This window comes from Syngnathus scovelli, chromosome 9 (genome assembly GCF_024217435.2).
Source record: "Syngnathus scovelli strain Florida chromosome 9, RoL_Ssco_1.2, whole genome shotgun sequence".
NCBI classification, from domain to species: domain Eukaryota; kingdom Metazoa; phylum Chordata; class Actinopteri; order Syngnathiformes; family Syngnathidae; genus Syngnathus; species Syngnathus scovelli.
The window spans coordinates 12,502,162-12,572,317 of NC_090855.1; the positions used below are offsets into that span (position 1 = coordinate 12,502,162).

General features: G+C 45.4%; 4 protein-coding genes and 2 long non-coding RNA genes across 9 annotated transcripts; 3 read left to right on the top strand and 3 right to left on the bottom strand.

Annotated features, from left to right (window-relative positions):
* Positions 1-2,332: 2,332 nt before the first annotated feature.
* On the bottom strand, positions 2,333-9,836 carry LOC125975849 (uncharacterized). Of its 2 annotated transcripts, none has more exons than XR_007484061.2 (3): positions 9,588-9,836; positions 4,072-4,140; positions 2,333-2,836 (listed from the first exon to the last, which is right to left on the bottom strand). It is a non-coding gene; the product is annotated as an uncharacterized lncRNA (long non-coding RNA). The 2 variants fall into 2 exon arrangements; XR_007484062.1 differs by lacking the exon at positions 9,588-9,836 and adding an exon at positions 4,432-4,967.
* A 400-nt stretch (positions 9,837-10,236) lies between these two features.
* On the top strand, positions 10,237-18,987 carry ctps1b (CTP synthase 1b). Of its 2 annotated transcripts, none has more exons than XM_049731582.1 (18): positions 10,237-10,403; positions 11,364-11,544; positions 11,648-11,818; positions 11,902-12,002; positions 12,223-12,339; positions 12,437-12,520; positions 12,594-12,674; positions 12,746-12,897; positions 13,375-13,507; positions 13,586-13,674; positions 13,856-13,950; positions 14,078-14,140; positions 14,217-14,260; positions 14,514-14,610; positions 14,698-14,753; positions 14,868-14,964; positions 17,761-17,905; positions 17,974-18,987. In XM_049731582.1, the coding sequence occupies exons 2-18, from the start codon at positions 11,379-11,381 to the stop codon at positions 18,050-18,052; spliced, it is 1,770 nt and encodes a 589-aa protein (XP_049587539.1). In that variant the 5' UTR covers positions 10,237-10,403; positions 11,364-11,378; the 3' UTR covers positions 18,053-18,987. The 2 variants fall into 2 exon arrangements, with proteins under 2 accessions (XP_049587539.1, XP_049587538.1); XM_049731581.2 differs by having other exon boundaries at positions 10,242-10,412.
* Positions 18,773-20,995, bottom strand: LOC137840599 (uncharacterized). The gene is made up of 2 exons (XR_011087352.1): positions 20,928-20,995; positions 18,773-20,843 (listed from the first exon to the last, which is right to left on the bottom strand). It is a non-coding gene; the product is annotated as an uncharacterized lncRNA (long non-coding RNA).
* rab42b (RAB42, member RAS oncogene family) lies at positions 19,714-23,087 on the top strand. Its single transcript, XM_049731816.2, has 2 exons — positions 19,714-20,123; positions 22,238-23,087. The coding sequence occupies exons 1-2, from the start codon at positions 19,906-19,908 to the stop codon at positions 22,677-22,679; spliced, it is 660 nt and encodes a 219-aa protein (XP_049587773.1). The 5' UTR covers positions 19,714-19,905; the 3' UTR covers positions 22,680-23,087.
* A 966-nt stretch (positions 23,088-24,053) lies between these two features.
* taf12 (TAF12 RNA polymerase II, TATA box binding protein (TBP)-associated factor) lies at positions 24,054-26,051 on the bottom strand. 2 transcript variants are annotated; one of them, XM_049731840.2, is made up of 6 exons: positions 25,832-26,051; positions 25,169-25,360; positions 24,810-24,887; positions 24,597-24,711; positions 24,371-24,459; positions 24,054-24,300 (listed from the first exon to the last, which is right to left on the bottom strand). In XM_049731840.2, exons 2-6 carry the CDS (start codon positions 25,247-25,249, stop codon positions 24,265-24,267), a joined length of 399 nt encoding a protein of 132 aa, XP_049587797.1. In that variant the 5' UTR covers positions 25,250-25,360; positions 25,832-26,051; the 3' UTR covers positions 24,054-24,264. The 2 variants fall into 2 exon arrangements, with proteins under 2 accessions (XP_049587797.1, XP_049587796.1); XM_049731839.2 differs by having other exon boundaries at positions 25,877-26,050.
* A 146-nt stretch (positions 26,052-26,197) lies between these two features.
* Positions 26,198-37,296, top strand: si:ch211-79k12.1 (uncharacterized protein LOC568891 homolog). The gene is made up of 7 exons (XM_049731778.1): positions 26,198-26,357; positions 26,644-26,765; positions 29,378-29,576; positions 30,357-30,502; positions 32,085-32,226; positions 34,378-34,519; positions 36,199-37,296. Exons 1-7 carry the CDS (start codon positions 26,306-26,308, stop codon positions 36,290-36,292), a joined length of 897 nt encoding a protein of 298 aa, XP_049587735.1. The 5' UTR covers positions 26,198-26,305; the 3' UTR covers positions 36,293-37,296.
* Positions 37,297-70,156: the final 32,860 nt, after the last annotated feature.

A 70,156-nucleotide genomic window follows, 5' to 3' on the forward strand; every position in this document is an offset into this window, starting at 1 on the left:
GAGGCAAATTTGTGAAATTCAATTAAGGTCCAGTAAAATTGAACTTATAGCATAAGTAAAGACACATCTGCTCTATGCAATAGAAAGTGGTTCTGCTCCTCGTTCGTCTTCATTTTTAAAGGCGTCTAATCTAAAATGCAGCACTCTGAACTTTGCCAAGGCCAAACAATCCTTGCTGGGATCAGTACACTGTCAGAGATAACAAAGGCACGGCTCAAGTTTGACATTCACATTCAGCTGCGATTCCTTGAATAATTAGAACAAATGATGGCAAGTCAAAAAATTGTATTATGCGAGTTATGTGGTCATCTTGACGAAAGTAAATTACTGTCCATTGACACAGGGCAAACAGTAGAAAGCAAACGCTCAGCAAAGCGACCTTTGATCACTTTGGTAGCTCAATAAAACAACGCTTAGGGCCGGACGGCGACACCCCAGAGAGCAGGCCCTTGGAGCACACATCTGCGCGCCACATGTGCGCGAGTGGCCGTAAAAGAAGCGACACCTCTGAGCCGTTGCCCGTCTGGAGCTCCAACGCAACTTTAGAGCCGGGGAGCAAACAAACGAGAAGAGTTGCACATTTGGCCCGACGCCACGGGCGCAAACATCACACGCTTACACAAACACCGGCCTCAAAAATGCAAATCACGCATGTGGGGCGTGTGCGGGAGGAAATTGACACACGCACGCACGTGGGAAACAATATTTGCTGCATTCAGACTAGTGTAGCCTGCGGGGATAAGCGCTAAGCCCCCCGGATTGCGAGGTAGCAACTCAACGCCTCCTTATTGTGGCGAGTGAGTAAAAGCCTCTGTTAGTGACAGCCATCTTAGGCAAAGGACACGATGAGACACATGTCAACACGGACTTAATGGCGTCTTCCGTACAGCACGTACAGTATACAGCCTCTTATGCGAGAGTTCCGGGCAATGCAATAAAGCGGCAACGGCCGCCTACTGTGACATGGCGCTTCTCTTCCAGGCTGCCCTACTTTCCCTGTGTAGTTGATGACTCGGATATCTGCTCGGAATGGCCACTTATTGCTGCTCCTTTTTTGGCTGGTTATTATGAGAGCAAATTGAGTGGCTCTACAATTGGGGGCAGAGAAGAAGAACAACCCATTGCGCGTGTGCTGAACGGTACAAATAAGGTACAGCGGGTAAGATGGGCGGCACTGTTTTTTTGAAAAAAAAAAACAAATCTGCGACACAACAAATAGATTCAATTTCTTGTATATTGTGTAGCGTAAATCGATTGATCGTATGCTTGATAGTATATATATATACGTATATACATATAGTACATATACACAAACACATGCATATGTATATGTTTAATTTTTTGTATATTTTTTTCTTGACTGGTCAACATGGCACAGGCAAATAAAACAACTTGAACTCTGATGATTTAAGGACACGGGAAGGTTTGTGCTTGTGTCAGGGTTAGCACTAAGGTATAACAACAGAAACAAGTCACCAGTTTGTGACGGGGCAACAAACAGGCAGAGTGAGATTACTGTGTGTTTGGAAGGCGTGTCTCTTGACTCAACTTTGCTAACATTGCAGTTTACGTCAATGGGGTGTTCCCTCACTATATCGCAGTTCATCTTTGGTTGCGTAGCTGTATCGTCGATTCTCTGTCAGTGTATCAAGCTTTTATTCATGTATTTATTTTACAGAGTAGGAATGATAAACAGCAAACGGAGTGTACTTATATGGAGCTTTTATCGACACTGGGGTGTTCAAAGGGCTTCACAAAGTCTCGCTAGAGAATCTCATAGAGAACACACAAATTTGGCTCAGACTTTCATGTCTTCCTCAGTTACTGATTGATTCCTATAGGAGCTTGACTCAAGGTGTTTTTTTTTTTAAGCAAGCAGATAATGACCTCAGCTTCCATCTGCCGGGCACGGTGGGGCGGAGGCACCTTCAACCTGCCACCGGTCGCTTGCCACCGCAATCTGCCACTCCCCATCGCGCCGGCGACATCTGCTTTTGGGTGACTGAGAGACCAATGCGTGCACCAGCCCGCATGGGGCTTAGAACAGACGTCACGCAGGCCGAGAGGCACACACACACCAACGCGCACGCACACACCATGGCTGTGGCACAGATGGCCACGGGCGCACGACTGCAAAGATTACAGTCGAAGCGTTCTCCGTTGCTTCCGAGCGCTCTGCATAAAGTGGACGCGGTTTGTCATCGGTTGTTTTGTTGTCCCTCAAAAGCGGCCCTCTAGAAATGGTGTGACTGTCGTTTGCAACACGCCCACAATCTCCTGATAATCAATGACATGACAGACTCAATGACCTGCTTGAAGAAGGACGCACAAATTGTGTTTGCGGCTTCATTTATTTGTGTTTACGCCACGGGGGAATGAAGTGTTGTTTCCGTCTAGTGCTCTGTATCTATGGCGATATCGTTTTGCTTGACTAGAGTCCCCAGCCACAGCTGTCACAGTTATTTAGTGCCTCTGCGGTAACCTTGGAAACACCCTCCCCGCATTGACACGCACGCACACTCCTTCCTGAGTGTTTACGCAAAGTGAAATCCTGATAAACAGGTGACGCGCAGCCAATGTGTCAAATTCACACCAAGTGACGTGACAAAAGTAACAATGTGGCAGAAAAGGGCATCGGGAGCCAAAGAGAGGAAATGGAAAGTGGGTGGGTGCCACTGACAAGAATACTAAAAAAAAAAAAAAAAAAAACCAGAGAGGAATTCAGGTCAGCATTGGGGGATTATGCATGCCAGAGTGGGCATGTTGGTTGCACCTCTGGTCTGGTCTGGTCTGGATAGACTGCCGGCTGAGCCAAGGGCAAGCGTATGACTGATGGCTGAAGAGAGAAGATCAATTAGAATTGACTTTCATCATTCCTCGGCGGGAGCCAACCTGCTCATGTAGTAAAGTTGATTTAAGGTGTGTGCACGTGGATTGAGACCAAAAAACACAGTCAGCCGTGTTAAAGTGCATGTTAAAGCAACAGGTGGCACTCCAAGCTCGTCCCAAAATGCTAGAAATTTGTTTGGTGTCCCTTCGACCGGTTTAATTGAAACACCGCACGGAATCCAAACAGTACATTTCAAAAGTCTTTTATGAGAGCTGCTATGCAGTGAGTTGGTTTCATGTTACCTATTATTTGTTGCTTCTTTGAATGTCATTAGCATGAATAGTCGGGAGAGCGTTTACATGTTACGTTTGAATAAAAAGGGACGGGCAAGTACCGAGACCAGCTATGAGCAAACAATGAAGACAACGGAAACAATGATAACAAACAAAAACTACACGTAGAAATGATACACAGTGGGAAGGAAACTGCTCGTGAATGGAGCCGAGATATGAGTGACACGCTGTAAAAAGAGAAAATACTAAAATAATTCAAGACTTCATGAAAGGGAACATACGCGGAAGCACAACAAAGAACGCTAAGGGAGGAACGCATCCAGTATAGGATCCAAACATGTTATAGAGAACAAACGGAACCCTTAAGGAAAGAAACCAGCGGCAGTCCCTCAATCTAAACTTTTAGCTCGAGCTTCACCAAGATTGTTTACAGATCCATCTGGAGTCTTTATGTTTTCCTGCCAGCTAATGAACACACTGAGCGTCATTTGAGTCGAGTCACTCACACACTCATGTCAGTGTCATGTTAAGAAGACTAGACGGAAAAAAAAAACATCAAAACAGCTCACAAGTGGAATAAGCTGCCAAAAGCCATTACAAGGGTTTCAAGCTAAAAGTGAGCATGCTGTGGACTGAATCCCACGACATGCATTTTTAAAAATACTCTTGCTTAATGGTCTTGGGCAGAAAGCTACCAGATAATGCCAAGTTCGGGATATGATACCTTGGGCGAGATCTTAAATGACTGAGCCTAAGAGCACTAAATATTAACTTTGATCAGGTCAGGACTTTGTTTCCACTTGTTAACAGCACTTAGCGTTAACAATGGCGGTTTTATGTATGTGTTACAGATTAGAAAATATCGACTCCTGCCCCAAAACAATCTTGGAGGTGTCAAAACACAAAAGTGTTGCAACGCGGGATGTGCTGGAAGCGAAGTTGGCTTACCTTGGCTGGCCGGGGCAGGAAACTTGACTTGTCTTTATATAACCAACTCGGTTCCAAATGGCTTAGCAGCTGGCAGGCAGGCGGGCGGAAAAAGCAAGAAGAGGAAAGAAGAAGAGCAGAGGACAAATGATTACAAGTAAAGAAATGATGAGTTCATTTTATGACTTTTTGGAAACTGAAAGTGAACAAGGTGTACAAGTGTGCAAGGGATTGTTTGTCTTGATGTGGGCACATATAGACCCTGTGACGGACCAGAAACCGGTCCCAGGTTGCGCACGCCATTCGTATTTCAATTTCCTGTACTCTTAAGGAAGGTTTGATGACGGTGACAGATTCAACAGTCAAAAGTGTGCTTGTTACCAAAATATCGCAGCAAAATGGTCGATGACTCGCGAGTCTGTTTTGGTCCCCAATGACTTTGCAAATTTAACATCACACTCGCAAGATTCCAGTCACTACCCCCAGCCATGTGTCGAGGTCGCGCACTCACTCACACACACACACACACATGGCCAAATGCACACAGTCCTGATAAGCAGCACAGGCTCACTCGCACTCACTCTACTCGCTGACTTGCACGTACACAACAGTGCAAACCCCTGCCACGCTCGTAAAAAAAAAAAAAAAAAAAAAAAATCTGCACTGCTCTCAGAAATTCCACCAACACATCCCACCCTTGCGGTGGCACACATGCATGCGCGCCCACGCAATTAACGTGAGATCACATCCATCTTGGCCCCTCCCCTCTTGTTGTCCATTACAAATAGCTGAGGATTGCAATGCCTCCCCGTGGCCTTGCCCCATGTTGTTTTTTTAACGTCTTGTTGTGTGCTGCTCTCACCCTCGTGCTAGCCATAAAATAGCCCATCACGAGTGCCGGGTGACAGCGGGGGGTTGATCGCACAAGCACGGTGCATTCCAAACTCATTGGTTGTGTGTGTGTGTGTGTGGGGGGGGGGGGGATCCTCCCATTATTACTTTTAACGAAGCGCGAGGAAGCCGAGAGTCCTCAAAGTCGACGGTCTTAGATGGATGGTTTCTTGCTAAATTCAAGCCTGTCAAATTCAGGACAGAGAGGAATATTATGGAGAGGTACTGTATCCAGGTACTGTTTGTGAGCAACCGAGCGCGAGACAGGAAAGGTCGGCGGTCAATAGCTTTTTGTTTCTCGTGGCAACAAGTCGGCCTTTTCTCCCGCACTTAGCCACGGGAGGCTTTGAAGCTCGGACAAAACCTCGATGAACCTCAGCGCTCGTTTGGCTCGTTTGCAGACGGTTACGGTCCGCACGGGGGCCCTAACTGCATTGGTTCTGGCCGGTCATGCTCCCGCATTCCTCTATACATGTGATCCAAAGTGAGACGTCGTTGCCATCAAGCTGCCCATTGTCCCCCGCGCTGCTCCATGAGGACTTCTCACAGACAAAGACGCGGCTGAGAAGCTGAGGAACACATCCCCTATTGATAAGGCTACCAAAATAGGACACTGCATTGTGCAACACTGTAGCTCCTTTGTGGACATGATGCACTGACATTTGACTTATGATGTCCTGGTGGCAAAATCAAATATGCTTTAAATGGCAAGACTGCGGAGCACCGCAGCATACAGAACAAATAATCATGATCATACGATGGCACATCCATTTTGTAAGAGTTTACATAACTCCGTATCTTTACACTGGCAGTGGCAAGAGGTTTGAATACATTGACTATGATTGTTTTGTTCTACTTTTCTGCATGGTTCAAGTCTATTTAGCCAATCTATCCTTCTAGCTAGCTCGCTAGCTAGCTAGCTATCAAGCAAGGGAACTAACGAACTGACTGACTGACTGACTGACTGACTGACTGACTAACATTCCCAAAACACAAACATTTCATGATCTGTGTTTTTGTTGGGTTTTATGAGATTTTGTGTTATTTCATGTTTTGACAAGTTCCCCCCGTGTCCCTTTTTTCATGTCATAGGTTCAATAGGTTTTTGTTCCCAGTTAATAATTCACTGACATTATTTAACTACATTTTTTCTAATTAGAGTGTAATTTAGTGGTCGCGTGTTGTCTGGAGCCTCATGAGAAATGAACAAACCTGACAATCAGAGGTCATGGGTGTTTTTTATTTTGGTATCGACAGACGGTCACCGCCGCAGTCGATTGGAGTAAGCGAGCGCTATTCAGCTCATGAGAGTTGTCAATAAAAGGGCCACTTGTTCGACCGGGCCCAACATCTGACTTGAGAGGCACATGTGGCGGATGGGCCCCTACGCGCACGGTCACAAGTCACCAAGGTTCATCCTCATCTTTGCTCGCCTCTCACTCACCAGAACAAGGGCTTATTTAGGGCCCCAAAGATACAAGCTCTCTCTCTCGGTATAATCAAATGAGACTTGTCACAAGTTGCAGAAGGCACGGCAGAAGACTTAAGTCTGAGTGCACGACAAACAGGCAACGCCCTTCAAGCGACATTGTTTTTCTCAATATCTGGCAGCTTACGTAAATGGGAAGACAATGGCGAGCAGCCACGGAGAAGTGTGAATCCGGAGCACTTCACAGTCTACAATTATGGCGCTATTGTTGACATTCTACTTGATACAAATGTTTGGAACTGGAATTGAATGCCGGCCTGTCAATCAAATGAAAAAGTAAGATGAAGAGCAGACCATGCAGATACATAAGACATAAAAAAATATATTTTGTTGGATTTTTGGGGGAGTTTGGAACAGGTTCTACGAATTTCACTTTATTTCAACGAGGAATATTGATTTGATGCATCGTACGAGGAGTCCCGAGTTTTGTCACGTGATGAATTCAGCTCTTAAGTCAAGGTAACGCTGTGCTGATTAAAGCGCATTGCAATGAGGCGCGACCAGCATATGCAAATCATATGCGTTGGCCTTCAGGGAAGAAATTATTATGCACCATAAATTTTGCCTCGCAACAAGTGACCAGGACTAAAGAATCTGGTCAATTTCGTTGCTCTGCGTGCTTGCTAAAAGGAATACAAATCAATTTCTTCAACATGAATTATGCATTTCTGTTGTACGTTCCGTACAGTGAGGAGAGAGGAGAAAGCAAATGGCATTTTTGAAAAAGCACATCAGTCAGAAAGAGAAATTAGAGTAGGGTTTTTTGGGGTGGGGTAAAAGAGTAGTGCCCCGCTGCGTGATGAGGATAACGATACCTTTGTCAACGATCACGCTATGCAAATGACGCAGCCCACTGTGATTGCCTTTCCCTCCAATTTGTAATTTGGATGCTCTCCATAGATGAAATTAGGCTGGAAGGATTTGCAAAAAATAAAAACGGTCATTTTTCTCTCAATATTGCGATTAATGATATGATATGGTATTTTTACCAAGGTCTTTGTTTTTTTTAAACAAACACAAGCAACAAACTATCTGTATGATAATAAAAATACAGAAATGTTTTGGCCTTATAGGTTAGGCTTGAGATCCAGTAAAGGCAAATGAACCATCAATGAACCACTTGACTCGAAGCACTCAACTTATTGAGACACAATGTCAAGATCAATTTGAATTCGATCAATTGTTCGTCCGTAGATGAAATTACAACAAATATAAGTTTAATAGCGTATCTTCACTCTGCAGGCCTGGATCGCTTGCATGGTGCTTTGCGATTTGGCACGCAGCCACCACGTTGCCCACATCACATGGCCAAGCCATCGTCGGTATTTATCCGGGCCGCCGAGCACACGAGCTGCCCTCCGTGACACTAATTGGCTCACTTTTTCTCGTCCTGCATGGAAGCCTTTGGAGCCATCTGGGGCCCCACCCCCAGACCCAGTGGCCCACCCCGTCTTGAATCGATCCACCACCTTGCGCATTCCAAAAGTGAAGGAGGACAGCAAGAGGCACCAATCCCATTCATAAATAATGTGCACGGGGGTTGCGGCGGGCTCCCGTTTCTTTTGTGTGAGCCTCTATGAGTTCTTCAGAGCAGGACACAGCGCCTGACACCTGACCCCAACCTTATACCTAACTTTGCAGTACAGCGTTAGAACTTAAATACAACACATCGACTATTACTCTTATACTCTGTGGTTCCATTTCTGTTGATTTCATGAGAAGCATGAGGTGTAGACCCCCAACGGACCCCATATTTGAGGGCACTTTGGTTTTTAGAAAAAGTTGTTTTAATGTATTTGGTGTTGCGATTAATATGTTAGACACAAAAGTGTCATTTATTCCTGGTTGCAGAGTCACTTCCTTGACGAGTGTCTGTCTAACTTCCTGTTTTCTGCTATCTGCTCTTGTCCAAATTTGCCAAGGAAATAATTTCCTTCACGACTACCCGATACATTGGAATAAGGCCGTCATGACCCTGCAATGGGTACTCGCCCATCCCTAATAGATATCAAACGTGATTAACATTGATGATCATCAGGTAGGAGATGAAAAAAAAGTCACTGAAAACATGCGCCGTAGCACAGGATAATCAATTTGGATAATCTTTTAAACACATTCGAAAATCAGGCCTTACTAAATTTGATCAGACGGGTTCAAATGCGCCCCATTATTAGCATGCTGTAACCTGCTTTAGTTCAGGAAGAAGGTTACGAGATAAATCCCTCCAGAGATTTTGAACATTAGCAAACATCCGTTTCTTCAGATTGATGCCCGAGCTACTCTGCATCAAACAGTGCAAAGACGAATGCAATTTCACTTTTAATTTGGTCGATTTTAATATCTCCTTAAACCTCGCCGAGCATAGACATCCGTCCCTGCCGCGATCACATTACGACGACCGTTTTAATCGTGGCAAAGTCAATCAATTTTATATGAGCTTCGACATGAAATAGGTGCAAGAATTAGGTCACGTCTTCGATTTTTAGAGACGCGTAGCCCGCAGTCATTCGAGGTTGTTCATCATCCGTTTCTCAGGTTTCGTCAGTCTTGGTGTTCTCTCTTGTGGGAAGCTCAGAGACATCACATAGCAAACACGTATAGACAATAATTAACACCCCAGCACGAGCCCTCACAGCTGACTTGGCCAACAGTGGACCACGTGACCAAAACATATTGCAAAGCATGGCATGACAAGGCAGTGTGTTATCATCGTTGCTTCAATGTGATTAGTACATTCCAAAAAGGTGGAATTGCCTTTGGATTGTTATTGCAGGGAGAGATGGCGGGCAGCCAGAGGAGCTCGTCACGTAGGAGGTTAATGTGTGTCGGTGCTCACTTGTCATCAGTAATTGAAGGAAGCGACTTTTGAAAATGAGGTGGCGAGGATGAGGCCTTTAATTAGATGGAAACTGGTGCAGGATTAGAAAACTGGAGCATGCGCCACAGTAGTACATACATTGAGGGAGACGCTTAATGTCTCAATCTGTTTGGCATGAGTGACATTTTGGGAAGCACCCGTTGATTTTATAAAGCGTTACTTAACCACAGAGATTACCTCCTGGAACAATAAAACAAATACTCGTGTCACACTGAATGATGTCTCATTTCCCCTCCATTATATGTGTGAATAACCTTACCCATGTTATTGTTGGCTCACCTTGCTCAGTGTCTCAGTCAGGCAACGTATCATGGAAGCTTTACGCCATCTAGCGGTAAACATTCCAGTCCAAATCATCAGAAGAAACAACGGAAATTCGATGTTTGTACAAGAAATTACAAAAACTTTTTTTTTTTAACATATGAGGACAATAGATAACCCGACAAACGACCTTGGAACCATCCATTTACTTTTGTAAAATTCTGCGACAAGAACTTCGCGCAAAATCTTCCGGAAGTCTTTCTTTGCTACGAGCCAAAACCTTCGTTCCTGATTGGCCGATCTTGAAAGAGGCGCGGCGTAGCGAAACGGGGGGGGGGGGGGGGGGGGGGGGGGGGGAGGGGGTGCGGCTTGGGTGACTCCAGAAGTAAAAAGTTTGATTAGACCACGTGATAGCAGCAGCGGAAGCAAAACACAAATAAATCAAATAAATAAATGAATAAATAAATAATCTATTGCCCGAATAAGAACACATCCGTCAACATGAATTGTGACAAATAAAATAGAAGCAATAACATAATAATTATTACGAGTTTTATTCGACGCCAGACGCAAAAAAAAGCAATTCTCGTAATTTTCTGTTCAAGCTGCAATGTAATAGTAACCCATAGAGGGCGAAAGCATACTGAAAGTCCTTTAATTCGGCGGGACATGCAGGAGAAGAAGAACATGCAGAAACGTCAGCCCGTCTCGCACGTGTTCCTCCATTCACATAAGCGTGCCAAACTCTCCGCGGATACTAACAAAACGCAAGAATAACGCCGATTATCACAACGCATCCATTGGACTTCCCTGACTGTTGTGCATAGTTGCTTGGTAAGTATGGTGAGTCTTGATGACCTTTATTTACGACTGTCTTGACACGCGAACGTCTCCAATTTTGTCGACTGTTGACAATGAGCGCTTACCACGAGCAAGCTAACGTGACTCGGGTTTGAATCATTTCTTGGAACATCACAGTACTTGAAATAGTTTTTTAACTTTTAGAAATAAACACAAAAAGCAAGTGGATACATCGCCGTGGCGTTTTCCCTATGTGCGGAACAACCGCTAAACTAGGTCGAACTCCCGCCTTTTCACTTGCGTGCATGTGTTAAATGCTGGACACGCTTCTTTGATGACGTCTTCTTAAATGCGATGCCTATTAACCCTTGTGTGATGCTCGGGTCTGTGGGACCCGTTTTCATTTTTTATTAAAAGAAAAATGATACAAAGAATACATTTTTCAAATTGAGACTCACTGACTTTGGCTCATTTTCTGTGAAGAACATATATCGGAATACATGATATGTTATAAATGTGACCTACCAAAGGTAAAGGGCAAATATCAACCATATATATGGTTTCTACTGCTTGTAATTGGGATAAGGTAAACGTCTGTTCAGTATTTTAACATAAGTGTTTGATTGTGAGGCATTAAAAGCCACAAAAAGCAACGGTTCCATCAGACCCACAAACGCTGGCTAACTAACAACAATATGACCATTACACAAGGGTTAAAGCTTATAGTGACTCTCAAGATGTCAAAATACGGTCAAGCGTTGACCGTGAAAACAGTCGAAAAAGCTTGCTGCATGCAAACGGATGTAACGCGGAAGAAAAAGCAAATGAAGTAAAATCATTCTTCGTCGAAGTCAGCTGACAGACGGGGATCCTCAAGCATTTTGTTGGCGAGCTTCTCGGATCATTGCCATGCTCTTAGCTGTAAACCGCATGCAACTATGACATTATGTCTTCTGTTCTTTCTTCCAATTTTTATTTTGTCTCTTGGTCCAGATCTCCTATGCGACAATGAAGTACATCCTGGTCACTGGTGGCGTGATTTCCGGCATCGGCAAGGGCATCATCGCCAGCAGCGTAGGCACGCTTCTCAAGTCGTGCGGCCTTCACGTCACGGCCATCAAAATCGACCCATACATCAACATTGACGCCGGCACTTTTTCGCCCTATGAGCACGGTAGGCCACCCGTGGCTAGTCTTTGCCTTATTTGTGCTTAATATTTGACGACGTGGTTACCGAACACACATGCACTGATAGCACATCTTCAATGTGCATGTAGGGGAGGTTTTTGTGCTGGACGATGGCGGCGAAGTCGATCTGGACTTGGGCAACTATGAGCGTTTCTTGGACATCCGCCTGACCAGGGACAACAACCTGACCACAGGGAAGATCTACCAGTCAGTCATCAACAAGGAAAGGAGAGGAGATTACCTGGGCAAAACCGTGCAAGGTGAGAAGGGTCCAATATTGTAGTTTCAGGTGTAAAGCGGCCATTTCGTGGCCTTCTAATTGTGATTATTTGCCCGCATCCAGTGGTGCCTCACATCACAGATGCGATCCAGGAGTGGGTGATGAATCAGGCCAAGGTCCCCGTGGACGGTGATGGCGTGGAGCCGCAAGTTTGTGTCATAGAGGTTGGTCTGCTTGGCTTTGTTATACTTTGTTGCTCGCCTACACAAAAGAAGTAGTGTGAGGCAAAATATGTTGTGGGAGGCACGTTGCTCCGAGGCGTTCACGCGTCTGTCAAAAAATCAGCCGCGCAGTGAGGAATGAGGAATCAGGCAAAAAGATGTGACCATTCTGGTTTTTACGGCGATTTGATAAGGCTCACACGTGTGTGTGCGCCGTCCGCAGCTGGGCGGCACGGTGGGAGACATAGAGAGCATGCCCTTCATCGAGGCCTTCAGGCAGTTCCAGTTCAAGGTGAAGAGAGAGAACTTCTGCAACATCCACGTTAGCCTCGTGCCACAGGTGAGGAAGAAGGCTTGACGTTTTTGTAATGCTCCAGTATTTATATGTCTTAAGACGAGTCCCAACCTGAATGACCCCCCCACCCCCCTTCCTTCAGCCAAACACGACTGGGGAGCAGAAAACAAAGCCAACGCAAAACAGCGTGCGGGAGCTGCGAGGCCTTGGCTTGTCTCCTGACTTGGTGAGATGAAATGCCACCAGGAGACAAATTCGAGTTGTCATTCTTGAGCTGAGAAATCAAATTTGTGCTTCAGATAATGTGCCGTTGCACAACACCCTTGGAAACAGCTGTGAAGGAGAAGATCTCCATGTTTTGTCACGTGGAACCCACGCAGGTACTGAGAATATTTTTGTGACGCTCGCCGGGCAGAATTTGTGATTAATTTTAAACGGCGTCTCGCCCCAGGTGATCTGCGTGCACGACGTGTCTTCGGTCTACCGAGTGCCTCTGCTGCTGGAGGACCAGGGCGTGGTCAGCTACTTCTGCCACAGACTCAACCTGCCTATCGAGATGAGGCCCAGGAAAATGCTCTGCAAGTGGAAGGAGATGGCCGATAGGTGGGAAAACTTGTCAGAAGTTTCTATGTGTCCAAATGAACTCAATTATAGATAAATGCATATTTATTTGCTTCCATTCTCCATAAACTAAAATGCACTGGGGAAGACAGCCTTGGGTTGAAAAGAGAAATACAAGAATATGAAATGCTCTGACACAGGAAAGGAAAAGATGAATTGCACAGTCGGGGCGTAAAAGATTTTGTGGCCCGCTAAGTTTTACGTCTCTGTGCAACGTTAAAGGCCCGAAGGCAGCGGAATTTATCTTTTAAAAAATGAATGAAAGCAGCTCAAATCGTTTCTTGCAGAAAGTACTTCAATCCCTTATGTAGCTTATTGCTGGAGACGGTTCATATGAAATGCTCGTTTGTCACAACCGACACGAGGTGGTTGCGTATTAAGCTAACCCATCGTTTGGCATCTTTGATGGTCTCTCCCGCAGAGCGTGCTCATTTGAATTCACTCTGATTCTTATTCCAGGTCTGACCGTCTGCTGGAGCACGTTTCCATCGCGCTGGTGGGCAAGTACACAAAGCTGTCGGATTCGTACACATCCGTCATTAAGGCCCTGGAGCACTCGGCGCTCGCCATCAGTCACAAGTTGGAGGTCAAGGTAGGGCAGCACCTCGTCACGGCCCGCCGCCATCTTTGAGCGGCGGCTCTTTGAACGCCACGTCTGCTACCTTCCCAGTACATAGACTCGGCCGACCTGGAGCTGGCCACTTTGCAGGAGGAGCCAGTGAAATATCATGAGGCCTGGCAAAAACTCTGTAGCTCCAAGTGAGTACCCAAATGGCTGTTTGTTGCCGCCATGTGGTGGCAGCAGAGAGCTGTCTGACGCCATGCTGGCACTTCTCAAGACAGTCTTTATTCTTTTGTTGATGTTTTTTTTTTCCATTTTCAGCATTTCGTGTCTCTTGATGTCGTTAATAAGTCTTACTAACTAAATGCTTCGTCACAGTGGCGTGTTGGTCCCTGGTGGTTTTGGTGTGAGAGGGACCGAAGGCAAGATACTGGCAATCAACTGGGCAAGAAAACAGAATAAACCCTTCCTAGGTAAGACATCAAAGGCTCACATTTGAGCACAAAAGCAACGCAAGTGAATGAAACGGCTACATTCGAGAACTCCTGTATTCAATTGCGCTGATTCTGCAAAAATATCATCCGTCTTGTTTGCACGCAGGCGTTTGTCTGGGCATGCAGCTGGCCGTATGTGAGTTTGCCCGCAACGTTCTGGGCTGGGAAGGTAAGCGATTGCCACACGTCCGCTTTGGCGTCATGTTTGGGAGGAAATTTGAGCCCTTTGCATTTTCTTTTCTCAGATGCCAACTCCACTGAGTTCAACCCAGACTCCAAGTACCCTGTGGTAGGTCTGGAGTAACGTTTACATCGACAACAGAGCAAGAGTAATCATTTATATCTGCTGTATGCAGAGATTATTCATTTGTGTTTATGAGTAGTGATTGGCTTGATTGGATTTGTGGGGACACTTCCGGACTAATGAATAATAAGTAATTTGGGAGCATCTACGAGGTAGTTTGGGTGCGCTAAAAGATCTCGGAACAAAATAGGTATATTTCCTTGGTCAATTTTAAATTGCAATCATTTGTTCGGTGCAGGTGATCGACATGCCCGAGCACAACCCGGGACAAATGGGCGGCACCATGAGGCTTGGCCAGAGAAGGACCATCTTCAAATCCCAAAATAGCGTACTGAGTACGTGCGCGCTCGCGACCGCCGTGATCTTTACGTGCCAATTCATGCCACTCGAATTTTAATGACATGGCCTTGTCACCCTTGCAGGAAAACTCTACGGCGATGTGGACCACGTCGACGAGCGGCACAGGCACCGATTTGAGGTGAGACGAAAGCCCGCTTTGCAAGGAGCCCTTCTCGGGCCCGGATCGCACGTCATCTGCCAACTCTTTGACACGCTCTTTTGCGAGATGATTTGACATTGCTCCTCGCCGCAGGTCAACCCTGAGCTCAAGCACCACTTTGAGGAGAAAGGCCTTCAGTTTGTGGGCCAGGACGTGGAGGGCGAGCGCATGGAGATTATTCAGTTGGAAGGTGAGTTGCGAGCCCGAGTTGATGAAGATGCGAGTGCGCACTTGCATCAAGGCCAGCGGGCACTTTTTCACCATGTTAAATGACTGCGCCACAGCACTTTATGGTTTTGTCCTTGGCTCACGCTGAGGCTTGTTAAGAGTCACTTACCGCTTCCAACGCTTATGTCGGTCGGCTGCTATTCATTAGCCTCTTATCTTAAGCTGTCACTGTCCAAAATGAATGCATCCCCAAACTGTAGTCTTTGCAATATTTTTTTGGTTCTGGTTTGTCCTTTATTGGGCTTCATATTTTTTTGTTATTGCATCCCACAGGGGTCGCTTGTTCTATTCGTCTGCTACTGACATTTGTCTTGTTTAGTATTTGTAATTTGTGTGTTTGCAATAATAATAATTGAGACTTTTGTTTTCGCCAACTTTTCCACTAGAAAAGAAAAGTCATTTGAACCCGCCATTTTTTATCGTGGGGAAAATGTACTAAGGCGGAGCTGACCTGCATGCTTAGTTTCAGGTTGAAGGCTTCATTGCAACTAGTTAGGAGTGTAACCAACAAAGAGTTTTCTCTTGTGGGAAAATAAGATTACCGTATTTTCCGGACTATAAGTCGCTCCGGAGTATAAGTCGCACCAGCCATAAAATGCCCCAAAAAGTGAAAAAAAACATATATAAGTCGCTCCGGAGTATAAGTCGCATTTTGGGGGCAATTTATTCGACAAAATCCCACACCAAAAACAGTCATGAACGAGCAACAACAGGCTAAACGATAGCAACAACAGGCTAAACGATAGGTATGCTAACGTGACAAACACAAACAAAGAGCTGAGAACGGGCCTGACGTAACATATAGAGTGATTAAGGACAACTATTACATGAATAACATGTTTATAAAACCATCAGTGTCACTCCAATTCATTAAATAGCAACAACAGGCTAAACGATAGGTATGCTAACGTGACAAACTCAAACAAAGAGCTGAGAACGGGCCTGACGTAACATATAGAGTGATTAAGGACAACTATTACATGAATAACATGTTTATAAAACCATCGGTGTCACTCCAATTCATTAAATAGCAACAACAGGCTAAACGATAGGTATGCTAACATGACAAACACAAACAAAGAGCTGAGAACGGGCCTGACGTAACATATAGAGTGATTAAGGACAACTATTACATGAATAACATGTTTATAAAACCATCAGTGTCACTCCAATTCATTAAATCCATCGATCGTTCTTTGTCAACAATGGGTGCGCACGGCTGAGGGCGCTTGCGCTTCAAAATATTCCACAGGCTCATATAACGATAGATAAACTATATTTTAAATAACTATAATACAAGCCAATAATATTATCAAACCATCCGTGCACTTTAATTCCATTAAATCCATCGATCAAATTCCTCGTCCTTTGTCAACATCGCCGCGCGTGCGCCCTGACGTCAGCCTCGTCTTTATTCCACAGATCTACTATATAACTATATTGTAGCGTTAACAAAGTACAAGGATAGACGTAGGTTTGGTAAACGGCTCTTTATTAAACAAAACAAACTTCCAAGCGTGTGGCGGCGTGGACTTCCAGACAGACCGGGCGTGCGTAATGGCCATGTCCGAGCCCCACGCACCGTTCGCGGACAGCCACTCGGCCGAGCGTCGGCCCCCGACTCAGTAGAGACCGGGCGTGCGTAAAAGCCATAATAGTTTTTCAAACCTTCTATGTCACTCCAAATCCTTAATTCCTTCAAACTCGTTGTCCTCCGTGTCACTTAGAAATGGTCACCGCTAATGATGGTAGTCCTTGTGTGGGCACGTTTGTATGTAAACAACCGGCGCGCCGCGCTACTGACGTCACTTGAAATAGTAATCCATTGGTACATCACGGTTCTCCAAACTTTCTTTCTGCTGCTCGATTACTGTTTTCAGCTGCATATTTTACAACTTGAAGTTTGTAACCTGCAAAATATGAGTTTCTTTTTGGTGCCATTTTTCTTAAGCCCACCCAGTTGATGAGTCACGGCCAACGGTAAAATTTAGAGCGCCCTCATCCAGTTTCGTCTGAAAATATAATTTTTTTTGGTTGTTTTATCAAAGTCAAAGTCTGCTTTATCGTCGATATATTTTTTTATATACTAAGACACACAAAGAGATTGAAATTACATTTCCACTATCCCTCGGTGAGATAGTACACATATGCATACAAGCATCACAAAAAAAAACCAAGAAGGCACTAACAATGAATAAATAAGAGTATTGAATAAATGATAAATAAACAAATAATAATAAATAATAATAATAAATATAAGAGGAGCAAAAATGGAGCAAGTGTACATACAGCAGACAGTGGACTTGGATATGGTGCTTTAAAGTGTTAATTGCTTTATTTGACGTTTTCTCTATTTTTTATGTTTTGAATATGTTCAAGATAAAGAAATAAAAGCATGTGAAGTGATCAACTATACTAAAAATAACATGGGAAGTGGTCAACTATACTTGTAAGTGATGTCTTAATGATCAAGTAAAAATTTGTGAAAAAAAACATATATAAGTCGCTCCTGAGTATAAGTCGCCCCCCCACCCAAACTATGAAAAAAACCGCGACTTATAGTCCGGAAATTACGGTATTGTGATGAAAAATCCAAAGGACGTGACCATGAAAACAATGTGTTTTAATGAGAAAAAAATAGCGCAGTAATAACAATTCGTCATTGTTGCCAGAGAATTAAGAATATATGTGTTGCCGTTTGCGTTCAGATATCCGTTGCTGAGAGGGCAACAAGAGTGCTGGTTCGCTTTCTTTTCAGAGCATTGCTATTTCATCGGAGTGCAGTATCACCCCGAGTTCACCTCCAGGCCCATCAAACCGTCGCCGCCCTACTTCGGCCTCCTGCTGGCCTCTGCCGGCAAACTCCAGAGCTACCTGGCCAAAGGATGTCGCCTATCTCCAAGGTAACCACCGCAAAAACCCCGCTCGCCCCCATTGTCACCGCGGTAACTCCGGTCATCCGGCTTTGCAGGGACACGTACAGTGACCGCAGCGGAGGCAGCTCTCCCGACGTCGACATCGCCGAGCTCAAGTTCCCGCCGTTGTCGTGAGGCCGGAGCCAACTCGGTGACGACTGTGAAACAAAGTGCCGTTCGAAACGAGTTATCGTGCTATTGGGTAAAATATACTGTTGCTTATTTATACTCTTTGGTGAATGTATAAAGCTTCAAGGGATGTCTCAAATAGTTTTTGTTTGTCAAGGGTGTGCTTATTATGAGCAGTATAAAGTGTAATGTTGGGGATAGAATAGCGATGAGTTTAGCACGCTCGACGGTGGCTTTAAAATGCTTTTACACAAATGAATTATTTTGCATTGACTAAAGTTCTGCCAGTTGGTTGGCTGCCCTGCAAACTACTCCACCATGCAGTTTTATGTACATATCAATATTTGTACACCAATATTGAGTATTTATACTTACAAGTATTGTCATAATCAAGTACTTCAGGTTCATTTTTATTACTTATGCCTTGATGAAATAAAGACCCAGCCTTAAAGCAACACTAGATTTGGCAGTATAACTTGATCTGCAGGCGTAAAGTTTTTGTGTTTGCTTGAAATAGCAAATTATATAGCAACCCCCCCCCCCCCCATTTTTCCTCCTCTGAAAAAACACAATGTGACCCTCGGGTGAACTTTGCATTTCAGTATATGCTCAACATTTGAAGCTCAACAGTCTCGAGAGGATCTCAGTTTTGATTGACACTTTCACATAAGTGCAGTCTGCCTTGAGATTAGATTGACCTGACGTTCCAAGTTTTTCCTAGATACAATCTGCGTGTGTATGCATATTAATATACCATCACGAAAGTCACGTATAAGCTTTTCATCTTTTCGAGTGAGAAAGTAAACATACTCAACTGCTATAATGTAGTTGCCCAAGTGTGCACACCTTCTAACAGGGATGTATCTGTGTCCAGAATTAAACAATCACATGTCAAATGGGAGGCAACGTTCACAACCCCAAATAAAGTTCAGATGTTCTAACAGATGTTTCCTTCCTTTTTTTCTTTCGAGCAGAAGCCTCAATGTTCTGTGCTAACACAAACTCCTACTTAAAAGTGTTTCTAATTAGTTCCACCTTATCTAAGACCACAGATCCAGCTGCAGATAAATGGCACCCAAGCCTGATGACACCAGAACCATGTTCACTCAAGCTACATGAACCTTTGGAACAAGAACAAAAGCGATGAGCTATATACATACAAACCTTTTGTTTGATACAGTTGTGTACCAAAGTGCAACCTTTGTGCAAGGTTAGTTTCTGTACTGCCTTTCCCAGAAGAACTTCAGATTCTCAACTTCCTCTTTTGGGCCTGCACGATTCCCCACAAGCGGATGCGTCTGTCATGATAAAGTTATGAGCAGTTACTCCCATTCACACAGACTTTCGGTAAATATGGCTTCAGATCTCAGTGCGGTCTATTTTTAGCATCAGTTTACGAAACTGCTGGAGAAAATGTGTGAAAGCCTTCCCAGTGAAAGTTTTCTATAAAGAGAAATAACGGGTTTATCTGTCTAAGTAAAATCAGTATATCTATTGCATTCCAAATAACTCTTTTTATCTTTTAAAGTCTTTGTGAAAGTGATGGGAGAGATGCTCAGTACTACGGTCATGTTTTTTATTGCGCCTATGCCAACTCAAGCGTTTTTGTGGGTGTACCGTAACGCGAGGCCCGTAAATGAACGCAATAAATCCCACGTGTGCACCACTCCCAAGTGTGACGTCACGGCACTCCTTCGGAACTCGTGTGTGAACAAGCAAACGCGAGCGACTTGGCCAAGCCCTGCGTTGAAGGAAGCCAGCGCGTCCGCGGTCGGCTGCAAGAAGAAATGCAAGCCGCGAGTTGCGCTCGGGTGACTCCTAACGTATGGCGTCTCGAATGCGTTTAATAGAGCTGCGCCATGGACCCGAGCCTATGGCAGTACCAGTTCCGTATCATCATGCTTGGCGACTCGACGGTAGGCAAGTCGTCACTGCTCAGGCGCTACACGGAGGACCGGTTCCTGGAGGCCATCGATGAGACGGTTGGGGTGGATTTCTACGTGCACTTCTTGGAGCTGGAACCCGGCCTTCGGGTCAAGTTGCAGTTTTGGGACACGGCCGGCCAGGAGCGCTTCAGGTGAGTGCAAAGGACTGTATGACTTTGAAGTCGAGGCCAGGCCAGCGGTCCTCCGTCATTGTGACGTATGTCAGAACGCGTCGTCCATCACCTTTACGCGCGCGCGCTCACTCACTGCCGCCCTTCCTCTTTTACTTGGCTTGTTTTATGTATTCGAATTGAGAAGCAACTCTCATTTAAATACTTTGAAATTATTTCATGATATGAAGATTGTTGAATATTCGATTTGCAATGCAATATGCAGCCCCTGCATATTTTGTTGACCATGAGAGGCAAAATGGCTTCGAACCTAATCCGATTCTTAACACTTTCCTCATATCCATTTTTTAACATTACAAACATGATTTTAAAGAATAACTGGAGAAATTTGGGTTGAAAAGATATCTTCACCCTGTACTTATGGGCAGTGGCGTGCTGGGACCATTTTTCAACCCGGGAGTTTCAAATCCTACCGGCCCGATGGCTGGCGCACAGGGATAATAGAGCACCGCTGTGTTACTTAATTCCACTATTCATGTGCTGACTGTGGGTGACTATCAAAGAAAATGAAAAGTTAAATTAAAATAAGATGGGTCTCTCACACTCACCACAACATTAACGTCATTATGAAGGCCCCCTAAAGCAGCGAAGCGATGGGGAACGACCATTCGTGTTGATCTGACTTAAGTGTTGTCAACAGGCTTGTAGCTGGCGATAAATTCATTCTCGTAGGTCCAGCATCTGATTAAAATGTCCACAAGATGAACACAACCATAAACGCCGGAGTAGTTTGTCCATAAATGTACACTGAAACAACATTCATACTTATCAGAAGAGTGTAGTAACGTGAGAGCAATACAACAGATACCTTAATTTGTGTACCTGGCCGCGATTTTGGCCCCTCTGAATGACAACAGTGACACCTAGTGGTTGTAACAAGCATTTGGGCTCCTACACTACATACATTTGAGAAATAAAGGCATGTTAATGCTGGAGAAATCACACTAAGGGTAAGAGTGGTATGAATAACGTTTTAATTAAAATACTGAAAATAAAAATGTTACCTTTGCTGGAAAAAAAATATGAAAAACCTTACAAATTATATAAAGAACACAACCAAAACTTGCTTTAAATAATACACCAAATGAATCAAGCAATCAGAGATAGTAGACCTACGTGCAGTTAAACAAACATTCAAGTAACTACAGCATCAATGTGTGCCTAAGGAGTGCTGCTCAGATATTACAAAAAGCATGTATTTAATGAGTTAGTAGGTTCACAACTTTAGTTTCTAAACATTCATTAGTACATTTAATTACACACAGTTTATTATACAAAAACACATAATTCAGGAGGTTAGTAGGGTGCTGTAGCATCGAAAGTATGTCTTATGTTGCATTATGTACGAGGTGGACTACCCCCTTTCAGACATTGCCATGACAACTTCGGACGTCTTCTGCGGCTCTTCATTTTGACTATAGACATCTACTTTTCTTTGGATTGTTTTATATTGTGTGTTCAATGTTGCCCACTCTGCATCCATTGTAGCCTGGTAATCCTGGAAGGGGGATCCTCCCATCTGCGGTCCCTTCTCAAGGTTTCTCATTTTTGCCCAGTCGGGGTTATGTGAGTTTTTCCTTGCCGTTCTGGAAGTTAAGATCAGGGTATGTTGAGAATAATTGTCAACTTTGGCCATGTAAAGCCCCCTGATACTTCTCTGTGTATAAGAGCTATATAATTAAACTTAACTTGACATTATGAATATTTTTTCCCATTAATAAAACGATATACAGTATACTTATCTTCTAAAATGTAAGATAATAGCTTAAAAAGCACTGCGATTACTCAGCACCCCATTGCTTATGGGGTTGGAGGGCTTCATGAATTGTGTTGAAGGCTGCACAGGAAAGTTATTTGCAGGTGAACGCAGGCCAGCAGATCTAAGAGGGAGGTGTGCAACGCTGTGGGAGTTGTTATGGTCGACTTCAATCGGGGCAAAAAATGCTGTCGCGCTGCGCCTTTTTGTTTTTTTAAGTAAGAAATTCCAGCCAAGAAGGCAAACTATGCATTCATGGTCTTACGTGAAGGAGGAAGCTGATCGTTTGGCAACACGGCTGATGTTGGGACTCTTTCAGGTCGGTGACACGCTCTTACTACCGCAACTCCGTGGGAGGCCTTCTGGTCTTCGATCTGACCAACCGCTCGTCCTTTGATCACATCCGGGACTGGCACGACGAGGTGTGTGAACACGTGCTGCCCCACCGGCTCCTGTTCGTCCTGGCGGGCCACAAGAGCGACTGCGACAGCAAGCGGGCGGTAAGCCGTGACGAGGCAGAGAAGCTGGCCACCGTCTTGGGCGTGCCCTACGTGGAGGCTTCGGCCAAGTCAAACCACAACGTCAACGAGACCTTCGAGCTGCTGGCCCGCCAGATCTACCGGGGCCTGATGAGCGGGGAGGTGGATCTGCACGAGGGCTGGGATGGTGTCAAGTGTGCCACGCCGCTCACTCTGCAGGGACACAAGAATAGCAGACTGGCTCGGCCCGACCCAGCCCACAAAAAGAAATGCTGTGACTAGATACGGACCGTATAACAATGTTTTGATGGGCTATCAGAAACGCATTTAAAAAAAATACGGATGGGCGAGTACCAATACAAGTTATCTGTATTGGGCTGAAACTGGCATTATTTCAAGGCATCGAGTAGTTATGGAGCAGCTTTTGATACTTGCCACCAATACTTATGGTAAAAAAAATGACAGAGTAAGTCTTCCTCGGCAGTAGTTGGTACTAAACTGTGGAAGTTTGACACATGGGAAAATCATCTGCATCAGTAAAAAAGCTCGTCATTTTGCCAAATAAAATTTTATAAAAAGTACAAGCAGTATCGGTACACAGTATCGCTCAAATATTGAATACTTGTACGGATAAAAAATGTCTAAAAAAAGTCATATTGAACATTTGTAAAAATAAACATTAAATGTACAGCTCGCCGTCTGAATATCGTCATTTGCGGAACAAGTGTTTGTTTCTCTTCTACATGTCACACTACCTACAGTCGACAGCCCTGTGTGCACTGAATGGTTGCGGTAATTCTCAAAGGTTTAAAAATATTGCACTATTCAGGCATACGAACCAACCAACCCAAAAAAAATAATTAAAACAAATCAAGAAACTAAACTAAATTTGCCATGGCTCACAAATAGAGAACCCATCAAAGTCAAATTGATGTTTTTTTTGCGCCGAGCGGCCTCGGTCTTATCTCCGCTAATTGCTCGGCTCCCGAGGAAATCGAGTGGATTTGTTTTCAAGACTGACAATTATACGAAGAACGCCACGGGCGCTGTTGGAAATCGTCGCCGAGCAATGTCGAGAAGTCATTGAGGCAATTACTGGCTGGCGCGCTGGCTGTGACAGATGAGCCTCCTGTGTCCCTGCAACATTTCTTTTGCCTGGAGGACAGGACACCTTCCTTCCCCAAAGACTCGCATTGTCGGCGTGACGCTTGTGTTGAAAGAAACGGCGAGCCGAGTGATTAAAAGGCACTTTATAGCCCCAAAAGTCACTCCCAACGTCAATAAACAGTCAGGTTCTTTTCCTTCTGCCGTGAGGCTTTCTCGTCCTCTCATTTGGATGAGTACCAAGTTGCATGAAATATTACTTTGGTGCTGAAATGTCAGTATTGGAGATTTTTTTAACATTGTGTGTTCATATAAAAGGCACAATAAAACTCCCTATTGGAAAACCTGCCAATCATTTGACATGGTTGATTGCAGGCTGATTTGTTTTTCCCTCATCCCGAGAACGCAATGTTCTCGGGATGAGAATTGTTACATAATAGTACCAAACTACAATGTGAACTTATAAAAATCTCTAACGTCAAAGAACCTCCATTTTGCAACCTGCGTTTTGCATCACGTGATCTTTACATGTCAGAAAAAGTTGTCACGATGCAAACTGGTGATTATTTATTGACACAAGACAGGAAGAAAATCAAAAGGAAAGAAAAGTACTTTAGTACATGAGGATGTTGGCAAGAAACTGCAAAATGAGGACAGAACAATGAAATAGTAATGTCATCAATCTCCCTTCAAGATAGCTAATTCAGGACACCCCCCCCCAAAAAAATAGACGATGCGCTTGACAAGGAAAAATGGAGTCTTGCTACTTTTTGGTTGTCTTGCGGATCAGGGCCATCCTCTGCAATAATAAACAAATATTGAGCTTTGCTACAGCTGGGTTAATGAACATTTTGAAATGTGCGCTTTACCTGTTTGTGAGCCTCTGTGGTGCACGCCTTCTTAAAGGGCCTGATCTCATCCGAACCGTAACCCGGGATCCACATGTTCCATTGACGCTCTGGCAAAAAAAAAAAAAAAGGCAACGTGCGATTTGCAAGCCAACCTTCAGGATGACTTGAGTCGACCCGAGTGGCTCGTGTGACGCATGAAAAGCTAACTTAACGTGGTCGCAATTGTGTAAGGAGAGACGCTCACCCAGGTGCAACTGGACGTCTTTGACCTCCAGGCTGCTGGACTTGCGATGACGCGCCAGCTGGCAGGCGGCCGTCACCACGCTCTCGATGAAGTCATCGGCGATCTGGAGCAGCATCTGCGGATATGTGTTTGTAATCCACGCTTAAAATGGTGCTGGGAGGACAAAAAAAAAAAAAAACATGGGGAAATGTCATCGGCGAGACAGTGACTGACCTCCTCGACGTCCTCGTCCAGCTGCTCGTTGGGGTCGATTTCTCTCACCAGGTCTTGCAGCTTCTTCTTGCTCAGCACCTGAAATCGATCATTTCAAAAATTAGGAAACAACACGTGTGATTTTTGAATAATACAATTGTGAAAGTTATTTTGGGTCGAGCAGGAAGAATTAATGGCCAGTTCAGAAGACAAAACATTTTCTTGTAAATTACTATTATCACATTTCCCCCTATTTACTGCTGAAAATAAAAAATTGATCCTGTAGTTATTTCCCCATTGTAGGACTGAACAATTGATCAAACTGAAATGAAGATTGCGATGTAGTAGAGTGCCAGGCAGTTTGTCTCCACGTCACCCACCTGAGATCCTTCGGGGCTGCTTCTGCCCGCAGGACCAGGCGCTCCCATCACCTTCACTGCCGTCGCGGTGCTGTTAGCCATGCCGGCGCCCTCCGTATGATTGGCGGAATGCACAACGTTCGAGTGCCGTGTCACTTTCAGAGGGGAAACTGCCGATTGGATTATGTGCAGAGCGGCACCGCGTCCATACACCTGCGATACAAGAGGGGCAATTGTGTCGGCCCCACAATATTAGGGACCCTCGCGGGATTGTTGTGCGATTGAAGCCATTCGAACTTCAACATTTTCAGCTCACTTCCATCTACAGTAACTATTCTTGATTTTATTACCCCACGCGCACACACTTGTTGGCCCCGCCAATCCACAGCAAGTCTCACGTTCTACATGTCAACATGAATTACAACGCATGTCAAGCATCCGATTGCTACAGAAATGTCATGATCCAGTTATTACAATATTATGACGGCGCTTGGGGGACTACGAAAGCAGATGCAGCCTCACTTTCAGCGCCGCACGCAACAATAGACTTGCAATCAATAACAGCGGATGATTCCAAAAGGACTTCTCGTGGCTAACGTGCAAAGTGACGGCGCGTTATGCTAAAAACAATAGCAGCCGTGACGCTTTGACGTTAGCCGACGAAGCTAAGCTTAGCTTCCGTACCTTTTCAACACAGATTGATGCAGATCACCGAATTTATCCTCTTACCCAACTACGCTGACATCATCTGTCCATTTTTGGTGCTGCCACAACGGTAAGATTGATGATATTAATACAGAAAAAATACGCCTTGAGGCTGCTTCAAAGTAGGGAGTTAAAAAATAAGCAGCGGGATTTATTTTTTTTTCGATCACTCCACTACTTCCGGTTGCCTGCGTCCACTTCCGCTATTCATCCAACTTCTCTCTGACGCCACTCTTAGGATATGTTGAGACATTACAACTAAGTACAATTGCGTCGGTGCATACTTCGCTGGTATATATAATTTAAGACGGGTTTGACTTGTTCGTCCACTTTGGTAAGCCACGCCTGTTTCAAATTCTATAAACAATTTCATAGTTTCGTTTTCCACAAACACACAGGCCGATTTAACTTGTACATGCGTGTACAAACAACTAGCGATTTGGATAACCAGAAATGGACTCCAGCGTTGTATTTCTTTGCCTTGGAATGGCCTCCATAGTTAATGGTAAATCTAGATTTTCTCGGCAAAATCTTAATTCATTCTTCTATTTGAATATATTTCAGGACTGAGAAGTTCACATTTCTTTAAGTATTGCCGCTTTTTCTGTACAGTAAAAGGTAATGTTATGTTTTTACATTGTATATTTTGCAACTGGAGTTCTACACTTTTTAGTTGCAGAAGTTAGGCCGTTCCCATGGAAGAACCTGTTATGCTACCTCGTATTTCTTTGGTCTGATGTATTAGTTGTGATACGGAAAATAAAAACGTTTTAATTTTTGTTTGCCTGCAGGTGACTTGTCCATTCGGGGACCTAACCAGAACGTTTTGGAAGGTGACAGCGTGACATTGGAGTGCCAGTACTCAGACAACGAGCACAACATCAGCAGCGTAAGATTTGAAAGCTTCTCGCAGGTGAGTTATCGAGGGACTTCCTTGGTAAAGGTGCTGCCTTGAGATATTTTCCTTAAATGTAATTACATATCCATCCATCCATCCATCCATTTTCTGAACCGCTTAGTCCCCACGGGGGTCGCGGGCGTGCTGGAGCCTATCCCAGCCGTCATCGGGCAGTAGGCGGGGGACACCCTGAACTGGTTGCCAGCCAATCGCAGGGCACACAGAGACAGACAACCAATCGCACTCACACTCACACCTAGGGACAATTTGGAGTCTTTAATCGGCCTACCAAGCATGTTTTTGGAATGTGGGAGGAAACCGGAGTGCCCGGAGAAAACCCACGCGGGCCCGGGGAGAACATGCAAACTCCACACAGGGAGGGCCGGAGGTGGAATCGAACCCGCACCCTCCTTACTGTGAGGCGGACGTGCTACCCAGTGCTCCACCGAGCCGCCCCGTAATTACATATAATGGGAAAAAAATTTTCATTTGCGCATTTTTGTCCGATCGTGCAACTGCAGCGCACCGCCGAACGCGCAAGCGTAGCGCGTCGCCCACCGCGCAACTGGACCGCGCTGGTCGCATTATTGTGACAGAGCCGTCGCTGAAATTTAGAAAATATTTTTAAAGTCCTGATGTACTTTTCAAAATTTAAGTGGACCTCAGTGCGCAGGGAGCTTAATTTGGTCCGATCGCGCAACTGTAGCGCGCCGGGCGCTCACTGTCGCATTGCTTTAAGAGCGTTTTTGTGTTTTAGAATGGCTTTACTGCTCCCACTTTCTTTCTTTGGAGGCATGATTACGGGTTAATACAATCCTCAAAGTAAAAAAAATACAATAACTCCGGAGTCAGTCGGCATCCGGGCCGCGCGGTCTGGTTTTCTCGGGTCCTCCCGGCTCATCTCGCGAGGTTCGACCTCCGAATTTTGTTCAACAACCGAAGCAAAGAAATCTCGAATTTTTTCTTCAAATTCCGATTTGTTCGAGAACCGGGACGTTCGGAAACAGAGGTTTGACTGTAAAATAAATAGATGCAGCTCGCTGACAAGTGTCGCTATTTGAGCTTGAAGTGAATTTTGAACTTTATGCGTATCTGTATGTTGCACTAGATGATCCACTTGTAGCAGTAAGACTATCAAACTATTTTCGCTGTACAGAGAAGCTTTAGTTTCAGTAATGTATAAGTACTTAGTAGAAGATAGAAGGGCCAGTTGTCCGTGACCAGGGAGAATTCAGTTGCAGCAATGTGTGCAATCCTATAATAAGGTAAAGTGGCTGTTGTCGTCCATCACCAACAGCGCTGGTCAAGATCTCCTTTTTAGGACTGAAGTAAACTAGTAGATTGAAAACTACAGCTGTTACCCAAAGCCGTGACATCAGCTCCTTGTCAGGTATAAAAGCTACGGGCCTGACAAGAGGGGGGGTTCGTTCCAGCGGGGGCTAGTTCCAGGGGGTGCTCGCTCTAGCGCGGGCTCGCTCGCTCTCGCTCGCTCTCTCTTTTGGGGGTGGGGGGGGGGGGGGGGGGGGCTTTTTTACATCCATGCCCTTAGGCCACTCAACTTTTTGGAAAGACTTCACTCTGACATCGGTTGAATAAAATCTTTTCCCAATCAGCCGTGGGTCTCTGAAGTGCTCATTCGTCGGGAAACAGCCACCGATCACCGAGTGTTTTTTGGAGACCAGCGAAGCAGCAAAAACCATATACCACAAGCTAATTTTAGAACAGTCCTGCGGGCGACTCATGCGGCCCTCACGGGCTACCTGGTGCCCGCGGGCACCGTGTTGGTGGCCCCTGCTCTAATGTATGACTTTGGTCAAACTACGGCTCGTATCTTGAAAACCTCTTGAGACCGGTCACTCATCTCTGAATAATCTTTTCTCCAAGGAGTGTTTATTTCCCCTGGATATTTACTATTTAAAAGGGTACAACGTATTTCAATAGTACGAATACCGTACTGGCCCGAATATAAGACGGTGTTTTTTGCATTGAAATAAGACTGAAAAAGTGGGGGTCATCTTACATTCGGGGTCTAGACACATTCACAACGCTAGATGGCGCCAGATATCTTTAAACCGAATGCTGAACTTAACGCCCCAGGCCAAAGCGAACTCTTGTCACGAAGAATAAAAATAAAAATAGCAGTAGCACGAAGAAGAAAAATAAAAAAATAGCGGTAAGAAAGAAAAGAGACGAAAATAAGAGAAGAGATAATAATTGCAATTTTGTTGTTTTATCACAGTAGATTGGTTTATTTACATTTCAAAAAACAGAAGCCATTCATTTACAAATGTGATTGCACTTTAGTTTACATCTTTAAATGTTCAGATATTAAGATGTGATAGACAGTTTTTTTGCAAGATTTGAATGAGGTAAAATAAAATGCTTTATTCGAATATATTGTTATAATCATGTACATGTTTCAGATGTACTGTAATAATTTTCTGTATAAAAATTGAATTTGGTGTTCAAAAAGTCTTTTTTCAAACTTGAGTCTTGAAAAAGAAGGGGTCATCTTATAATCAGGATCGTCTTATATTCGGGCCAATACGGTAAAATATATTTTGATACATATTTTTCACATATTTTTTTTCTTTATTTTGTTTCATGTTCTTATACTCACTGCCCAGACTCTCCAGATGTGGCACCCAGTGAGGTCGTCCTTTTGGAGCTTCTGCGACTCTAATATGGAGCAGATGGATGACAAGATGGTGTTGCGCATTTCCCATGTTAGCTGGTATTTCGAGGGTCACTTCCGCTGCGTGTCGGACAACCACACGTTGAGCGCGCCCAACAACGTCTCCAAGACGCTGTCCTTAAAAATACAATGTGAGTGCTGATATCGAATCTTACATTTATTCTATTTAATATTTAAAAATGTATGTATTTGCTTGAATTAGAGTTTTGTTCTTATTTGTGTCCCAGTAGCCAGTAAAAGCACACTTGCAGTTCTGTAGCTCTTCTCAGCTCTCCTCAGCGAGGGACCCAAAATGCATTCATAGTTCATAACCGGAGAAAGATTCCCGCGGCGCAGCTCGAATGTTGCCCTTTTGTTTTGCAGATTCAAACTCTTTCCCTCCTCAGCAGGAGATCAAATTTTTCAGCACGCTTTGCGTTACGCGGCAAGGCCGCTCGGACTATCGGCGTCCTCCATCTTCTCCGCGGCCGTCTGATCGACCGCCTCGGCCTCACGGGGTGGATCAATAAGAAGTCGAGATTAGGCGGCGGCGAGAGGACGGTGAGGACGAAGGGCTTCTATTGAGATGGAGGAGAAAAAGAGCCATTATTCACAACACTCCTTCTCAATAAGTCCATTACTGTATGAGCGTTATTGATGACTCACCACGAGGCTTTCTTACTTGAGTTTATCATACGCCAAGTAAGTAAAGTTTAGCTCTGTCGTTGTGAAGTGCTAGCTACGTCTTAGCAAATACTCAGGGCAGTGCTTTGATTTTTATGTGAGAAACAACTTTTTGCGACTTCAACAACCGTAGCTTGACCTTTCAGTCCGCTAGCTCAATGCTAACGTTAACTACCATCTACGACACAGCGCTTTATCCCTCTCGCCAAGGATTGAGCTGTCAATCTTTATGCGTGTGTTTTTGGTAGATTTGGCAGCGATACATCTTTCCAGGAAGGGTTTCAGCAGTTTCCTGGGTCTGCCGCAGGAGCTTCGTGTGCGGGAAGGAGACGACGTGGCGCTCGAGTGCTCAGCCAGCTGCTCGGAAAAGCCCAGCTACTATTGGTATAAGGAGGTAAGGCTACAGTGCATAAGAAAACTCTACACACCCCTGCTCAAACAGGAGCTTTTTGTGATATCCCAAAAATGAGGTAAATCATTTAAAAACAGTTTTTGAAAAAAAAAAAAAAAAAAATACAACTGTTGGAGAGCACCACCTGGTGCCATTTTGTCCAGCGTGGCGTCAAGCGGCTTCTTTGGCCTTTTCTCGTCATCTCATCTCGCTCGCCCATTAAAGAAGGGACGGGCTAAGGAGGTCTGGATGAGAGTGAAGGAAGCCACCTCACAGCAATGATACGGGCCGAGTTCTAATGATGTTTTCTTTTGACTGCCGGGCAAAACAAACGCTTGAATTATTCAAGCCCTGTGCTCCGGTCGTCGCCGAAGGGAAATGAATGTGATGCACGGTGACGGGGAATGTGCCGAGCGGACAAAAGTTGATGAATTGGCAGATGCGCGCCAGCTTCAAAGTCAACGTCGGAGGCCAAGGCGGACAATACAAAATGTCAAATCAATAACGCTATTGATTTTGAGCGCTATTGAAGAGGGTCAAAAGTCAAGGCGGCGGCGACATCGTCATTCGAGTCTGCTCCGAGCCATTGTTACGGCCAGAATGCTGAGAAGGCACGTTGCCACACAAGAGAGTGTGGCAAAAGTTCTTTACATTATTATTTCATTTCCTTTTATTAAATCTGTTTGTTTAAAAACCTTTCCTTTCAGAAATTGCATTTTACATAACTAAAAAAAATGAATTTTAAGATTACTCCAGTTTACAGTTCAGAGGCTGAACTTTCAATCGAAAGGTCTCAAAATAATGGACTGATTATCAAAGTTTTGATTATTTTGATAATTGGTTGTCGATTATTGGGTGTATCTCTAAAAGGCATGAAAATACTTTTAATAAAATACTTTGGATGAACAATAATAATAATAGATCAATGTAATAAACTAATAGAAATGTTAATCTTTATAATAAATGTAATGTGAAAATTGCAGCGTTGAAAGCATGCTGGATGTCGAGGAAGCGTGGGCGCCGTAGCCCGGCAGCAATGACGGTGGCACACAGACACAATCGGGCCCGCCGGCAGATTTGCATAGAAAATGCTGCTTTGGCCAAAGCTGGCTTGTTTATTTGTTTCTTTTTTTAGGGGTTGGGTTGGAATCGTCTTAATTGGAATGCATTCAAATGGAAACGGTCTTTGTTGGCAGGCATCGCCGCTCCCAGGAGCCAAATGGTTTTCACGGTGTCTTTTTGTGTTGCTTCTCAGTGCCACCTCCGTGTTGGTTTGGAGCGCCGTCTGTAAATAGTCTTGCTATTTGCATGGCAGGATTCATCCCTCGCTCCCTCGCCATCTCATTACACTTTGTGTCGTCGTCGTTGCCGCATCCCTCTGCAGACGGCGGGCTTATCTAGGTTATTGACTTGTGTAAATGCCCGCGCAGTTTTTTTTCACGCTCGGTCGCTCGCAACGTTGTAACTGCCCAGTGAAAATAACTTTTAGATGTTCGATTTTAGCGTTTTGAAAGTAGGTTGTATTGGACACTTTACTTGGGGAATAGAACTTTTCTCTTGAACTTTCTGTTGCTGTTCCTTTCAGGGTGACGACTGGATCCTGCCTTCACCTGTGATGACTCTGAAGAGCATGAGCGCCCAGGACAGCGGCGTATACACGTGCACGGCTGAACACCCCACTGCCCCGCTGAACATAATGCGCAACGTTACCCTCGTGGTTCTGCCTGGTAAGGAAAACGACGGAGAGGACAAGACAATGAATGAAAATTGGTAGCGTGACGGTACGCCTAAAGTCACGATCGTGCCTCAGTTTGAAGGTGACGGCTCATTTCAAATTGCCTCGAGTAAAGTAGTAATGTGCAAAACATCATTTGTAATAACAGGGACATGAAAGATGCAAACTGCAAAAGAGGCTTGGAGCTCTTTCAAGCCACTCCCAGTTCATGTTTATGCTCATACTAAATAGAAAAAACAATTACACCCTGTGAATTGAAAACAAGTAAACCACGTTGGCTGAAGAATGGCCTGCTAGGTTTATGCTAACCTACAAGAGAGATAAAGAAAATGGTAAATGCCACAGACATGTTTAAAGGTAGCATTGACGGTTACGATTTTACAACGCTTAAAGCGATGTATATTTGAACAAAAATTGTGTAGCAACACATGTAGACAGATAATGTACCAATGCTCATAGGCATGTATTCTTTATCCTCTTCAAAGAGCGACAAAGACCATCTCCAACTGTATCCATATTTATTTTGTGGCTCACGCACCTGAAGGAGCGGCACAAAATGTATCAGATTGAAGCAAAAACATTCATTGTCATTTAGCCATAACAGCACCTACCCAGCGTTGTCGCCAGCCAATTACATATTTCATTTTCCCCTTAGTCCTAAACAGAGCAACTTGGAGCATTTTAAATCAGTTTTCTGTTCCCTGGCATGAAGAGCCCCCGACACACCGCCTTTCCGGTTCCGAAGCGCTTGATCACAGACGAGCGTAATGAAATGTGAAAGTCGTGCAAGTCACGTCGATGCCAAACGCGGGCGGTCTTGACGGCCGCCGTCCCGCCGGACCGATGCTTCGTCTTTGTCCCAACAGGCAAACTGTCTTTTTTTTCCCCGCTGCTAATTTCATTACAACATTCCCGGCTAATCCAATTAGGGCGCCTCATCTGTCTCCATCATCTTTATCAGTGACCTGTGAGAGGACGGCAGCGTTGGGATGCGCCGGCCGCTTTTAAACGCCATCCTGTCTCGCGCACTAAAAGTGTCATGAAGCTGCCGTGCGTTATTCATGATGGGGGGAGATGGTACGGCTGTGGCAATTGACTCGCGGGTCGCCGGCGTGCCAAAGTGTCTCTCCTCGCTCCCCCTTGAGCGCGTCTGCTAATTAAACAGGAAACCTCTTGGGGATGCTGCTAATGATTTTTCATCCTTGAAGGCCTTGGGAATGTCACATTTAGCTACTTTGCTACTGGAAAACAGCCAGGTAAAATCGTTCAAAATCGCGCCTAGGCCTGTTAGGAATTGTTCTACGGTTGTTGAAATTGTCTTTTCAATTAGCGAGGGTCGTGATTCCCAAACAAACTTAAATGCAGCGGTTACGTAAAAAACTTAATTGACGCAGATTAGTTTTTAGGGACGGATGAGTATCGATAAGTACCGGAGCAATATCGGCCTTAGTTTGAAGTATCGACTATCGAGTTGGATGTCGATAGCAGTCACCGATACTGAAGTAAAAAAATATTTTCACAAATTTTGATTCAAAATACTAAAAAGCGTGAAAACGCTTAAAACAGTAGTACAGTCAAACCTCGGTTTTTGAATGTCCCGGTTCTCGAACAAATTGGAATTCGAACGAAAAATTCGAGATTCCTTTGCTTCGGTTGTCGAACAAATTTCGAAGGTCGAACCTCGCGAGCTGAGCCGAGAGGACCCGAGAAAACCCGACTGCGCGGCCCAGATGCCGACTGACTCCGTTGTTATTGTATTTTCGTTACATTGAGGATTGTATTAACCCCTAATCATGCAGCAGGACTTTAGAAATATTTTCTAAATTTCAGCGACGGCTCTGTCACAATAATGCGACCAGCGCGGTGCAGTTGCGCGGTCAGCAGCACGCTACGGTTGCGCGATCGGACAAAAATGCGCAAATGAAAAAATGCTTAAGAAAGGCGTTTTCTTTTGTCTTGGAACGGATATTTTTTTTTTACATTATTTAGAATGGGAAAAATAATACGGAATTCGAACGATTTACTTCTCGAACCGCCTTCTGGAACGGATTGTGGTCGAAAACCGAGGTTTGACTGTATTTGACAACCATACTAATTATATTTGCTAAAATAAATCCCAATTGTGAAATGGTTTTGCCGACAGAAGACGCCAGTTGGTTTGAGACCCAAAGCGACCGGGTAGTACTGATGACCTCCTTTGTGGCGGCGTGTGTTGTCGTGATGCTGGCAACGGCCTTGAGTGTGTGCCTCTACCGCAGGAAGAAGCGAGTCAAGACCAAAGTCATGTAAGCTACACCCAACACCTGGATCGCTACGTTGCATGCACATGTGGCAAATGTACGTACAAGTGTTGCCTCGCACATCCGAGCCAAACACAGCTTCAACTGATTGCTACTATTTGAAGTTTAAAAAGCACCCCGGAATATAGCCACAAGTCAATTACCGTATTGGCCTGAATATAAGACGTTTATAAGTGTTTTTTTCATTGAAATATGAAAAAGTGGGGGTCGTCTTGCATTCGGGATCTAGACATTATACCCATTCACGACGCTAGACGCGCCATATATCTTTAAAGCGAATGCTGAAATTAACTCCCCAGGCCAAAGCGAACCCCTGTCACGAAGAATAAAAATTAAAAATAGCGGTAGCATGAAGAAGAAAAATAAAAAACTGCGGTAAGAAAGAAAAGAGAAGAAAATAAGAGAATAAATAACAGAAAATGGAGAAACAGTAGGTTTTTTTACATTTCAAAAACCAGAAGGCATTCATTTACAAATGTGATTGCACTTTAGTTTACATATTTAAATGTTCAGATATTAAGATGTGATAGACAGTTTTTGTATGATTTGAATGAGGCAAAATAACATGCTTCTGAGGTCCACTTAAATTTTGGAAAGTCCATTAGGACTTTAAAAATATTTTCTAAATTTTGGCGACCGCCCTGTCACAATAATGCGACCAGCGCGATGCAGTTGCGCGGTCGGTGGCGCGCTATGGTTGCGCGTTCGGCGGTGCGCTGCAGTTGCGCGATCGGACAAAATTAAGCTCCCTGCGCACTGTTGTCCACTTAAATTTTGGAAAGTACATCAGGACTTTACAAATATTTTCTAAATTATAGTGACAGCTCTGTCACAATACTGCGACCAGGGCGGTGCAGTTGTGCGGTCGGCGACACGCTACGGTTTTGCGTTTGGCGGTGCGCTGCAGTTGCGCGATTGGACAAAAATGCGCAAATGGAAAAAATGCTTAAAAAGGCTTTTTTTTTGGCTTAGAACAGATAATTTTTTTTCCATTATTTGTAATGGGAAAACATGATTCGGAATTCGAACGATTCACTTCTCGAACAGCCTTCTGGAATGGATTGTGGTCAAAAACCGAGCCTCCACTGTATTGTTATAAGATTCAAGATTCAAGATTCAAGAGTTAATCTCTATAATCTAAATAATCATTTGTTTCAGATGTACTGTAATTATTTTCTGTATAAAAATTAAATTTGGTGTTCAAAAAGTCTTTTTTCAAACTTGTCTTGAAAAAGAGGGGGTCGTCTCATAATCAGGGTCGTCTTATATTCAGGCCAATACGGTATTTAGCCCGGCATCTGGTGAGTCCAAGCATATTTTAAGGGGTCCAGTGCCCCCGTGGCTCCCCCCTAGCTCCGCTAGTGGATCAAGAACACAAAGAACAGCAAGATAGTTTGTGCAACATTTTCAAGATGTTCAGAATTTCTCGGTGACAAGATGTTTTCTATTTTGTGACCATTAAAACAGTTTGGGAATGGTTGGTAAACATCTTTGAGAACATTTGCTATGATCACAAGCGCTCCACGAGTTTGCCCTGCTCAGTGAGATATGGGCTTAAGAGTGACTTGGGGTAGTTTGTTCCTACACAAATGGTATGATTCTGAGAGCCTCTGAAGTGCTTTGAGCCACCTAACGGCATCCGCCTGTCTTTTTGGTTTCCGTAGCAATGACAAGTGCCAGAGCAAGCCCATCTACAAGGACAGCACGGAGTCTCTCCACTACAACTACGGAGACAAACAGCCTCTGGTCGCCGTCTGATGATCGCGAGTAGGAAGACGGAGTGCGTGGCCAGAGAGTGACGGATGGTGTCAGGGGGCTACTCAAGAATGTTTATTGATGATGGGCGGCCGAGCGAGCCAGGCTAGATGGACGGCGCAGTTCACAATAAGTAGCTAGCAAAAACAAAAAGTAGAAGTGCAAGTGATTGCTTAGGGTTGATGGATTATTTTGATCGTATGGTTATGTTGGAATGTAGACTATAATGATTAACCAAACTTTTCAAATAAGTTAGAGTGAGTAACAATTGCTTTGCGGGTGGTCGCCGGGGTACAAAAGGCAGGCAATTTTCTTCCTATATATTTGCCAACGTGGCAGATGATGGCTTTCCGCTTTTAGCATTGTTAGCTAGCCGCTTCTCAGGTGTACGCACTTGAAAATTAATTTTCCTTCTTCCGAGTGCCAAGCCGATATCAAAGTTTGTTGATTTTTTTTTTCATGACGTCTTCATCTTGTTCCCATGACAGCATTTAACACTTTCTCAGCAGCTTTTTACAACTTTTGCGCTTTCGTGAAGACCGTTTCACTGACCGCCCACAGTCACAACATATCGGAGAGAGCGCATTATGAATAATAATCTTCATAATGTTCGATCAGTGGGATGCCACGCGTTGCTCTCCATATGGGGAAGCACTTTTGAGGGCACGAACAGTCAATATCTTCCACAAGTGGGATGCGAACTACGCTCAACACGCATTTTTTTTACTTTCCATAGGGGAAAATCTGCAATAAAGACCAAATTAAAAATATTCTCTTCTGTACAAAGTACTACTCTATGCATTGATATGGCTTAAATACACCCTTTACACACACATTGTAAGTGTATTCCAACACACCTACACAAATTGTAAGCCTAAATGTACAGTACTTTTTGTCGTGTTGGCGTTAGATACGCGCATGTGCCTTTAAGAGGCAGGGCCTGCTCGCCTTAAGTTTGCCGTGTTCTGCATTTTACTGTTCTCCAATAAACAGCTGATTTTAGAGCATTCATCATTACATTATTTTATGTGACATCTAAACTGTGATCAATAATTTAATCTAAGGGAAATTGTGAACTATAATATTATTAAAGAAAGTGCCAAGAAGATTGTCGAAAAGTCATGTACCCTTGAAAACGCAAAAAACGAAAATTATTAGGAGTGCAGGCAGCTTCAAATGAGCTTAGTTCCAATTCCCCCCTCCTCCCCCAAAATAACCGTCATGGACCGCAAGTTCATCATAATTTTCCACAAAGCTTTGGTTGTTGCTGCTGCCGCCGCTTATTAACATGAGCGTGCTGGCAACACGGCGCTTTTCATCATGCTCGTCGGCTGAAGTTATGTTGGCTTTTATGCGCTTTTATTATCGGCGCGTGGCTGACCGTAGGCCGCCGTTAATAAACGGGGCGAAGTGGCACTTTAACAATGACACTTCATTAACAGCCCGCGCCGCGCCGCGCCGGGTCGGGATAACGTTATTAAACTGATTATTCAAGCGCCCGCCGAATGTTTTACGCACTATATGTATGGCTGCTCAAACGACACCAGTTTCAAGTAACTTAACGCCTCAGGGGTGCTGGGAGAAAGTCTTCAAGAAGTTGGAGATCACAAGTCAGGAAGTCAGCCAGCCGTACAGTCCGAAAGGCTTTAGGTGTGGCTGATTATTTTCTTGCGGCACAGCACAACTTGCAGCTACAATGCTGTGCATGGTGAACAGTGACCTTTTCACCTTGGTGTGGCCCTGCCTGCTGATGGAATTTTTTTTTTTTTTACATTCAACCAGAAAGACTCAGTGGATGTTTTACTTTAAGACATGTTTGTCAAGATCTGTCACAGTTTGTTTCCTTGTTTTAATGTCGTAGTTTCGGTTCGCGTCTCTGTGTGCTCGCCCCTGCCCACCTGTGCTCTGATCAGTGTAATTGCTGTCACCTGCTTCTCGTTAACTGTCTTGTATTTAAGTCCTGTCTGCGTGTCACTCCCTGTCGGATTGTTTACGTCCTATGTCTTCTTGTTTCTTCTAGTTGCTTGTCTGTTCTCATCTTGTTTTGTCTTTCTGTTCAGTTATTCACGTCCCTAGTCGAGCATCTATAGTTTGTCTTTTGAGTTCGTTCAATAAACCCTGGTCCAAGCTGCATTTGGTCGCCCAGCTCCATTCACTTCATGACAATGTTAGGTCACTAAATTAGCTTACCTATGGACCTTGCCCAATACAAATTTGACCAAGTGTTGGAATTTTTAGGAATGATGTTCCAGAGAAAATTCCACATAACCTGAGATCCCAGAAAAAAAGATTTGCTTTAATCTGCGAATTTGTTTCTGCTTCAGCAATGTCCAAAAACTCTATGCGTGCCCCTCCTGCATTGAATTTAAAGACTTGGAACTGAATCGCTTGTTGTCACTCCCACAACGGCGCATGGACCCCTTGTCTTGTTCTTTGTCAGATGAAACAATCCATCTGGGATGACCTCATGGCCGCTTGCCTAAACAGCCCTCTCTTCTGAGCCCTTCTGCTGAATGGAGCCCCATCAGGAAACGCGGGGCTGGCGTAAAAACGGCGAAAGCTGCCTGCGTCACGCTCGCTTGGTTTTGTATGTGTACACTGCATATGCCGTGTCACGCGGCTGGCGAGGAAAGAGACGAGTTGAGAGCGCGCAAGCAAGCAGGTGTTTGCCACTCATTACTCTCTGACAATGACCCATCTGCTGCTGGGACGAGGATGAGACTCCCTGCCAAAAAGCGAACAAACACTTGCAGAGAGAATGACGACGAGGAAAGGAATGGTGGATTGCGAGAGACGAAGGTTACTGTTGCTGATGTGACATTAAAAGGTCTCTTGAGAACAGTTGAGGAACCAAGCTGACTTGTGAGAACGCACGGGAGGACATGTCCCTTCTGCTCTGTGTGCAAAATTTGAAGAGGTTCTCTTTGGTGTCTTCTGGGCTAGGAAGTGTCAGATGCTCAGGCCATTGTGAGCAGCCAGGAGTTGTGCTGCCAAAGCTCGGTTCCATAGACATGCTGCTTCATCATCTTGACGGAGAAAAGATCTCAATCTGTGTTTCCAGACAGTCTTTCCCTGTCTCTTGTCAACTTATTAGGTTTTTGTTACCCCCTACTCTTGTCAGACCCATTCCTTGTGTCACAATCAGCTTCTTGCAGCCATTCGTGACTTGTCCAGGTCTGCCTCGTCGTCTCTCTCTCTCTCTCTCTCTCTCTCTCTCTCTCTCTCTCTCTCTCTCTCTCTCTCTCTCTCTCTCTCTCTCTCTCTCTCTCTCTCTCTCTCTATATATATATTAACCATTGTGGGATGAAGTCACGTTTTGTCTGTACTTGGGTCCTCCACGTTTGCCACCATCATCACAAAAACAACTTGGAGTTTATGGTTTCAAATAAATCTGCAATTTTACGACACCATTTGTATACATCAAAATGTATCGACTCGATCAATCCATGTAAATTGAAGGAACTGAATACTGACGCTGTACACAATGTCAACTGTGGAGGGCGTCAAAGATACAGGTTTGAAAAATACAGCATTTGAAACGGTTGTTAAAAAAGCAGCAGACATAAAAATATTTATACTGTATAACCTGAGACCAAAAAGTCAAATGGTGTTTTTTCACAGACAACCAATTTTGGTGCTGAAGCTCTTAATTGGCTCTGACTGCATAGGGGTCGGACTCGGACCCATGACGTCACTGTTAACTTCTTCCAAGTCGTGTACACTTAACAAAAGACTATAAAGATAAATAACCACTTGGGCCTATAATGTGTTTCGTCCCCAGTGCTTGCTTTGCTTTGTGTTAGCCATAAATTGCCGATTTGGTTTTTGGGCGATCGATCACATATATTATGGGGGGGGGGGGGGGGGGGGGGGCGCACTGATTCCAATTAGTCCTCCTCCCGGACCGGTCCCACCTCTGCCTGGGGGTTATTAACAGTCAGCAGCACCAGGAAAAACCTGCCCGAGTCGTCAGTCAGTCCCGCTCCCTTTTGCTTGTGTGTTTTGACACTCTCGCTGAGAGAAAGTGGGCGTGGGCGTGCGCAACCACAAGAAAAGTGGCGCGCGCAATATACGCACGCACGTACCGCGAGTGCGCGCCAGCCCAGCCGGAGCGAGCGAGCGAGCGCACGTTCTCGCTGCGAGCGAGCGAGTCCTCCAAGCAACGTCCTGCAAACGTCTAGAGGAATTACTACGAGGAGGGAGGAAAGAAGAAGCAGAGAGGAATACTCGACCATGGCGCTCGCGTCCGTGTGGTACGGCGTCCCCTTTGTCGCCATCGCCGTGATTTGTTTGGCGCACAGAGGTAAGACGCTGCTTGATTTTGTGTTTGTTCCGCGTGCAAGTTTGCGTCTTCAACCTGTGCTGGCTGTCAAGTGTACTTGACTTGTTTAGAGCTGCTTGTGTGCGCGTCGCTACTTGGACTCCAAAAGTGAAAGGTGGCTTTTTCATTCCAATGCATGTCACACTGCAGTTGAGCTACTCGGAGTGCGTGTGCACCTTGAATGGGCTCCCGCTGCTCCTCTCGGTGCTCCGAAGACGATGTGCGACGGACGTTTCGCGATTGGCCCGAGAAGGCATCAATTAGGAAGGCGCACTCACGGACACACTTGCAGTCTTTGCTTTTGCTTGTTTTGCATTTCTGCCTCAGGCGGGTTGTTGAGAGGTGTCAGGCTCGAATATTGCCTTTGTTGAGTCTGCAAGTTATTTTGGAAAATACATTAGCAAAAAAAAACCATTTGCATAAGAATGTATTTGCACGTTCATTTATGGCATCAGGTTAGTTTTTACGCTTAGTATTTGATTGTTTTATATTTATAGCTGGTGAGGTCGTTGGGTTCGAAGGATCGGCTCCTGGCCTTGGAAGTTTACCAAAAAAAGTCTGGCAAGTAACAAAATACATATTTTGTAAATGAGTAACAGTATTTTCTCAGTGGGTGCTGCTGTTTTGGTTAGCAACAAAGCCTTCTTGTCAGTGTGTCAATGGGAACTGCTACAAATGGAAATTCTTCCAATTTTCTTTTGTGATGGCATAAAAGCAGACATTTATATACGTGATGAGTTTTTTTTTCCCTAAGTGCACACTATTTGCGGAAATATACTGCGGCTGAAATCAAATGTCTGCGCTTGATGCTTGTTTCCCCTTGTTGGGCCGGTTAAAGGTGCGAGGCTGCTTCTTGTCACGCTGCTGTGATGTTGTTGTTGCGCAGGTGGGAGACCTACACTGCTCCCACGTCAGCTGCTCTGATGCCAAGCTGCCTCTATTATAGCTTGTGTATTGATTGATTCCCTCCTGTGTGTGTGTGTGTGTGTGTGTGTGTGTGTGTGTGTGTGTGTGTGTGTGTGTGTGTGTGTGTGTGTGTGTGCGCAAGTGTGTGTGTGCGTGTGCGTGTGCGTGTGCGTGTGTGTGTGAGGCCCCAGGAGCGACGCAATGACGATTTATATGCATGAGCGTGGAGGCGTTTGTGTCTCATGCAAAAGGTGATGTGGCACATCTTTATGAAATTGCCTGCGTGTTGCATTTAAATGCAGGGCGCTTGCACGTCGCTTACAGCGGCGGCTTTTTTGCGGCAGTCGCTGTGGGGGGAGTAGTGGGGCGAGGGGTGCTGGACGATCACTGTCATTAATCTCGCAGCCACTGGCAGGGCCAGGAGAGACGGAGGGGATGGAAAAGATGGGTCGTGCACGGGGGGGGGGGGTCCATAAAGGCGGGCTCTTTGTGAATCATACGCAGTGAGATTGTGCGGGAAAGCTCGTATTTGTGGGAGGAAATCAGCAGAAGCAATCTTGAGGGGAGATGGCGGGCGGGGGTGTCGGAGGTAGACGCGAGGATGGCCCACCGTGTCGCTAAAGTGGAAGGACAGGCGCGTGTTGGGTCCTGGCAGACGTCACCATTGCCTTGGTTCGCTGGTCCCGTCAGAATGGCGCTTGAGGGGCCGTCCGCTGATATGGAAATGTACTTTTTAATTGCTTGTATACAAATAGTTTGCTCTCCGGCAGCTCTGGCTGCCCATCAAGTGTGAAATGAAACCGCCAAATACTTTTTAAATTTATTTATTTATATTTGTTGTTGCTGTCTGCCTATTTTCAAATACGCGTCGGGCAGCCAGCTGTTGTCATGGAAGGCCAGGCTGGGTGAAGATCCAGAACCATTTTCATGCAACAGACGAAATCTGAATTCATAACCCCCCAGAAATAATCCAAGTTATATTATTGCCTTCCTCGTATTTCCAGTTGATGAAGTCGCTGCTCGTGTCATCTTTGCATCGGTTGTGCCGAATGGCAGGACGGAGACAGCCTTGCGGCGTGACAGTGTGCCTAAAGGGCTTCCCTGAGGCACACGCGAGCGTTTGCAGCCCCTGCACTCAGATAAATGCCACTGGCTGCGCCCCCTCCTCTCAGCCACAATTAACAACTCGCCCTGCCTGCTACCACATCTGCAATTCCCCCCACCATTTGGTGCCTCCATGAGCACCCTGAATTCTGGCTGTAAGCATTAAATCACATCCATTTGTTTGTTTGAATGCCTGCAATGAGACCCCCCTCCCCCCGGTCCCCCACCATTATAGTAGGTCTTCGCTTGGGCACTCTGCTTTCTGTGTGATGAGATTTGAATACCAATTATGGCGGAAATGCGCGTCCCCATGCACATGCAAAAATATGGAGAAATGAAAGTATGCACACAAAATAGATGCACTCATTTATTCACTGCATTCACTTACTCAGCTGAAGACGGGGGAGGGAGGGGGACTTTATTTGTAACGTATTGCCTTTACAATTCAGGTCAGGCCGAGTTGTGTCTCATTTTCATGACCCCCCTCCAACCATTTCACGTCTTTGGTGGGGGGCATCAGCTGTACATGCCAGTCGCTTTTTTCTACTGAACCGTGTCACCTTCTTATCAATGAGTTTGCTTATGTTTTAAAATTGTTGGCAGGATACAGTCCAGGTTTGGTATACAAAACGTGCCAACAATCAGGTTAAGTTCACCCGGGCTGTTACCATGGTTACTGAATTTCTGTCAGTCTCGGTCAGTCTTGTCTGGTAAAGTAGGTTTTTCCAAAACCAGCAAGCTGGACTTTTCCACATAACGTCATAGCATCAACAGTGAGAACCCACATTTGCTAACCCAAGAGACATTTGACAGCTAGGTGCTGCTGTTTTGGTTAGCAAAAGGCTTGAAATGGGACTGTATCGCCTCGCACGATGTTTCCGAGCGGCACCGCCATTATTTCAGCGAAGGCGGCATGTTGAGGAACACGCTTGGACGCTGATGTTTGTCAGAGGCGGCGGAGCTCTCGCTCCCTTCCGTGCTTGTCAGATTGCATCACCGGAGTTAAAAATGGCCTTCTCTGCGCTTTTGTTGCCGCTGCGCCGGCAGACTTTATCCTTTGATCCAAACCTTGGAGGAATAATTGGCCCACAAATAAACTTGTCAACAATTTAATTGGAACGAGCGGCACTGCTCGAGCTGTCGGCCACCGCGCCGCCGCCGCCGCAGCTTCAGCCAGTGGCAACTCGCTGCCCTTGCTTGTTGGACGCGATACTCGATCGTCTTTTTTTCTTGAGCCACCAAAAAGAAGATTAACCTGATTGATTATTCTGCAGTGTTGGTTGTTTTGAAAGAGACTTTTCTTTTTGATCCGAAAGATCTTGAGTGATTATTTGGCTTGCTGGACTAGTAAACCTGCTCGATAATTGCCGTCATAAATCCTCGTGTGTGTGTTCATCACACAATTTATTGGATCAAATCCAAAACTCAGTTAAGATGTTAAGTCGGCGAGTCGGCATGTCGGTCGCCTCGATAGAAGAAACAAATTTCACCGTTGTGGAAACGCTGCGTTTTGATCAAGCGATGGCACGTGAAAGAGTCCCAATGGTCCGGGCCAGCCCGGGCCGGGCCGCAAGAGCGCCATAAACAAATTGGAGCGTTTTGCAAGTGGGGCAAAGTCATGACTGAGAGTGTCTGGCAGCTCATCGCGGGATGGCTTTTATTACCCCGGAGGATTTGATGGCTCCATTACTCAGAGCCGCGGTCACTGCGGCACTTTGCTGTGTTTTTGTGGGATTCTCTCCTAAGCTGCCCCGTAGCGTCCGATGCCGTTTGTAATTGTTTTTGCGCCGCTTGTCCCATTGATAAGACTGTTGTCATCCCGTGCCGGGCCATGGCGACGCCGCGTCTCTGCACGAGGGGGCGTAAAGCCTATTGTGCCACTGGGAGATGCAGACGACAACAGCAAATATAGGAGAGAAAAAAAACGCTTTTTAATTTTAACTTTTTGTTTTCCTTTTAACAGCAATGGAAATTGAATGAATCAATTCCAACTAATATTTTGTACTAATGCGAGTGATTGTTGCTATTTAAAACAAATCGTGTCTGCCACCTCTTGAACCATTTCAAATTTTTGTTTTGCTGAGCAACCAATAATTTTCATTTGCAATTATAGCATGATGCCAGTGGCAGGTGTCCTTAAAGACTTTGGACTCGGTGCACAACTTGGCCTTCTAGCTTCCTGAGCAAGCAGCTTTCCTCCAAGCCATTGCCTGGTGTGTCGTCTTTACCGAGGGGAGGGGGGCTCAGTAAACATAGAATCCCTCCCTCCGCAGCGCCACTTCAGAGCGTCTTTATTTGGAGGTCAACGCTGAGTGATGTTTAAGGTCTCCTGGAGATGAATAGAAGGCTAAACAGACTTGGGGGGGCTTGAGCTTGATAACACAGAGGGGGGCATTCCCAGTTGTTGCTATGACGTTTGAACTCAACCTGTCCGCTCCCTTGCCGCTTTAACAGCCAGCCTTCGTTTCTGCTCCTGTCATAGGACACGTCGCTCACACGTCCAGACGGTCGCTAACGCTGGTAACCTTGGTGATTACCCCCCCTCCTAGACCGCAGATGCTGTGATTGGGTGAAGTTGGGAAAATTGATGGGCTGAGGTTCTGTGTACTCTTCTTGTCAACTGGAATGAAGAGGGCGACTTATAACGAGGTGCTCATCCCACATTAGAAAGTGCAGCGATTCACTAAAGGCCAATTTCTCTCAGGTCGCCCTCTGGGAGGTCTGCGAGTCCAGTCGAGGCCAGCTGATGAAGAGTGACCAGACAGATAGCCCGGACCAGCCAGGGGCTGATGAGGTCAGAACCGGCTGGCTGGACAGTGTATAAAAGAGGAAGGGGAGGAGTGGGGGAGGTAGGGGTGAGAGTCGACAAGGGGCAGACGTTGCAGACCAGTGAAGCGCAAACGTGCCAAAGCTCAGGAGGAGAGTCAGGCGGGAAAGTCCAACAAACGAGTGAACAATGGCGGCATTTGGGCTGTCAGATGGGGGAGAAAAAAGGCAGAACGGGAAGGAATAAGAACAAGAGGCAGATAGATGGATGGTGATGGTGTGGGATGAAGATGGAGTGAAGGCAAAGTCAGGGACCACTTGAGAGAGTCGCGCCAGCTCCTGATGGATGAGGTCACCAAAGATGCTCTGGCTTGTGCCCCCCCTCCCACGCGCGCTTGCCGTCCTTGAAGAAAAAACTGACGGACGTGGACAAAAAAAAAAAAGCCACGCCCACTAGACGTCGCCTTTTGCCATTACCGATATCGGTTGACGGGATCTTGAGGATAGCAGGACGAGAACTGGATTTTGCTTCTCTTCTTTACTTAGCTCTGATCAAGCTTTGATCGCTGCGTAAATTCAACCAACACTTTGTGCTCCAAGAATGGTCCAAGTGGGTTTTCAGGGAATGAAAATGATGGTGACTCTCCTTGGAAAACACACGTTTGGGTTTAACGTGTCTCATGGGTGACAGGCAGCCCAAATGCTATCGCATGATTGCAGATGAAACCATCACAACATTTTATCACCATTACCGGGAGCAAAATTGCTGGCGGTGTCAGGAAGGCCACACTTTGGCTCGAAAGGAAAAAACACTGATAGCTATGGATGGGATTTGTTTTGAATAGGATTTTTCTTTGTTCACATTACAAATTGTTGACAGGCGGTTCCTCCTTTGGTTTGGAGGCGCTGCCAGACATCTTCTGCTAGCAACGATAATATCCGCAAAAGCGTTTCATCTTGACGTGTGATCAAAGTAAATTCCTCGACTGGCTTCGTCTGCACGTGGAAGCTTTGACTCGACTCTTTTGGGCTTTTCTGTAGGCACGTGGCAAAGTGCTCTTCCAACCACTTCATCACTTGTCGGCAAACAAGCATTCATTAGGGCTAATTAACTAGCGGCGCATGAAAACAATCCCAGAAAAAAAATTAGACAGGTATCACCAACCCCCCTGCCGAAACAGCCAAAAATGGACAAAGGGGTCGAAAAGGAAAATTCCATAAGACTCCTGCTGTTTTATCTCCCGACTTGAGATTGACTACACCATTTTTTTCTTTTTAAATTGAAAATTCACAAGGTCGTCAATTCACGGCGGGAAACGAACTGCGCGGCCTCAACCGGAGCAAAATTGGAAGCGCCGCGATTGTTACTGCACTTGGCCGCAAAGCGCAACGACCTTCAGGGGATTGCGGCTGATTCTTCCCAGGATGCTTTTTGTACTGCGCAGCTGGGGCTCGGGGGCGGGGGAGGGAGCAGGGGGACGGCATCATGTCGAGTGACATTTCCACCGCGAGCTTGTGCACTTGTATAGCAAAGCCTGATGTGTCTTGATTTCCTAGCGCAGATTGTGGCGGCGTATTGATCAGCTACTCGGTAATAGAATTAATTAGTCAAGTCAAAAATGTTCCATTTGTGGACTACCAGTTAAGCAGCAGATTTCACTTGTTCTTTCCCAGCTCTGTGGCGGCCATTTTGAGGCGGCCATTTTGATACTTGTCATTGACTGTAAATGACATCACAGTTACTCAAGGCTGAATTATTTTTTTATGATTAGCATTGTTATAATCGGCTAGCAACGGCCTCTCAGTAAGTTTGCTTTTTTGTAAGGGGGGGGGGGGGGGTGCACAGTGGTACCGCTACTGGAAATATGAAATCGTTTAACTGTGAGGTGTCGACCGTGTTGTACGGCATCCTCCTGTGGATGAACCCTGCAGACAAACGATGGATGGAGGGAGGGAGGCTGTAAGCTTTTACACTTTATAGAGACAAAGCGAGCAGCCAATCGTTACAAATACGACCTAATAAAAGGTTTTTATCACGGCGTTGAAGGTGATACATAAACATCATAAAGCACAGAAGCTTCAACGTGAAATTGCGCCAACATTGATATTTGATGCCGGCGTTTGTGAGATAAGGGCGCTACGTTGCCGTATGGATATTTGGTGTGAGCGACCCCACCCCCTTTGAGCGGAGCAAGAGACTTGCAGGCTCGGACAGGAGTCCCGCACGGCCACGCCGCTATCGTCGAGGTCCATCTGGCAGGGCCAATAATGTTATCGTGTCGCAGCAGAAGGAGCGAGACACTCGCAAGCACTTTGATACTTTGGGCGTACTTTGCGGCCATGGCGCTGTTGCCGGGTCACACTGCCGGATTGGGGGGGGGGGGGTCTCCTACAGGGAGGAGTGGGGTTCTGCACTTAGGCTTCCGTCCAAGGGCATCGAGTACAATCGTTTTTTTTGTCCCACGGTGCACGCAGTGAGGCGCCGTCATTTCTTGGCTACGTGTAGAGGAGGAAAGCTTTTATTGCCAGAGAAGCTCATAAAAGTGAGCGCTGGGGGGGAACCACTTCTTTTTTCTCCCCTTTCATCTTAAGAGCCATGATGGCTATCCTAAACTGACCAAGCGCAGTAACTCTGTCCGCACGTCGACATTGACCAAAAACAAAAGCACAAATTGGCCAAACTCGATTTCATTCACAATAATTGAAGTGGCTTTTGTTTTGAAGTAGGGGGAGGGGACGTTTTGCCAATTTCTTGCCTCATAATGAAAGGCGTTTGGTCCAATTTTTAACGGCCACTTTGGTAAGCAAATTCATTCGCTCGGCCAATAAAGGCCTCCAAATAGATGCAGTAATCTCTCGATTTACTGCTCTTCACTTTTCTATTGCGGATTATTTGCTCAAACGTGGCATACTTTTCCACACAGCCAGTGACTGCAGCAGGCTTGTGTCGCATTTAGCACCACCTCCACCAAGTGCAAATTCATCCCACATTTAATAAAAGCAGAACAAGTGAAGCAGAGACCCCTTTTCCTGTCTGTTGTCCGCTTTTTGGCATCTGTCCCTGCCTGAGTTTTAATATGATGACAGTCCCCATTTACAAGGCTCAGGTAGCAGCCCAGCGCTGCGGGAAAAGCGATTTACGATCTTAGCGGGGGTGGAATTAAAAACAAACATAAAACACCGGTAATTAGGAAGCAGGTGGATCCCCAAAGATGACTGATGGATAAATCACGCGGTCTTATGATTGCGGGAGGCGGCGGGGACATGCATTTGCATGCATATGCCTCTGCGGCAGGGGTGTCAAACTCATTTTTCTCGCAGGCCGCATCATAGTCATAGTTTCCCACGGAGGGCCATTATGATTGTCAACATCTTCTATATTCAGTATAGGCTACAAAAAAACTGATGAACATCTAGTTTTGAAATCAGAGAGTAATACAAACTATTCAAATATTTTATAAAGACAGATGATAATAAAAATAGCAAGCGATACCATTTTTTTTAAAGTGAAGACAATTTGTAATTTTAGTCATGATACAAAGTCGATGCAAAATTTGTCTCACAGGCCACATAAAATGATGTGGCTGGCCGCATCTGGACCCCGGGCCTTGAGTTTGACGCCTATGCTCTACGGGCTCTCGGGAGGCTCGCTGAGAGCGTCACCGTTTGCTCCACTGCAGGTTTGAGCTCGGCGGTTTCGTTTTCAGCTGGGATGACGTGCTTCAACTTGTTTGACTTGTCATGCACATAGCGCCTAGAAGAGAACTTGGAGGTTTCATTTCCAAACTGGACTTGTAGCAAAAATCTAATCCTTCCAGCCGCCTTTCCGCAGCCTCATTGGAAATCCTCCCCAGTGTGCAGCCACAAAATCAAGCAGAGACTTCGTGTCCTTTCCGTTGTTGGCGTCATTTTCAACCCATAAACCAAAGCAAACCTAAAACAAAGCATACAACTAGCTTAATGCTATCATACAATGCAAAACGCCATAAACGGGTGGCATCAATAATGCTTTTAATGATGTTGCGTTGTAGTTGAGAAATTCTTCTTTGTTTGTGTACTGCCCCCGGTGGCCAAGTCAGGTACGTCGGAAAGAATTGAAAACAATTTTTTTTTGTTTGTTTGTTTTACACTTTTTGTGAGGTCATCAAAACAATCGGTCCTTAACAACAAATCTTCCAAGTCACACATTTTCTGGCAATCCACTCAACTGAGTGACATTCCAATTTGCATCTGCATCACTTGTGCAGTTTGTTTCCCTCTTGGCTCCCTTCTTATGTCGTCCTTTCACTTGAATTCCTCGCCGCCGATTTCCTTCTTCCTTTTGATCTCGTTGCCTTTCGGCTTTCTGGGCGCAGGAATGCTGATGTATGTGTTTTGATGGCACGCTGCAACATTCTGGAGGTGGAGGCTTACTTTTCAGTGGGCGCCATGCACTTAAGGGACCCCCACCGGCTGTCTCCCCCACCCGCCATCCTTTGCTCCCCCCGTGGCTCACCTGCTGTCTCCTGCCTAACTTTGACTTCTTGCTGTTATTTGCAGTAAAGCGCAGTTGAGCTCCCTTACAGGCCCTTTGAATTCCCTCGCCCGCTTCCTCAATCTCTCGCATCTCGCATCTTGTTCCTCCTCCACTTTTTTTCCATCTTCGTTATTCGGCCCTTGAGGCGCTTTGCATCCCCCCAATTTAAGAAAGTCGGCATGCTACCTAAAACTATATACATTTTCTGGACTTGGTCTTTATTTGTCCGTCTGACTGTACAGCATTATACTGCCTCTCCGTGGCCAAGACAGGCAAACCAGAAGGAGCAGCACAATGAATTCAATTGCCACATTAACTGTTTAATTATTTGCATTCAAATTCATTATTTTTAAGTACAAGATGATAGTGTGATTCTTTTTGTTCGATGATGAATGACTGCGTGACTACAAATTTGACTGCCGCAACCAGGCAGGAAAAAGTGTTCTCTGCTCATACCGCCCCCAGGTGGCCAGGAGGCTCACGAACAGCAGAATGAGGAGCTCGCTCTGCTTTGAGTTACAAGTGTGGTAAGCACTCTAATAAGCTCCTATCTCAAGTCAGTGCCATAATTGATTCATCACTATGTAAACATGAGATACAATTAACCGTCAGGCTGGCTTATGATGACATTTTTAGTGCCCATTATTGGAAGCTGTTATGAGGAAGTTATGAAAGTAATATAGCCTTGAATTATTTTGCTGTGTGTGAATTTCCCACTAAATTCTCGTGAGAATGCATCGAGCTGCCGCATTAACGTCATCGCACGGAGCTGGACTTGATAACTGCAGGCAATTTAGCGTGCACGCACACACGCACACGCGCGCACACACGCACACACACACACACACACACACACACACACACACACACACACACACACACACACACACACACACACACACACACACACACACACACACACACACACACACACACCTATCGAGATTATGATGGTTCCAACAGCTGTCTCCCTCACCTCTGCTTTTTTTTTGCCCATTCTTTCTGTCTGCTCCTCCATCTTTTATTCATATTTTTTTTGTTCCCTTCAACATATGGCCACGTCTCCCGTGTCACTCAGTTTCCCGATTTTCTCTCGCCATCTCGTCCACTTATGAATTTATCACCAGCTTTCTTCTGTCTGTGTCCTTTTGGTCTTGTTCCTATTGGCCCCGCTCAGTCTTGCGTTGTTCCTTCTTTGTGCCGGTTGTATGCTATCAAAGGCCATTTTGTACTTTGGGACCAAAACCTTCCATCCCCTATTTTTGTGGTCTCTGGAGGCCGAACTTTAGAAGAGACCTAATTGACACTGGGCCAGAGAAGAAATTTGCTCTAAAGCATTATCAGCTCGTTGATTATTTTTACAGTAAATATCAAACAAGAATTACGTATATATTATATAAAATTATTAAATAATTCAATACTTAAATATCTGACAAAATAAACAAAGTTTGTGAATATAAAAATTTAAAAAATAAAAATAATGTGAAGATATTATATGAAAGAAGAAAATAAATATTAGAAAATAATCCAAACATATTTATAGGAAATAAAGATGGTCGTAATATGTTGCCTTAATTGCTCCTGCCAAAACACAAACCAAGTTTTGTATTCTGGACGGTGGTGACCAAGCCGGAATCAATCGCAACCTTAAGTGGGCAAGGTGAAAAGGGGGCGGCTGGGGGTGGGGCAGCGTGACGGGACGAGCCCACCTTGATGCGTGGACACTTTGGTTCTCTGCTGCTTGCCTTCTTAATGAGGCTTATTTAAAGGCACCTGCAAACAGACAGGGTGCTGCCCGGGGTGCAAATCAAAAGTGTGACCAAAAAAGTGGTATTAGTCTAAACTGGATGTCGTAAAAGCCAGGAGGGATCTTTTACAGCCGGCCCGTAAACGACCCGCGTTGCCTCTTGTTTGTCATTGAGCTCTCTGCCGCTCTCTCCTGCAGCAACTTTCTTTTATGACCTGCGTATTCATTACGGCACAATAAAGAGTCAATTGGAAGGGGGGGGGGGGGGGGTGCTCTCAGTTAACTCGGGATCGTGGCCTACTTGCCAAAGCCTCATAAGGCTCCTTTTGGATATGTGATGTAAGATTGCACGCTGATGATTTAACGCCGCACTGCAGTGGCTGCTCCCGTCATGGAAAGTTCTTCATTCAGTTCAAGGCAAGAGTGTTTTTTTTTTTTGTGGAGTCTATCGCCGCGCATGCAGACAATAGGGCTATTTTGTGAATCTCAAACATATCTTGCGTCCAGCTGCTGGACACACAGTGTCATTTTGGGGCAACTGCTGTCCTGGAATAAATGCTGGTTGCAAACTGCGGATGCAAATCATTCCAACAAAATTGCACTTCCATCATTGCAAAGCACCCGCGGCTTCAAGGATCGTTTCCACGCGGCGGCGCGCTAATGGATAACTGGACCTGCCGATTTACGCCACTGAGCTTTATTGTATGACCCTTGGCTCGCTTGGACGTTCCTGCCGCGTTGACGGGTTTTTATCTCCCGGCTTGCGTGAGATGGCGGCGAGACGACTCCCTGGCGACGGAATGCAGCCATAACAATCTTCTCCTTTGCGCTTTCCGCTTTAACGGTGGCAGAGGGACGCTGGTGAGGATGCCACTGTCATGCCATTGCGCCTCCTCAAAAATGACTCTTGTCTCATTGCCAATTAAAAAAGTTTTTCAACTTGTGACAGTAAAAAGAAAAACAGGCCAAAGTTTGTCCCTTTCCATTATTCATAATGTAGTCAGCGCAATATCATGCTGGAGGGACTTTTAAAAGGTGCATCGTCCTGTTTGCGACGTGTCAACTCCTCTCAGCTGATCTTTACGGCGCTGATATTGGTCTTTTTTTCCCCAGAAGATAAAGAATATGTGCACTGGTATATTATCTTTCTGCATGTGTCGCAAGTGTTAGCTTGGCAAGATTGATGCTAATTAGTGTTTTCATAAATCTAGTGGACTGCAAGGCTATGCTATGTGGTTGTTTTACTGTTTGTTTCATGGCTTATTTGACAGTAGACTTCAACTGAGAGTGGCACCAAACGGCCCAAGGCCTCACTTTTTGTTTTGAAGAATTGTTGACTGTTTGCCAGAGTGATGCCTATGGTGAAGTGAGGTGTTCACTGCCATCACTGCCACCCCACCGCTTGTATCTCAAAGTATGCAACGGCAAGTGAAGTAAAAAGATTGTGTGTGCGTATCTGCACACACGCGCACACGGGTCAACATTTTAACGCACATTTACTGAAGTTATGTGGAGCTTTTGCAGCGATTGCGCCAAGACACTCAGTGTGTGTGATGTGATCAAAAGATTAAAGGGCTCCAATCAGACGTCGCCCAAAGCCGGAGCTCCCGCTGCGATGCTATCGCTCGCGTCGCCAGATTGCAGTTAAAAAAAAAAAAAGCTTTCCACTCAGCTCGCTGCAGACGGCCGACCGCCAATGTCTTCTAGAAATTTTTTTTCAAGTCCTTTCGACGACGTATTAGCAAAACCAGCTCTCACTTTTGTTAAGCGGGTTTGTTGGCATCAGTTGAATGTAACTAAATAATAACTTGTCATCTAGTAATCTTGTAAAAAAAGTAATCAACAACTTCAAAAAGGGACGTCAAATTATCAGTGAGGTAATAGTTCCTCTTTCAAAGTAACTGTGGCAACATTGACCGTCTTTTTTTTATTCAATGTTTTACCAGGTAAGCTAATTGAGAACACTTTCTCATTTGCAATGGCGACCTGGAGGCAAGATGTGTGAAGTGTCTTGCCCAAGGACACAACCCGCCAATCCTCCGGTTACTAAACGACCCACTCTACTGCCTGAGCCACAGCCGCCACCGTCGGTCGGATCCTTGGGACGAGCAAAACAGCCTGCAGAGTGGTCCTTGAAAGGGGTTTGTGGTTCCAACCAAAAATGGAGGGAAAGAGGAAAAAGCGACAGTTAAAAACAGATGAGAGATGCTTTTGCCACTGCATCTTTACGTGAGGTTTTCCATTCGAGTGTATTAATGTCTTTCGAGGGCCGCGTATACGTGGGTGCTTTTGTGTGGGGATTGCGAGCGAGTGAGATGGCCGTGCACGAGACTCGCTGTTTGTTGTTAATTTTGAAACATTACAGAGAGCTGGTGGTGGGAGTGAGTGCTTACCCCCCCCCCCCACACACACACACACACACACACACACATACCACCGACCCCGGGCTGAGATGGAGCGATACCCAAGCAACAGAGGTGCCACATAAAGAGTGTTAATTAAAAGCAGGCGAGCGAGAATCAGGTAAGAGAGATAACAGGCAGTGCAGGGAATATATTTATCTGCATTATTTATTTAGCACACACACACACAGCACAACGTATTTCAACCTGAGGCGTTAGCGGTGAAAAGGATGAGTTTAGCCGCGTGGAAGCTGCGTGAAAAGGGAGCATCGCTCCAGTTGCAGCCGATGGAAAGGAGGGATGCATTCAGGCTGCTTTTTAATCGCGCTCTTGCTGTTTGGGCGGCTTTTTATGAATCCCGGGTATGTGTGTTCGTGTGTGTGAGCAGTGCTGCTTTCAGCTTAGATAAGGCCAGAAAGAATGAGATGGCAGGTGAGAAAAATGGTGTCCTTTCTTTGTGCGAGCGGAAGTATATAGATAAAATTGGAAGTCATTATACTCCCTCAAGTGGCGTAATTACTATGTTGAGGTTTCAGGTTTGTATGCTTTAGAAATTGCACGTGTGCACGAAGGTTGGAGCGCCACTCACTTTGTTTCATGTGCAAATGTGGCATGTCGCCGCTCAAGTGACACAAAACACAAAAACAAATGAACGAAACGCAACAGGAGATGAAAAAGCACAAAAACGGCAAACAGCAGCATGATTGACAAGTGCATCTGCCTGACAGGTTCGAGGTTTGAATCCCTTGACTTCAGTGGCGGATGCTAGTCTTTCAAGGAAGGGATGCTCAATTTCGGCCTTCATCATAAAATACCTGCTGCTCGGGAGGGACAGAAACTGCGCTAGAAGTCAGAAAGAGTGATAGACATCAGTCTCCAAATACAAGCAGCTACGAAAAGAACCCACCAGAAATAAAAGCTCGATTTGTTGCTAGTCATTTTTGACAAAAAAAATGTCGTAAAGAGGATAAGAAAAGTCTCCGGTTCAACTCTGAACAGAATGAAAATTCAAAAATGCTCCCACAGATTTTTACACTGAAAGATTGCCGATTCGCTCATTTCATTCAAAAAGGGATTCAGCCTCAGACAGATCATCCAATCATCATGCAGAAGTTGAAAGTTCAGGCCGGACGAGGCTAGCCCACTGCCCCATAGACCCCTCGAGAAGCCTTGCGTCCGATGGACAGGACAAAGTCCAGCATTTATCCAATGACTCGTCTCGTTTCGCCCGGCGTCTACACTGTTACCAGTGATAAGAAGCTGATTCTGAACCAATGTAGTGCATATTTAGTCAGTAACATGTACACACAAACAGGGGTCACCAACACGGTGCCCGCGGGCACCAGGTCGCCCGTGAGGACCGCATGAGTCGCCCGCAGGACTGTTCTAGCTCAAATAGCGGCACTTGTCAGTGAGCTGCATCTATTTATTTTACAGTCAAACCTCGGTTTCCGAACGTCCCGGTTCTCGAACAAATCGGAATTTGAACAAAAAATTCAAGATTTTTCTGCTTCGGTTGTTGAACAAAATTCGGAGGTCTAACCTCGCGAGATGAGCCGGGAGGACCCGAGAAAACCCGACATCGCGGCCCGGATGCCGACTGACTCCGTAGTTATTGTATTTTCGTTACTTTGAGGATTGTATTAACCCCTAATCATGCCTCCAGAGAAAGCAAGTGGGATCAGTAAAGCCATCCTAAAACACAAAGACGCTCTTAAAGGAATGCGACAGTGAGCGCCAGGCACGCCGCGGTTGCGCGATTGGACCAAATTAAGCTCCCTTCGCACTGAGGTCCACTTAAATTTTGGAAAATACATCAGGACTTTAAAAATATTTTCTAAACTTCAGCGATGGCTCTGTCACAATAATGCGACCAGCGCGGTGCAGTTGCGCGATCGGCGACGCGCTACGGTTGCGTGTTCGGCGGTGCGCTGCAGTTTTTCTATTATTTGTAATGGGAAAAATTAGATTCGGAATTCGACCGGTTCGCTTCTCGAACCGCCTTCTGAAACGGATTGTGGTCGAAAAACCGAGGTTTCGAGAAAGTTAGTCCAAAGTTGAGCTCTCACCTTTATCGTCGTGCGTCTCTGGATTACTGGAGATAACGTCAAAGCTAATTAGTGTAAAGTAAACGTAAAACTAGTGTGCGCATGATCCCTGTAATTGCGTGGGAGGGAAATATAATTGTCTCTTGTACATAAGTTGCACGTACTAAAGAATCATGTGGACATAAAAAGTAGGTAGAAAAAATTTTGTGAGAACAGTACTGAGAAATGAATATATTCACCTTAAACAGGCGAGCTTAATGAATGGCAACGTAAGATGGCCGCCGGCGCCTTTCTTTCTCCCTATGGCGAGTATACAGCGTTGCCAGCAACGCCGCCCGAATGAGAACAGTCTTCGTGCAGCTTTGAGATGCCAGAACGAGCTAGATCTATTTGTCCTGAGCACTTTGAAGGGTGCTGCTACAAATATAGCGCTACTTTTCACGCTGCTGCTCACCACACTCAAACATGTGCTCGCACTGTCGCCGAAGGTGTATAATTGAATTCTCGCGGCGGGCGGCGCCCCGCGGCTAACATGCGCTCACCGCACTGACGGTGTCAAGCGGACCCGCCATCTTCAACACTTCCATTGGTTTTCTCCAATGACAACGCTGATTAGAATGAGGATCTGGAAAAAGGAGTGAGGAAGCGGGTTGGGGGGAGGGCGTCCCCCCTGCAGCGCCCGACTGGCCTGACATCCTTTCTCCACCGTCTGATGAAATGTAATTCAAGTGGAGTGCCGAGATGTTGACGAGGGTTTGTGCCGCTGGAGGTCAGCATGTAAATGAAGTCAGTTTGTTTATGGAGGGCACACCGGTGGGCTGCATTGATGGATGGCGACGAGCTGCTGGTGGAAGAGGAGGGGCAACAACAAACACTCTTACTCGTTTTGTACAGATGTTAGCGTGCAACGATACCTCTGGGTGAATTCCGACAGTCGCTAATGACTAATGATGGCTTGGCGCGCTAAGATGACAAACTAGTATTGAGAATACTTTCAAGTGGAAGTGTTCTACTCCTCATTTTGATTGTTTAGTTCATTCCATCACACCGGTGATGTCGCTGTCAGTTAACAATGTCAACAAAGCAACTTCCATTGCCATCAAAATGCCACTCATTGTCTCCAAACTTCATATTCCTTATCCGAGGTTGCCGGCACAGCTTATTAAAACAAAGCACGGTGGATATAAAAAGATGGATAAAGATAAATTATTCCTAAACTTTATCAGTGAATGCGACCGATGACCTGTACATGTCACCTAATTCGTTTTCAAGCTGTGACGCCAAAACAAACTAACTTTACCTAAGCATGTGTCCACCACGATCAGACTCAAGTCACACAACAATTTAAAATTCTGGAATAACCTCTAATAAATTATATATACACCATTACTACTTTTCAGTCAGCCCGACATTTGTCGCCACCTTGTGGCATCTTTGAGCATTACAGAAAGAAATCAATTTCAGGAAATGGTTGAGGAACGTTTCATGAAAAAAAAGAGTAGGTGTATTTATGAACATAATGCTGTTATATAAATACTCGTGTATGAAAGAGAACCATAGCAGTGTTTTGAGAGCATGTGTGGGGGTGCATGAATAAAATTAAAAAAAGCAGATCCAAACTGTGGATTAAAATAAAAGGTGAGAATGTGTGTGTTTTTCTCTTGTGTCCACAGGCTTGTGTGTGGCTGTGTGTAATTACTCTCTGACCTGTCGCCGGCGGCGGCGTCATCGTCGCTCTCATGCGGGCCGCACATCCACACACCGGCCTCCTTTAAATCCAGCCCAGGGCTGCACAGGCAGGCAAGAAAAAGCACCTCCAAGACGCCAAATCTACACCCCCCCCCTTCCCCACACACACACTTGAACGTAGCCTCCCTGCTAAATCCTCATCTCCATATTCATAGACAGAGCGGCCTCTTTAAGACTATCTGAAACGAGGCCTGCAGCGTCATCGTATTTGTGGAAAAAGTCATTTCCTGTGGCCGTCAAGCATGGAGGTGCGCGCCCGTGCTCGGATGGCGGGTTCCTACGACTGGTACGCTTACATGCACTTGTAGACACACTTGAAACGAGGGCTGGGGAACAAAAAAACAAGTTTGTGCCCCTCGCACCACGCTGCGGCATCTACTCGAACATTTCCGACAGATTATAATGCAGTGGCGTTAACGTGCCCTTCAGTTGATTAGCACCCTCTCTACTGGTGGAAAATTGACATTGCAGTTGAGCGATGAAAGAAGTCATCCCGTTTTTCCACCAGATGGAATCCAAATGTGGGAGCGGCAGTGTCAGGCAGAACCCAACCCAAATGAGTTAGAAAAGGTTCGGCACAAGATACCCTTCCGGATGCAATTTTGATCCAGATTTGGAATCGTTTTTGTACAACTCTGTCCAAATACTCTTTTATTTAACGGAGAAATTGTAAGAATAGTCGATTCTCAAAAGAATGTATCTTGGAAATATAGCTATTGAAAACGGCAAGTCGAAAGTGGTGGGAAAAAAAAAACAGAAGCGGGATGACCTTGAGCGAGTGAAAAAGTGGCTGGAATTATCTCGACATGAAACCTTACATGGCTGGCAGAGTCGCTTCCCCCCTAAAAGATGACAGACGGCTTATTTGTGTGGGCTGAATGTGCTTTTGTGTTGCCAACTGCACGAGTGAAACAAACACGCCAGCATTTGTTGGATGACTGTATGTGCGGCGCGTCTGTCATCGCATTTGCGACTTACAAGCGACATCAAACGACCAAACAAAGAGCTGTCAAACATGCAAGTCAACTGAAAATAATCCTGACTATTTTCAATAATGCATGGACCATAAATAACACTTGGTTCATGCTAAAAATAATTGTGAAAAGAAAACGGAGCTCCTGCAATTGTTTCTGCGCAGCTAATGAAGACGCAAGCAAGTGCAGGAGTTCATCTTGGCGCCCATTTCCATTTTGCTTCCTTTATAAATGCATCTAGATGTCACCGAATCGATTACAATCGATTCTCAAAAACGATCTGTTTTCTTTGGTAATTGATTTGAACGTTGAGTGCGCGGCGCACTTTTCTTCACATCACGTTCACCTTTTGAGCGTTTGTAAAAATACTCCAACAGTCAACACGCCCGGCAGGATATGTTGTTGTCTTCAGGGCTGCATTTTTTATTTATTTTTATAAAGTGGGGGGCCCTAAAGGGTTGAAGAGGTTTGACAAAGAGTCGTTTGCCATGCTGAGGTAACATTTGGCTTGGTCCCAGCTGTGTTTGATGGACGCACCCCGCTGGGGTTCCAACAACTCGTCTCTTCTCGAAGGCCTTCCAAACATAAATGTTGCTGTCAACACAAAGCCCACGCTGGCACGTTTCTCCAAATTTCCTCCCTTCTGCCTCATCTTCCCTTTTTCATTGTCCTCAGCGGAGTGATTTACAGGTGGCGGCCATTGCTCTCCTGCTCCTTTCTTGCCATTTTTTTCATTTTTCACCTTCTTCTCTGTTGATCTCTCCGGAATGCTTCCACTTTTCGTTAGCCCCCCCCCCCCCCCCCCCCCCCCCCCCCACTCCCCCCTCCCGCGCACCTGCTCTCTCTCCTCCTCGGCTCATTTTCTCCCCCTCGCCGTATCACCGCAGACTCATGTAGTCAATTACCCGTTCTGTTAATGAGCAGATAAATCTAATTGCTCTCTCCTTCAGCGCCTGTCGGCAGCTCTCTGACTCTCTCGCCACCTTTCCGAAAGCCCAACGGATGAGTCCGGGTCTCGGCTCGCCTGTCATTCCTCAAGACAATCATCGGTAGCAAAGCTGTGTTCGAAGCGATCTTAGCGAGGAAAGTGGAAGCGCCGCTTTCGAGTCCTCGATTCAAGTAAAAGTCGAAAAAGACCCTGTGTCGGTCAGCCTAGGTCACTCGACAACTCGATTTATTTTTCCTTCTTCTGCTGCGCCCCGCATGGCTCGACTTGCCTCCCTCTCATAGAGTCTGTTGATTCCTTTCAAGCATCTCGACCTCGTCTTTTCTTAGCTCCTCCACTCCACACTTTGCTGCGACCGGCGGTTCAAGAAGCGCGCCAAACCCGCTTGGCATCGATAATCCCCCGCCACTATCAACAGACTTGCATCGTCGCAGCCCAAATGTAGCCGGGCGGAACCTCATTAGAGCTTATCAACAAAAGCACCAGAAGAGGCACGAAGTGGCGGATTGGCATACTGCAGCTCGGCATTTGACGCACGCGGACGGTTCAAAGCAAGCCGCCCCTTTTTGTCTTTATCTGCAAAGGATGCACATTTAAGGAGCTGCTCCAAATGGTCACTGTGAAGCCAATCAACAAAGACATCTCACAAAAAAGAACGCAATATTGCCTGGGATTTTCTGTCCGTCCGTTTGTCCAAGCGCAGTCCTGAGATTTGAGCAATTAATTGCAAGTACTTTGGAAAATACCAACTTTTTTTAAGGGGCTTTACACTGTTTAATGTCACTGTCAGATGAAGTTTAGCGTCAACATAAACACAAAGCCACGAGAATTACAGTTTGTGCATTTGTGTAAAGAACCAAAGACGAGCTGAAAGAAAAGCAGAATGGGAGCATACAATGGAAAATGCTCTTAACGTGCTAAGAATTAGCATCTATGTGCTAGCTGTTAAAAAGCAACTCATATGTGAGCGCACATACTGGCGCAACATGTAGACCGAGCATATAAATATCAATAAATTATCTATCTATCTGCGTCTGTCCATCCGTCCACCCACCTGCCCGTCCGTCCAGCCGTCACAGGCATGTATTCTTTATCCTCTGCATGGCTTCACTGTTCTTAATTTCAATTTTGCAGTCTTCTACTTCTTTGTTTTGAATCAAATCTCGGGTATTGTGAGAATTTGTATGAATGTGCCATTTAAACCTCACGTATTGAAGCAATCTTTTATCGCTTGCTGAATTAATGTCAACCGGTCAATGCTAAACTGCATATATGCGGGGACTTGTTGTACTATTTAAAGCTTTAAAAACCACGACGCGAGGCTTCTGAGCTTCAGCATTGACGAATCCTTCAAATGTTTTTAGACAGAAATTGTATCTTTATTAAGGAGAATATTTCAGTTTGAAATGGAAATTTGACAAGGTTAAATCGTCGTCATAACAGTGTGAAAAGAGGCGTGTTGACACTCCATAATGTATGTGAGACGTTGGCAGAAGCATCCCGAAACCGTAATTGGTGTGCGTTGGACGGCGGGGCAACTGTAATAACGCACATTACAGTGCGGCGGCAAATAGCCTCGGATGAGCCGGCGGGGTCACGGGGAATTCTCGCTTAGCGCGGCGCTGGAAACAAAAGCCCGCGTGGCCGGCATGCTAATGCGGGGAGACGCCCAAGTCTGCCTGCGCATGCCACCAAAACGTGATGAGCAAACACTCTTCCAGTTGAATCAGTCCAAGTTAGCCTGCCGGATTCATCTGCCGTCGCGTTATTGGTAAACTATATTACATCAAGCCTGCCGTCCTCGCGTGGCCACAAAGTGGCAACGCTTCGTCTAGCTCCAAAGCGACAAACAATCAAACGAGTAATTGGCGAACAAGCAAGCGAAGCGCACGCGTGACGGCCCCGTCTGATCTTCCCTTTTGCAATCGCCCTCGTCGTACACGCGATGTCTTCCGCTCGCGTCTTCGCAATAACTCATTTGCATGCGCCGACGTCTCTTGCACGACAAGCCGAGTCAAGCGAAGCGAGCCCTTCACTATCGCATGTGAAATGATAATATATCGCTATTTAAAAAAAAAAAAAAATGCAGAGCTCCACACGTGGACGCGGTCATTCACGGACGGCGCTGGCAATTAAGCGAACAAAACAAGATTAGAGGAAGCCTGGTGCAATTTTCATATCAATTTTCATATTTTTGTGCGCACAGCGCTCGACAACTGATTTGCAGATAAATGAAGATAAAGGAGACATGGTGTGCATATCACATATAAATTCAACCACAACACGTCTCGACGACATCTTTGATCAAACTATCCCGTGGATCAAGAATTTATGGAGTTCAAAGCAGACACGGTGAAGCAGCATTTGGCTGTCATGGTGCACGCCAATGGAAAAAGTTGCCAATGCAAGTGAAATCTAGATGCTTTCTTCCCTCTATAGCTAAAAATTGTATTCTTCCAAAATCATGTCCTTGCACTGCACATTCTGTTCCGCAATTTTAGCAAGCTGTGTGAAACATATTGTGTTAGCTTGAGTATGAAATGTACTCTAGAAACATCTTGCCTTTGACCAACGTTATGGAAAAAAAAAAATTGTTTTGTCTTTGTCGTCTTTGCCGCGACTTCCGTCGCCTCTGCTCCTGGCGTATTTTCCCCAGCCTTTCGTCTGTCGATCGACGAATGAGATGACCCCGGTGCTTCCGTGCGGCCGCTGCCGCCAGACTAAGCAGAGGGTGTCATGAACCGGATAAAAATAATCCGACAGTGTTAGTGTGACTCCGTGGTGTGACCTCGCTGTCAAAGCAACGCGTTTCATTACAGGCGCCGTGTGCAGGAACAGACGCGTCATCCCAGCATAACCCGTATCGCGAGCAGAAACAGTCGTGTCGCAAAAGAGAAATTTTTCATTAGACTTGTAAATATGTAGATTAAACTCAAAAGTTGTCATGTTGCAGTTTGGCCACAAAACCTGAGGAACATGACAACGAGCATCTGAAGGATTATCTTTTGCCATTGCCTGCTGTGTCAAGAAAAAGTGAAAGGGGCAATGATGTCAAGTTGGCCTCAGGAAAGTCGGTTTATCGTCATGGTAACACAAAATGCAAAACGCCATCGACATGCTAACAGCAGTTGTTTTACATGCGGCAGATGTTGGAACGCAACTGTAGGATATAGACGGATGAACACAGTCACAATACTCGGTCATATATTCTTTATCTTCTGACAGCATCTTACTAAGTCGCTTACAATAGTAGCAAAATGGGTGTAGTAAAGTGGCAACAATAATTATAATATAAATAATATCAATAATTTAATCGTTTTGAGGTTTGCATCCTCTTTAGAATTCACAAAACAATAAATATACAAACGTCTCCTATGGCAGTGTCACAAGTATGTATCATCTTTGTAGAGGCAACAACATACGTGTTGGATCTCGTTTGTTTGCGCGCAAAAGCGAAATTGGAAGCGGCGTGAACGTTGGACCGCATATTGGATAAACATCAAAGAGTGCCATCTGAGACACCGATGCATTGAATTGTGTAAATACGCAACGGGACCGGCGCAGATGCTGGAATGGTTGCGCGTTGTACACAGCGGGGCCAACAAAAGCAGTGCGTCAACATCACACACACACACACACACACACACACACACACGCACGCACACGCACACACACACACACACTGGCAGCAGGCCTGTGGGGAATACCGACACGAGCGCACTGAGCCAAGGCACGGTGTTGTTACACACCCGCAAATGGAGTGCATCTACGTGCGTCTAATTTAAGTACAAATTACATTTGCTCTTAAAGCATAGCCGTGGAGCTTTTATCAGTTCATTATGGAAAGTGTGTGTGCGCGTGTGTGTCTCTGAGTACACTGAAGGTCAGCTTTAGTTCATATCCAGGCGTATGTGCCTCCAGCTTCTCATTCCCCGTCGAGCCAATCAACGTCCCTCTTGACAAGCTAGAGTCTCCAGTGGCGCCTGGAGACCCGGGGCTGCTGATGAACCAAATGCCCCCCCCCCCCCCCCTCACACACACGCACACACATAGCAGCACACTGCGATGTATAATTTCCCAGAGCTTGAGTTGGGGGGTGTCACGCTCGGCCGGCCGGCGAGCTCATCACGGGGGAGCCCCGTGGGCTGGCGAGGAAAGGCCGATAAGGATGGTTGGGTAATGACAAGAGAGGCAGTTAAGGCTTCATTTAGTCATGTTGCCGCCATCAAACACGACTCCAATCGAGAGCCCGGAACACACACACGCACACATGCAGGCACCACAGGTCAATGGCCGTTGCCAACGATGATTCGTCTCTGTGTGAGCTGGTGGCCGTGCCAGCGGAGCTGACATCTTTCGGTGCGCCGAGTCCTATTTGCCACCTGCCGACACGTTAGGTGCCAAATTAGGAAGCCTGTAGTTTCATCAGGAATCATTTGTGACTCTGTGTGTGTGTGTGTGTGTGTGTGCGTGTGTCTGTGTGTGTGTGTGCGTGTGTCTGTGTGTGTGTGTGTGTGTGTGTGTGTGTGTGTGTGTGTGCGTGTGTGTGTGCGTGCGTGTGCGTGCATGTGCGTGCACGTGTGTGTGTGACAAAAGAGTGACAATCAAAGTCGGCCTTTTTCAGGCTTGAACCATTATAATCAGTGTTATATATTATTTTTTTCATGTGAAGCCAACCTACTGTGGTTCTAAAGGGTCATATTCAAGGTCCTGCTTCTCACTCATTTTATGTGGCCGGTAAAAGCTTTCCACAAATGTTTACCATATTAGGAATCATTTGTCAGTCTTATAAAGAAGTAGCATGACAGCGAGCAACAACATGGCAGTTATTTTGTATTAATAAGTCAGCAAAAATAAGTCACCAAAAATACAAAATCGGCAAAAATACAAAAAAGTTCAAATGGCAATCTGTTTATGATATGTGGTCATTCAGGTATTGCTAGGGTGGAAAAAAACACTTTCTGCAACTTTATTCCATGGCAAGTTTTCTTGAAAACATATGGTACTAGCTAATTATAGCAAGCACACAAAAACGAAAAACAGCTTCATGGCACTGGACACGTTATTTGCCAATTTAAATTTTTTTTTCTTTGATATTGGTAATAGTTATTTTCACATATAAGTATTGCTGTAATGTGTAGAATAATTTAAAATGTGTCCTTTGAACGTGAGCACCGTGGCTAACCGTCAGAGCCTCGCTAAAATGACGGACAGTCCTTCAGGGGTGAATTTTAAAAAAACAACGTACGGTCATAGCCAATTTTCACTGTGGGGTGAGTGATGGCGCGAGCCCGAGGAGCAAAAGAAACGTCGACGGCTGTCAGTTAGCGTTAGCCAAGAAGCTAACAGCAAGTCTGGCAGTATGCCGTTTTATTATCAAGCTGTATAAAATGATGGCAGTTCATTAGCGCATTATCTTCCAGGGCGTAGAATTCGACATAAAATGCTTTGAAATGAATAAATGAGCTCAATTTGTTTTAATTGTGCCACTTCTTTCTTCTTAATGGAGCCACATTAGAATAAATCAATCAAAACCGGTGTCTTTATTCACTCGCCTGTAGTAACGATGATCACTTAGGTGTACTGTCCTAAAAAATGAGATGATGATTTTGTATTTTGGGAAAACAAATCCAAAGCAGTCGCCTCTCACTCGACTTTAGCGTCGACATTCTGATCGGCTCCTCACGAGAACACACTTCATTTATGCTTGTTTATCAGAAAAGCATCGCCCGTGATTGATTCTATTGGAAGATGGACCTTGATAATATTGATCGTCTGCCCCGCTGCTGCTGGCGTCGTGAAATCTGCTGCAAACAGCCAATTTTAGACCAGCGTTTGTCTTGAGAGGAATGAGGAAACTTGACTGCTCCTCGCAGGCACCTTTAGTTGTTCATTAATGCAAAATTATCCAATTCATCGAATATATGATTTTCCAGATATGACTTGAACATGCATTGCAATAACTTTCTGGCGCTCTCGACTCTGCAGGTCAGGGATGTGCGTTGATGATGCATGGATAAGTTTTCTGGCGGACAACGTTGATGCAAATGTGCCTTATAAATAGGAAGCGAAAAGATGAGGCTCCTCATCTCAGGTGCAACTCTGCGGGGATTTACTTGACTTCACAGGCGCTTCCACTTCCACTCGGGGTGACTTTGATCAAAATTGATGCGCTGCGGCTAAGCCGAGCGAGAAAACAATGAATTATGCCATTCAGACCATTTTCAACATGAAAAATAAGGAGAGTGAGGTTCCCGTTCTGGGTCTAGATCATGACAGATTTTATTGCCTAATTTTCTAATTTTCCTCCTTTAGCTGACCTTAGAGCTCCCCAGAGTGTATCGAGTATTTCTTTATTTCTTTATCATCCCCTCTCCTCACCCCCCTCGATTTCTCAGGAAGTGTTCGGAATTATCTGCGAGCTCACTCCAAATCAAATGCACTTTACTCGGCTCCGCTGACAAATCGAGGCGCGGATGCGCAGCCGTGTCTTTTTCCAAATCAGTGTTTTTTATTTTTTTCCACAGCATTATGCAAAGCGAGCAGGAGATAGACGAGACTGTCAAACAAAGAATCTCCGACGAGATTTTTTTTTCCGCGAGTGTGTTTGAAAGGAGCGGGGAAAATGTTTGTACAGCGTCTTGAATCGGCAAGTGCGGATATTTAATTTGAGTCTCCAAAAAGTGTGCAAATGACTTCATCTGGCAAGTTGGCAAAGGGAAACATTGGCTCGTTTGCATCCTTCCGCGAGTCCTCGATGGAATACGTTGAGATTTGTTGATTAATCCTTGATGTTTTGCCACTTATTCCGCCCACTGAGCAGAAGAATATCACATTCAAGCTAATAAAGAAACGGAGAGCAAAAACGACAGATCTGGAATCGACTGACATGCATTGATACAATGTGTGCTCAAAAGTATTGGGACAGCAATTACGGCAAGCACGGGGTCTAAGGTACTGTGCCGTGGTTCTCGTAGACAAAACTGACCAACCGTAGCATCATCCATCGTAAGATCTTTGCAGCATCAAATTATTGGCCACGACACCAGCAGGAATTGAAAAAGACGCGTCTTGCGTAGCGGATGACAAAGCCGAAGTCAAGTTCGACACATAGAAATGTGAATCGTATTTTAAGCCATGACAACACAGATCTTCCACCCCACTACAAAGTTGGTTTCCGACCCGACAAGCCGCCGCATGACAGTTTTGCCTAATCGCCGATTAGCATGCAGTCGGCTTCTTCGTCGTTGGGAGAATCGACCCAAGGTGCAAACGTTTCATATCAAACTTAATTAGGACTTGAACGGCAATCAGCTAAGCATCCTGTGCGTTTTCTGGCTCCAATATGCATCGTATACTTTAATTCACTCATGCAAAATGGATGAATGCAAAGCAGGCTCGTACTGAATCGAGTCCTGACTGAAGCCATGAGATTAAATCCTACATTTTAATTTGCGGCCGTGCTTTTTCCGGTCACATCTCTTATGAACTTTACGGCTATTTACTGTTGTTTTTGGCTTTCTTTTCATGATTTGTCCGCAATACCTTTAAAGCCTTGTTTGTTGCTTTCTGTCATATTTATCTGCTCACATAAAGTCTGGCTGAGAGTACTTTCGGGAAAGCAGAATTTTACAAGCATCCCCAGCAAAAAAAAAAAAAAAAAAAATGACGCGTCATGACGCGAGCCCGTCTCCTTTCACCGAGCGGCACTGCGGCTGCCATAAAGCACAATGCGAGCGGCGGCAGACGTGTCGTCACCGTAAATCCGCACAAGGCAGCCTCGCGACATCCCGAACGAGCGGCCGCGACATACTCGACCTCCTTGAATGCGCGGATCTTGTTTATGTAAATTGGTCATCAAAAAAGGCTTCGAGCAGGATTTCCCATTTCAAATACGACATGATTTGCACAAGAGGCAAATTGTTGCCTTTCTTCTGGTGACTTTCTCCAGCTAGTCCCCCCCCCCCCGTTTAAAAAATCCTTCAATTTTACATTTGTAACCCTGAATAGTTGTATCAAGAATCATCTTGCAGCTATTGTGAAATCCACTCTTTAAATAAAGTATAAGTGGAATAATGCAATCAAAAAAGCATTGTGCTTCATATAAAAGTCTACTATTTTTTTTCTTGGCCCTTGTATGTAAGTCATATTGGTTCATTAAGGTGTCTCAACATTCTTTTGCTCGACAACAGACATACTGCGCTTGAGTGATTGGCCATCAAACGCCCAAGGTGGAAGCTGACGTACGCCACGTCGAAAATAGCAAAACATTAGGAGCGGCGTTGTAATTGCAGTGCACGCTGCCCACCAATTTGATAGATTCCCCACCAGTCAGGTTATTTGCCAAACAGCTGCTGCTTATCAAAGCCAGGAATAAACAATGAGGGGGGGACTCTTCTTCTCCCGGTTGACGGATCGCGGCTGCTGATTGACGCAATTGTCAGCGGCACGTTTGTGTGATGGTGTTCCAAATTGAAGGCGCATTCCTTGTGGACCGACATAGTGTGTTTCACGCCAACTTCCAGCAACACATTTAAACATCGCACTGCAGACAAAAAGAATTGAGGTGATAAGCCAAAGAAGAATGGCCAATAAAGTCTGATCACTCACAACCTTTTTATTTTATTTCCTTTTTGCCTCTCATTCCTTCTTGGAATTTTTTGTCTGGGTGCTAAATGACTCACTTTCAGCGTAGCGTCCGCAGCGGACGCCGCAACCTTCCGCGGTGTTGTTTCCCGTGGGCTCCACACAGCTTGGTTCACCGCCGGGCCTCGTGTTCTTACGGTTGGTTTTGTTAGTCCCTTTTCCCCACTTGGCTCCATTTGTCTCTCTTGTTTGTTTGCGAACGAGCGAGGGCTAGATAAATATAATTAGACAAATGAAATGGCGGCGTGGCTGTTTTATCTCTCTTTTGGCTCCCTCGGCGGCGCCTCATCCATCTCCGCTCACTCCCATCTCCTGCCCCATGACTCCGCCTTCCCGCCAGCCTTCCTTCCTCCGCCATTTTGGTCCTTTGGCGCCGGCCTGCGCGACTTTCTGTTTGAATTGGCATATTTGTCCTGCTTAATAGCGTACCTCGGCGCTGGCCATGTGATTTAGCTCCTCGGCCTTATCTGGCGCAAACACAACCACTTCTCTTTCTATCCCTCTAGCTTTCACAACCTTCTTCCCTCCCGCGTGGCTCTGTTTTTTTTCTTCTTTTTTTTGTTCCGCCCACACCTCTGGGTTTATCGGACTAGCACGGGCCGGTGACAGCCTTGGCTTTTTGTGCGACAAGATACGATAACGATTCTATTTGCGTATTACGGTGGCCGAGCAGTCGTGTTCACACTCGATCTAATCGTCGCCTTGCGCGAATGCGTCTTCTTGAGGGATGAACATTGTTTCCTTTTTATGCTTTTAAAAAAATTATTCATGGGCGAGACAAAGACCCAAATGTGAACCCGCGGCTGTAAAATGCACACAAGCAAGTTGAGCCTGACAAGCGGCAGGAGGATTTGCGGCGTGCCTCCCAATGCTGCCGCATAACGATGGTGTCATTTTTCTTTTTCGCTCTAATCTCGCCTTTGCGCTCTATCCGAAAACATTCTTGAGGAAGGTGAGAGAAACACTGTACATGAAACGATTGCCTCAATCGTTATAAATTATCACCAAGGTTACATTCTCATTGCTCCCACTCGTGGAGCCGAGTAAAAATTTAACGGCGGCTCAGAGCCACCACGTGTCGGGCCGATCATCTGCTTAAATTTCAAATCGTCCGATTTTCTTCCAGTACTCTTCTTGTTATATCAGTCTGAATGGGCAGTGAAACTATACTGCCCCACAGGTCAGTTATGGTACTACGTCCAACATGTTTGGCGCAAAGTTGCGATTTTGAATTTTGGAGAGGTGTTTCATCTAGTGTTCACCAAACATTCCAAGAGCAGAAAGCGCACACACCAAAAAAAAAAAAAAACATGTTTAAAATCAGCGCCTGCATTGAGAGAAAAAAAAAAAAAATGCTCAGCGCATACCTGCAACAAAACAGCATCAGGTCCACTTGACCTTGAGTGAGGTTAAAACACAACATGTTGACACGACTACAAATTTACAAGAAAGTAATTTACTGTAAGCAAGACACGGAAAAAAAAAGATTGGCAGATGGACGAAAGAAAATTCAAGTTTTGGGTTGCACTGGTTTAACGACAGCCATGTTGCCAAATGTTTTCTTGCTTTCAAGATTTTTGGCGAGAGTTCCAGTCAAAGACTTTGACAAATGGAGCCACTAGTGAGCTGGCGGCGGCGGCGGTTCCGGGTCCGTACCGCATCGGCTGGGCAGTGAGCAGCTCTTACAAATGGAGCCCATGATTGCGTCTGACTCATCAGTCAGCTGTTGTGTGTATCAGCAA

Excerpts from the sequence above, each read along its gene's own strand:
- ctps1b (XM_049731581.2), top strand. Across the intron at positions 14,141-14,216 it reads CAACGTTCTGGGCTGGGAAG|ATGCCAACTCCACTGAGTTC; the intron begins GTAAGCGATTGC and ends TTCTTTTCTCAG. Across the intron at positions 14,965-17,760 it reads GGAGATTATTCAGTTGGAAG|AGCATTGCTATTTCATCGGA; the intron begins GTGAGTTGCGAG and ends CTTTCTTTTCAG.
- si:ch211-79k12.1 (XM_049731778.1), top strand. The coding sequence starts at position 26,306 with ATGGACTCCAGCGTTGTATTTCTTTGCCTTGGAATGGCCTCCATAGTT. Across the intron at positions 26,766-29,377 it reads GATTTGAAAGCTTCTCGCAG|ACTCTCCAGATGTGGCACCC; the intron begins GTGAGTTATCGA and ends CTCACTGCCCAG. Across the intron at positions 29,577-30,356 it reads GCTGTCCTTAAAAATACAAT|ATTTGGCAGCGATACATCTT; the intron begins GTGAGTGCTGAT and ends TGTTTTTGGTAG.
- taf12 (XM_049731840.2), bottom strand. The coding sequence starts at position 25,249 with ATGGCTAACAGCACCGCGACGGCAGTGAAGGTGATGGGAGCGCCTGGT. Across the intron at positions 24,712-24,809 it reads TGGACGAGGACGTCGAGGAG|ATGCTGCTCCAGATCGCCGA; the intron begins GTCAGTCACTGT and ends ACATATCCGCAG. Across the intron at positions 24,301-24,370 it reads CCACAGAGGCTCACAAACAG|AGGATGGCCCTGATCCGCAA; the intron begins GTAAAGCGCACA and ends TTATTATTGCAG.
- rab42b (XM_049731816.2), top strand. The coding sequence starts at position 19,906 with ATGGACCCGAGCCTATGGCAGTACCAGTTCCGTATCATCATGCTTGGC. Across the intron at positions 20,124-22,237 it reads GCCGGCCAGGAGCGCTTCAG|GTCGGTGACACGCTCTTACT; the intron begins GTGAGTGCAAAG and ends GGACTCTTTCAG.